Source organism: Pyrgilauda ruficollis, unplaced genomic scaffold (genome assembly GCF_017590135.1).
Source record: "Pyrgilauda ruficollis isolate IOZ18807 unplaced genomic scaffold, ASM1759013v1 scaffold16, whole genome shotgun sequence".
Taxonomy (NCBI): domain Eukaryota; kingdom Metazoa; phylum Chordata; class Aves; order Passeriformes; family Passeridae; genus Pyrgilauda; species Pyrgilauda ruficollis.
Window position 1 is genome coordinate 9,976,494 of NW_024514764.1, and position 72,089 is coordinate 10,048,582.

Here is a 72,089-nt window from a genome sequence, read left to right on the forward strand (position 1 = left end):
GAAGAGCACCATTGACCAGAATGGCTACAGTGGAAGAAGATGCTGGTCCATACAGAGATGGATCAGCCTGTCCCTGAATCAATTTGCACAGCTCTCACTCTTTGGCACACAAAATGCTGCTGTATTTACTGTGAGGAGAGTTTGCCTTCATTCCATGGTGAGGATGGCACTGGTGCAGAATGAAAGGCCTGAGATAAATCCCAGCACCTTGGATTGTAGAAAGAATGAGAAACAGGTGATAAAGGGAAATTCTAAGAGAGTTTTGTGCGTCTGGAAGAGGAAGGTGAAAGCTAGCATTATAAAAATGAAACCAACAGAGGCTTTATCTCAACAAAGTTTAGTTTCATGTATACAGTATTTAGTATTTATCTTATGCATAAAAGCCCTCCCAGGGATGTTACAAGACATACCCAACACCTAATTATCACTATTAGAAGACAATGAAAGACAACATTAATGCTGAATACATAGAGCAGATACAAAGTTTAAGATCCCCAGAAGCAAGCAATACAGAAATGCAGCTTGCAAGTATAACAGAGCAGCTCAGTTCTCCTAGGAGAAGTCCAGCCTTTATCCAAATGTTCCAGTTGCCCCAGATTCTAATTTGAGGGCACTATCTGCAAAGTCATGAAAAAAATTTTATGGCAGGACAAAACCCACTATACTGAAACATTCAAATGTTGACTGGACTGTTTGAAACTAGATTTCCCCAATCAACAGAAAATTAGAAACAACACAGACCAGGTTAATAGATTTCTAGGATAAGCCCTGGAGCACGAGCCATTGGAGATGGAGCTCCAGAGGCTGGGGACAGGCACATCCTCTGTGACGGTGACACACCTGCTGCATTTGCACACACCTGCTTGGTGCCTGGGCACTTGGCCTCAGTGCAAATGAGCTGCTGTAAAGCAGGGAAGCATGGAAAAGATTTAGCAGCACTCTAGCACGTAGATGGCACAGGATTCCAGATTAGCAGAGCCCAGGCTGAGAAGGAGGCGTTGTGCTCTAACAGGTGTAACACACAGGGAGATTGCTGCAATGGCTCTGAAGCACTGCAATTCCCAGAACTGACAACCCCAAAGATCACACAAATCCTTAAAGTGAAGCATTAAACAGGGCCTTGTCGGCTGAGTGGCATGCCTGTTAAACCTTCTAAAGCAACACAATCAACTGCTGTCAGGAAATTCAGATTCATATTTGTGGCAACATTTGTGCTCTCCGGTGTCAGCTGAGATATCCTCTTCTCTGCTTGTCTCCTGAAATGATTACCAGACCTTGGGAGAGCAAAAGCTGTTTTTGTGAGCAGCTGGTTCTGATGGTGTAAAAGGAACCCTCTCTGCATTCCTCTGAAATCTGGTGACAGCTGGGAGTCTAATCACAAATGGCTCCACTTCGTGGAGAAGGGGAAAAAGCAGGGCTCTACACCCTTGGCTGCATTTTGCAAAGTGTGCTGGCTTTGGCTGGGGTACAATCAGTTTTCTTCAGAGTATTGGACCTGCCCTGAAAGCAGAATTGATACTGCAGAGATGTTTTTGTTCCTGCTGAGCAGGGCTTGCACAGCATTGAAGTTTTTCTGCTTCTCACCCCAGCCCTGTGAGGAGGCTGAAGGTGCACAAGAACTTGGGGGACACACAGGGATAATTCCAGACTGTATGGCATCGTGCTCAGTGTGCAGAGCTGGGGAAGGAGAGGGGCAAGGGGAGACATTGGGGGGATGCTGTTTGTCCTCCCAAACCTGGGACAGAGCCCATGTGAGATGGGGAACCAGTTCCTTGTCTCACTTTGCTTGCACACATGGCTTTTGATTTACCTTCTTTATCTCAGCCCAGGAGCTTTTCCACTTTACTCCTCCCTTCCTCTGCCCAGTCCTGCTGCTGGGGCAGTCAGGGAGGGGCAGGGTGGTCCTTTGCTGCTGGCTGGGGTGAAATCACAGCACAAACGCACCCCAGACTGTGGCAGAGGGGATCCCCAGTGCCCGCACACACCCTCACTCTGGTCTGGGGGCCGCTGCAGGAGCTGGCAGATGTGCCCCTTGAGTTTGGTCCTTGGGCTGGGGATGTCCCCTGTGGGTGCAGCACACGCCTGGGCTCCCTGCTGCTGCTAACGAGGGAAGAGCCCTGCTCCTCGTGCCTGCTCTACTGGCTGTGACAACACAGAACTCTTTAAGCAGAATTAAAAACCCTCCCTGCCCTTAATATGCATGAGAACAAAATGACTTTCTTCAGCAAGATACTCTCATTTTGTGAAACATCAAAGAAAACTCAAACTCCCTGTTTCTTCAAGAATAACCCAGTTTGAGGAGCATAATACTCATAAATGCATTAGAACTATTTTTAAGTAAGCAAAGACTGGATGATAGTCATCCAAATTAATGAAGGGTATGAACCTAAAATTGATTATGTAAACTGCATTAAATCCCTGCACAGATTTAATGATTTAAATTCAAATTTAATTTAGATTTAACTCAAACACTATCTTGAATTAAAACCACTTTAATTCTGAATGAGAGTACCCAGAATGGGCTTTCGTATAGGTTAAAAAATCTGCTTTATGCAAAGATTTTCTTAAACTGCGTTATTTTTTTCTTAATGCCATTAAGTCAGCAGATTGACTACAGTGGGCTCTGAAAGAGACTCTGTGCTTGGAAGTAGAGCATGACTCACCAAAATGCATAAGCAGCCCCCAGCTATAAGTATAGGAGAAAACTCACATTTTTCATGCTAATTAAATCCCTAAAGGAGAGCTTAGACTTGCATTTTTCAAAATAAGAGGAATTCCTTGCTCTGATGTCCAGGACAGTGGGCTGAGGACTTGGATCCTTACCCCGTGTCCCAGGAACAGAGATGGAAGGAACAGGAAGTTCCACATTACTGACTGCTGTTATTGGAGCTCATAAACCCCCAAAAATCTAAAGGAAAGCTTGACTGTTGAAAATGAGCTGGAAGCTCCACACTTTGCTCATGCTGAGCTGTGGGTCCCACACGAGTCCATCCCAGCCCTGGGCACCCTGGCTGGGGCACGGTGGGGTGGGCAGCAGAGCCCAGCAGGGCAGGGACAGCAGTGCATGGGCCCCCAGACAGGCAATAATTAGCATTGACTCCATGAAAGCTGATCAATCTCTTTATTATAGGTAATTATTAAGAAACCCATTGCTCTCTTATACCCTCGTTCGCCACAGGCTGACCTAATTGGTCCTCTAATTTAAACCCCATCACCACTGGATAATTAAGAAATCGCCCTTTGCCAAACAAATCTCCATAACACATTCCACGTGTTCACAACAAGAGGTGCAGCAAGTGAAGATAAGAATTGCTTCTCATGCTCTTCTCTGAACTTCTCTTAGCCTTTCCCAGGACAATGCCTGGGAAAGTTGTGTGTGTCTCTGTGGCCAGAGAGCTGCTGCCACAGGGGGACAGCACCTAGAGGGGTTCTGGATTAGGGAGTGAAGCTGAGCTCAGTGAGGAAGGGGGCTATGGGGGTGTGTGTTAGTTTTTCTTAATTTCTCACAATCCTCCTCTATTTTTACTTGGCAATAAATTAGATTAATCTTCTGCGAGCAAACACTTTTTTTGCCTGTAAAGGCAGCTGAAGGGATCTCCCTTCTTCACGCTGAGCCATGAGCTTTCCCACTCTATTCCCTGTTGAGGAGGGAGGTGTGACGGTGGCTGAGTCTCTGCTGAGCCTCACCTTGGTCAGGTCAGTGCAGGTCTGAGAGATGCTGTGAGGACTGGTGGTGCTTTAACACCCCTCACCCCCCACAAAGGCATGGGGCAGTGCTCTGGTGGTCACCTGGAACATCTGCTGAGGCAGCTGGGGTTGGTTATCCACACCTGTGTGCCCTGCCTTCCTGGAGGGGACACTGGTGCCACCCATCACTGTTCCAGCTCTTGTCCCCCTCAGCTGGGTGCAGCCAAAAAGGCAATGGCAACGAGGGATGGGAAGGGTCTCTCTAGGACCAGCTCAGACCTCCTGGGTGGCTGTGAGTGGGACAGCCTCCCCTCTTCCATGCAAAGGATTTTGCTGGAAACAGGGCTTGAATTTCTGAGGCCAGAAGAGAGGCTGGCTTGGGCAGAAGAGCTTTGCAAGCTGCCTGCCCTGCAGGCTGGCTTTCTCTTTAAGAAGGCACACGGTGTGCTCCAGCTTAATGGTACGTGTTAAGCAAGAACATCTGCTTATGAAGAGATAGATATGCTGAAACATTTACTGATGTTTTGCTTCCTCCCCTTGTGTCACCTGAAATCTATCATCTCACTATGGCATCCCAGCACAGTCCTGCTTGCAAATCCAGGGAAGCAGGGCAGTGGTGCACAGCCTTTAGAAAATGATTAGTGGTCTGTCAGGCTCACGTCTAAACATGGGCACTGACTCTGGTGTGTTACCTATAAATCTGTTCGTCAGCAGCTGAGGAACATATGTGCCTCCTCTTCCTTAAACATAAAAACATTAATTACATTATATTGTACCACGCTAATGGGCAACATAGTGACAGAAGCTTGCCAAAGCTTTAATTTTAACCATAAATCTGGTGGGTCTGGAATGGTGATTCAAGCTGCTTTAAGAGATGAAGATAAAGCTGAAGTCAGGTGTGTAGGAACAAGACTTGGTGGGGGTGGGGAGGAAGGAGTGGAAAATTAGCACAGACTGGCTGAAATACTTGAAAATGAGGTAGTAAAACTACAGTCCTCCCTGGACAAGGGACAGGAGAGAACAAATTGCAGTTCACTAACAGATCTTGTGACTTTCTGCAATAGTTGGGGATAAAAAGTTTCTTCTTCTCTCCTACTGTTTTATCCTGGCTTCCTACTGTTTGGTTTTGCTGTCCCTCTTTTTTTCTTCCCTGGTGTAATCATCTAAGCACAGAGGGAATACTGAACAAGCAGCCCTTGGTGTCCTTTTGCTGGCTGGATTTTCATTTTAAATAGAGCCGATCAGGAGAAAAGATGAGGCACAGCAGGTAGCTTGCACTGTCCTTTGTGTCTGGATAAAAGCAACGAGGAGGAACATCCAGATTATTTATCAACAGAAACAGGAGGAGTATGGAAATCTGTGCGTGCCATTAAACATGAAAGGCACCAGGACAGGTTCTCCCATTGCTTAGGTGCCGTACCATCACTGTTCAAAGGGTTTGTCAGACGGGGCAGTGCTGCTGCTTTGGGAAGGAGAGCTGAAGGCAGCAGCTGGCAGTGCCCTGTGCCTGCCTGCCCCACCCTGCTCCCCCAGGTGTGCCAGCCCTGCCTGGCTGCCCTGAGCAGCTGATGCCCCCAGAACCACCACAATCAAGGCAAAGGTGTGCAGGCAGAGATTTCTGCTGCACTTGCCCCACTCTGCCTTGTTCCACCCCAGGGAAAAGGGCAATAACTCCTGTTCCTGAGATTTCTATGGATTCCCTCTGAAGTCCCTGCCTTCATTTTAGGATTTGACTGCAGAGTTTCGGAGCCACCTGGCCGTGCACAGGTTACAAATGTAAACCGATGCAGCAACCTGCATCAGACAGGGGGTTGGTTTTGGTGCTAGGTCTTGAAAAACTTCTCTTCCCTGGCTGCTTGTGTCCACTCTTTTAAGGAGCAGGAAATTAGCCTGGAGATGGGGCTCTGCTGAAGGGAAATCTACATTTTTCTCATTTGTTTATTTAGTTATTTTCTCTCTTATACCAAATTCATCTCCACAAGAGTTGTAAGTGCTTAATTTTTTCCATGCTGCTTCTCTCTTCTGATGTGAAAAGCTCTCAGAAATTAGCATTTGAGCTACAGATGTGTTTGCCCTGACTGAGCAGTGCTTTAATTCATCTTGGTCCAGCTTCATCAGGCCATGTTATCACTGTTATTAAAAGGGCAAAAAGCTGGGCTACCATCTACAGATTATCAGGCCAGAATTTCAGAGCTCCCAGATAATATGTGCTTGTTTAGAAATTCTGTAAGGTCCATGGCTTTTTTTTTTTTGTTGTTTTCCTGGGCAGGAACCATAGCATGGAAAATGTTTTCTATTTACCCCTTGGCTAAAGGAACTTAACTGGCTGCCAGATGTACGAGCCTGGAGAAGAGAGTGCAGCAGCAGAAGATGGCAACTCATCTGACACAGAATCCAGGCTGGGGTGCAGGGCTGAGCTGCAGCTGCTGTGGGGGGCGTTTCTGCCCTGTCAGAGCAGCACAGGATGTATCTATCATAGAGCAGAACTCTGAATATTCACTGTGCACTGGACAGCAATATTTCATTTCATGCATCATTAGGAACCTGCATTGATTCCAAGTAGTCACATAACCTCGTCCTGCACTTGCTTCAAAGCAAAAGGGGGAGAAAAAAAAAAAAGTCTCCTTCCCAAGTCACTGGATAACTTTAAAAACTGGAGAAATATTATTTCTTAGTGTCATCTCTGCTAGGGACCAGGTTGCTGGTGCAGCATCCATGACCTGGAAACCAGCAAGGACTCCAGTGAGGGTCTTGGTTTGAGCATAACATATGTTTGCTTAGCACATATCCACTGTGCCTCATCTCCCTGTCAGTGGTTTGATTTGGAGTAACTTTCAGTTCAAATATAATAAAAAGAGAGGAACCAGAAAAGAACAAACTGGCACAGTAGCTGGTGTTGGTCCCTGCAGCCAGCTGAGCTGGCTGGGAAGCTCATGCTCCTGGGCAGAGCTTTTGGTTCTCTCTGGTGTGATCCTCTAAAGCAGAATATCAGCTTAAAATAAAAATAACACCTTAGTGCATGTTTCAGTTTGAAGCTATTTGGTGGATTTTGCTCAATTTGCTGTTGGTGCCTAGAGCTACAACTGAATTTGGGGCCCAGATTTAGGCTGTGAAAGGATTCAGTGATACTGAGGCTGAGTTGTCCAACACTAACACTGCCCTGCTGGAGAAGGCAGAGTGCCTTTGAGGGGTGGTAGAAGTCTTGGATAATGGCATCTCCCTCCCCGGCTGCAGCACATCAGCTGGACCATGGCCTTTCCAAGGTTTTCTCTGGACTGTGAGGGGGTTGTTGGCCCCATTATGAACTCCTTGTTCACTCCATTGTGTTTAGGGTGCAAAGATCCCCATCAGGATGATCTGGGAAGTCTCAATCAGCTCTGACTGTATCCTTCCAACGGCCACTGCTCCTTTGTAGCCACAGTCTTTGGCAGGTTATTCGTGTTTTTAACTGAATTTTCCAAGAATCACACATGCTTGTCACTCTCAAAGGGAGGCTGGAAATGTTTATAAGTAGAAGGAAGGACCCTGTAAGACTGAAAGAGAGCATTTAAGAGGAATGTTGCTGCTGGTTCATGCTAACAGTCCCTCTTCTTCAAGGAAAGGGAAAAGTGAAAAAAGATGAAAGTTTAGCTGGCATTAGCTCCAGCTGCTCTTACTGACATCCATCTTCTCAGTAAAAAACACTTTGAAGGCTTATTACCTGCCTTCAACAGGAGAAACTGCCTCCTTGCCACTAATCTGTACATCAGCATGTCCCAGCATGTGGGGTAATGCACTACAGAAAATAGTATCAATTTCATACATTATCTGCTTTTTGAATGAGACACAATACCCCCTGTAAGGTATATGGCAAAGACTGTCAGGGACTCGTACCTCCCATGAAAAGGCAAAATTTGTTGTACATGACGTAGTCCAGGGTAGAATAAGAGCTTTGCATTCTTTTCTGACTGTAATTTAACAAAAAAACCCCTTTTATTGTATTTCAGTCTTTCATTGCCATTGTTTGCCATTTTTTTATTGTTTCTGTATCTTCAGGTCCCACAGCATCTGGTGGCAAATCCAACATGGTAAAACATTGGTTTTGAGCTTAATAATATTTTCCAAGTCATTTATTTACCAACTGCCCTTGGAGGAAGTGCTTTGTTCTTTATGTTAACAGGTGGAATGCACTCAGTGTGAATGTTTGGGTAATCAAAGCAGAGCAAGTCTCAGGGTGGTGTGTTCAACTTGGACAAGTTCTCAGTGACTTCATGCTTTGACTGTCTCAGTTTCCTGGCCACTCCTCCCAAACACAGGCATGGATTTTGCTATCACATTTCTTTAACGGTGATTTGTTTTTTGGTTTTATTTATATTGCAGGGCAGTGGTGGCCCTTATCAGGAAGGATAGGGAATGGGCTTCCCAGCACAAAGCTTCTGCTGAAAGATCAAGATTTGGATGGGAAGTGTCCTCCTCCTCTTCAGACCCAAGGCAGACCTTGGCACCCTGTGCTCTCTCCTTGGCAGGCTGAGCTTGTCTTTAGAGCTTGCCAGATGTTCTGTATCTTGTTCTCCAGGTATTTACTCATATTCCCCCAAAGAGAACAGAAGCAGCAATAAAATGTCCAGTTGCTGTTCTATGCATTGTCTTTGGATCAGGTCACAGCCCAGTCTAATGTTAGCTACCTAAATTCTACAGGACAAAGGAAATTAATAAAGAAACAATATAAGTAAAATAGCCCTTTAAAAAAAAAATTGAAAAACCTCATCTTTCTTTCAAAGAACAATAATTTTTCATCAAATTTCTTTTTCTTAGGATTTCTACAGAATGATGGTGTTACCCTTCATCATCTCTGTGGCACCAAAACATATGGGGCCTTTACTATATGATACCATTTATTAAAAAGAGCACTAGAAATATATCTGTTAGTCAACACAAGAGAAACCCATTATAATGGTATCAGACTGCCTAAAATCATAACGCTTCTAATTTAAGAGCACTGGGTAAATTCAAACTGTAAACTTACACATGGAAGTTGTTTGCATTTTTTTCCAATCCACCAAACAACAGGAGCAGATGTAGATTATTTTTTGGATGAGACATCCCTCTTTTGGAATGATTTCACATGCTAACTTTGCTTGGGAACTGCTCCTGTTGGTGACCATGTGTTCAGCACATCTGCTTTGGCTTGTTGTTTTCTCTGAGACTGACAATATTGTGGCAAGGCGTCAGAGTGAATTGAGGTGAAGGAAAAGGAAAAGGAAAATTAACATGAAGAGCTGCATTGCAAGTTCCAGTGAACCCTGAGAGACTTTCCATCCCTTGATCCTCTATATGGATATCAGGATAGGCGTAGAGGGATTTGGAGAGGTGGGAGGAACTGACAGACTTGAAGTAATACCTGGGCTTGTCTTGTCACAGTCAAAAACTGAGCTCAGTCAGACACACTGGGAGCTCATTTCTGACTTTTAGCCCACGGGAGAGGATGCCTTCAAAAAGTTGGGAAAATCCTGCCAATGACTCAAGGTTGGTTTCACTGGTCACTGCACAATGCACCCATTCACTAAATCAAAAGGATTTCAGTCAATAATGTCAAACCAAAAGTTATGTATTATATACACATGCACTTAGTTATGCATGACCTGTGTGATGGCCATCATCAAATAAATCACAGACCTGGCTTCCAAAGTGAATTTACCAAAAATCATTCTCTCTACCTGTCTCTTATTTGCACTGAGATTCACACATAAAATTCAGTGGTTTTCATCTTCTTCAAGCATCTTCATCTTCTTTGCTTTTCCCTTTCCCATCCCTTCCCTTCCTTGCTGACTTCTCACAGTGTCACTTGGTGGCTCCTGCCACATGGTCTGTGCTCTCATGTCCATGTGGCATCACTCTCTAGAGGTACATGACAAGAGAGGAGATTGAGAATGGCTTTTAAAGCAGACCAGTGATGCAGATGAGGATTGAGTAAAGAATTTACCTGTCAGGTTCAAATCTCACTCATATGAAGCATTTTATATGGGCATCACAAAGAATCTTGCACAATAGATGTATAAAAACATAAAAAGACAGAAGAGTTGAAGGGATTTTTTTTAATATGCAAAAAAATAGAGCAGTAAATCATGTAGTAAAGGTTTAATTTGACATGGGATGTGCACTGTAGTGCTTAGTCTAGAAAAGTACTTATGCAGATTTTAAATATAAGGATGTGAGTAGGCTCAGTGGAGTTAATGTCAGAATTCTGTTGGTGTGGGGATGGATGCACTGAGTTGGTGTGGGGATGGATGCACTGAGTATTCTTCAGGAAAAATACTCTCTTTTTGGGCTTGGGCTGCACGAGGCAGGCTGAGCTCAGCTTCCCTGTGCTCTCTGTGCATGCTCATTGACTGCTCTGATGTCCCTGTCTCAGTTTTCTGAATTGCCAACCCAAGCATCTCAACCAGTAGCAAAAATTCTTGACATTCTCCACGGAGTGGCAGACTATTACAAACCATTAGAGTTGGGCAAGGGTTACCAAGCTACTCTGCTGTGGTCACCATAAAATGAACAAAGTTTTAACTGGGTAATTATTTTAATCATTCTTACTAATCAGGAGAAAAAAAAGTCCTGCTCTTTCCTGCAGCTCTGGTCTAAGCTTTTTTTTTTTTTTTTTTTGTCTATTAATTTAGGTGTGTCTGTAAGGACAGTTTCTCTCACCTTTCCTCTTACAGCTTGTCATCCTTTTCAGAGCTTGTTCTCCATCTCCACTCAGTAGTCAAGTACCACATATGGAGACAGCATTTTAGAGATTACAGCCTGGACACTTTGGTAGCCTTTTGGCAAAACCAGAGTGCATTAACACCCACAGGCTTTGGAGCCCTATTTTCTTAAGTACTTAGTTACTAAAAAATCTAATCCTTGCCTGCTTATTCTACTTTTGAGAGACACAATCAACATTTTTCTGCTAAATGGGTTGAGTACTTTATAACATCACAGAATTTGTGCCAGGATCGACCTTACAGTGACTGGAGCTCCCTCCTTGGTGAAGGTTGAAAGCTGCATGGGCAGGCACAGATGGGAGAGGTTTATTGCAGGTATGGGAGCCCAGCTGATGAACTGCAGTGCTAGGTGAGGTATTTTATTCAGCATTTAGCTTTGCCTTGCGTGTCTGCAGCCTATTAATCCATTCCCAGGAGACCTATTGTAATTTTCCAGACACTTGAAAATTTTCAAGCAGATGTCACTTTAAACAAAACCAAAAAACTTGGAGATGTATCTGCTGATCCTTTCTGGTGTCTGCAAACAGTAATTTCTACACTAAAGTTGTTAATTCTTAAAGTAAGAGAGGGACAGGCTGCAATATCTGACTGGCAGCAATACTCCTTACATTTAAAAATGGAAATGTGGAAAAGGAATGCCTGCTATGTTGAAGGAAAATTTGGGAGTGAGCACTTGGTTTTAATCCTGAAAAAGTCTGGAATGGTCAGCTTCAAACTGGGATGTGTCTTGCTTAGAGAAACCTTTACATAAGCCTTTTTATCAGCCTCACTCAGCCAGATACTGAAATTATCTGGAAGACGAATAGGGAAATGCACTTAGGAAAACACCAGTGCCAAAAGCTTTGCTAAGTGACATTTAAGTGGGGAGCTTGTCTGCAGGTGGCTTACACCTGAGGAATTTGAAATGTATTGTCATAGTATGGTTATGACCTCCCATTTGCCCAACTCCATACAAAGATGTTTGAAACTGGATAATCAATGTATCCCCCTCCTTTGCAAGCTAATAGATTTCCAGCACACACCCAGTTTTCTGCACCATTTGAGGACAACCACAGAGGTAACAGCATCAAGGTGAGTTCCCAAGGTGAGTTCCCTTTGTTACCTGCACATATAGGTGACAGATGAATACACTCATTTTTCCAGTTACCTCACTGGCAGCTCTTTCTGTGGGAAGGCTCAGGATGCTGATTGCCCAGTGTGGTGAGAGCTGCTGGGAAGCTGAGGTGATGCTGTCCAGCAGCTTTCCCTGTCCTGCTGAGCAACACCGGGGCAGATGTGGGAGGGCTGAACAAGAGCACAGCAAACCTGACAGCTCTAGCTCAGCCACCTTCAGACTGTGCCATTACAGGTGCTCAGGAGGGTGCTCCTTCATCCCCTGTGACAGAGGAAAAGAGGAGCATAAGCACAACTTGTTTTCTGTCTCTCCCACTCAAGAGTTAACAAAACAAGAACACTTGTGAAGCCGGATGCCCCAGTCGCTCCCTGAGTGCTGAGGTGGTGAAGTATTAAGAACTTTGCTGGCTCAGTCAGGTCACTTCATGAGCATCAGAAAATCAGGCAGTGGACTGTGTTACCCATCTGTCAGGAAAGCTACCAAACAGCTTTCAGTTAATTATTTTTAGGAGGAATGCAGATTGTCTTCACCTGGGACGGGGCTGCTGCAGGCCAGTCTGAGCTCCACAGAGCAGAGCTGCTCCAGCACAGCCAGTGAGCAGCCTGTGACAGCTGAGGGTACAGCCTCTGCTAAGTTTTGCTTAAGCCTTGTACAACAAAATGTTTTAACACATGATGAGTGTTAGGTTTCTTGGTAGTTCCAGGTAATAATGAGATTCTGCTTGAGCTGGGTAAGTCTGGGTGTTTGAGTCTTCATCAGCAAACTTGCAACTGTTCCAGCTGAACAAGTTGTGTATTTAATGCCTTTTTCCTCTGAGCCAGAGGAAAGACTTTGCAATAGTTATAGATGGACAAAATAGTTTCAATGTGTAAAATCAAACCATGTATCTATGAATATGTGAGAAGACATTGAGAGGAAATACTCATTGCACAAACCACTGAACGTGCAAGGCAAGCTCGTGCAACTCCACGTGATTTATGGCAGGAGCTTCCCAAGACAAGAAGTTTTCAAGGTTCTCTTCCCTTGCACTGTCATTCTCAACCCCTCCCTTGCACACAGGCAGGCCAATTACTGGGAGAGCTCAGAAGTTTCTGTCACAACTCCAGCAGTTTCTCAAAACAAGTATCAGCTTAAAAAAGCATGGGAGGTTGAAACGGAAGAAAGCTACAGGGATATAGCTGGAGGGGGAAAAGGGAGGGAACATCAGTTGTCGACTTCCAAAGCAATTGTGGATATGGATTGCATGGAAGGCTTCTCATCAGCAGGGAGTCTGACAGGTCTATCAGGGGAGAGTTCATCTACTTCTGTAATAGTAGTTATTTGAACAACCAGAGATCGATATAGTTTCTAGGGGAGATGCTGCTATTTATTGGGAAATAAGAGAGAAACACCGGTGAAAGTTCCTCTCTGTTTCTACAGTAACCACCATCAGGACTGTGCATGTGTTTCCTGGCTGGGGTTCAAGCCTGGATGGCTCCAGAGCTGTGGCAGGCTGTGTGTGTCCCCTACAGACCCCATGGCTTTGCCTCGAACTCCTCAGGGCTCAGGGGGTCACACAGTGGGCAGTGGAGGGATGGGTTAGCCCCTGGAGGAGGTCACTTGTGAAATAAAATTCAGCTCTGAATTTGCAAGTGCCTCTGATGGGGTGTTTAGGCAGGGAGCCACCCACGGCTGCCTTTGAGTGATTCTTGTGGCCCCTGCTGCTTCCAGGCTCTCTGGGAGCAGCCCTGTGTGCAGGAGCAGTGTGTCCCGAGCCCAGGAGGCACTCTGTGCCCCAGGCCAGCGGCTCACTCCTGTGCAGAAATACCCTGGTGGGTGGAGGGCGAGTTTCCTGCAGCAAGGGAGTGAGTCTGTCTCACTCATTGCATGGCCTGACACTCCTGGCCCTGTCACCCCACCAGGAGGGGGATGAGCAGGACACTGCTGCCCTCCACCACCTCATCCCACAAGTATCCATCACTTTATACAACACTCTTAGGATCTGGGCACCTCAGGATCTGATTAAATCATGATTAGGGGAACAGTAAATGCTTCTGCAAGATGCATCATCAAAGCCAGGCAGAGACACTTCCACCCTGTTAGCAAACACACCTGCAATATCTTTACCTTAAATGAGCTATAAAGTTGTCTGCCTTCCCTTCACTGTTTACTTTGTGCTCCTGTTTTCTGCACATGCTGCAGTATTTTGCTCCTTAAGAGGTGTGTGTGATAAGCTCATGAATAACAAATGAGGATTTATGTTTGTGGATTGTGAAATGATATTAACGTGACTATTACTTTTAATCTTTGCTTTTGAATGATGTATTGAGCTGCAGGTAATCCCAGAGGGATGTTTTTTGGGTCTGAGCATTGAAAATGTCTCCTTCTTTTGTCTTCCCTCCTATTAAGTGTGGAATTGAATGTAGAAAAGTGAAGGAAGTAGGGCAAACACAGGCTCTCAGATTTAATGCCTTATTTTATAGTCTTAGACCCCTACCAGCTGTATCTTCTGTGGGGAGGAGGGAGAAAAAATATGAAAAATTCTGAAATTCTAAACAAGCTACCTTTTTTGAGAGAAATTACAAAAGCCTCTCCGTGCTAAATCTTGATCTCTAGTAATGAACACTGAAATTTGCTGTTTCCAGGAAACATTCATTCACTTAAAAACTCAAATCTTCCTTACTGTTTGGAAAGGAGCAAATGCATTTTCTTTGCAGCTTCTGATTACCAGAACGGGGAGCTGGACTGAATTTTGCAGCCCAGTGTTTATAATAATAGTAGACAAAAGCAAAGTTCTTGCAATTCTATTGGAACAAAATTGAATAGGCTGTCTCTCCAAATTTACCCTTTTTCAGCTGACTGTGATAGGATGCTATTTCTTTAAGAGGCTAGTTTAAAAATGTTCTGCAGGGCTGTAAATATGACAGTAAAAATATGATGTCTGGGATGGCTTCATGCAAATACCCCCACCCCCTGCAAACATAAGTAAACAGAAGGTCCTGTTGTCTCTTTAAATCCACTGTTCATTTCACAACACCAACAAATGTTGGTTATTTTATTTGCATATCAGTAACACTGCTGATAACTTCCATTCCTACAGTATTTTTGTACCTGTGATGGTAGAACTGGCTAGACAGTAAAGGAAATTTGGGGATAGAAGGAGAAATACCTGATACTATTTAAATTCTCATTTCCCATTCAGATATACTTCTAACAAACATATTTCCATGATTTCCATCAAAACCAACTCTGTCCAGCCTGCAAGGGTGTTTCAGACTTCCTAGGAATTGTACCTGGGGTTTGCACTGGACCTTCTGTAGGCAGCAGCAGAAGAGATGAGGGAGCAGGGCTGCTCCTGGAGGGGGACAGGAGGAGGGTGGCTGGGGACAGGAGAGGGACAGGAGGAGGGTGGCTGAGGACAGGAGAAGGACAGGAGGAGGGTGGCTGCTCCTGCAGGGGGACAGGAGGAGGGTGGCTTCTCCTGGAGAGGGGCAGGAGGAGGGTGGCTGCTCCTGGAGGGGGACAGGAGGAGGGTGGCTGGGGACAGGAGAGGGACAGGAGGAGGGTGGATGCTCCTGGAGAGGGACAGGAGGAGGGTGGCTTCTCCTGGAGAGGGACAGGAGGAGGGTGGCTGAGGACAGGAGAAGGACAGGAGGAGGGTGGCTGAGGACAGGAGAAGGACAGGAGGAGGGTGGCTGCTCTGCTCTGCACTGCTGGGTCTGGCACAGGGCTGGGGAGAGCCAGCTGCAGAGGAAAACAGAGTGACCAGTGTGGGCTGGACCCCCCATCTCTTCCAGAGGCCACTGCTGTCCAGTCTGTGTCACAGCTGCAGCCTCAGGAGGGGACTGGTCAGGACAACTCTCCTGAGTGAGTGGAAAGTTCCCATCTTCTCTGGGAATTGCTGGGTGCAGGGAAGCCTTCTGCAGGACAGGTCTGGCTGGGGCCACGGAGCCACAGCGCGCTGTGTCACCTGCTCCTGTCCCCACGGGGGGCAGGAATGCAGAGATGTCCCCAGGCACTGCTGTATCAGCTCCCTGCCTTGCACAGGGTCACACTGCAAAGCCACCAGGCACTGCTGGAAGGCTGGGCATGGACTCCCACCTCCCCTCCTGAGGGATCCTCTAGCAAAAATACTGTGGGTGGCTTACCTGAAGGTATTGCAGGTTTACAGGAAATGGGGGAAAAAACCTACAACTTGGGAGGCTTGCAGTGGGTAGGACTTGAAATGTGGTGCCTGCTATGGGGCTGAGCAGAAATGAAAAATCTGTGGCCCAAGGCTGCCTGGAGGAGCAGGGTCCCCTTTCAGGAGCAGAGTGACTGCAGGTCTGCAGCCCTTGGGTGCTCACAAGTCAGGCCAGTGAGGGTGGATAAGGGTGAAGGTCAGGACCCTTTTGTGCTTTCCAACCTTTACTCTGAGAGACATTTTAAATTTCAGTGGGAATTCTTCTTCTTAAAGCTCAGACAGTACTGTCCTTGAAAGCTGGTAGACCTAATTATGAGAGGCTTAGAGGGATGGTGAATAGATCATCTTCGCTTCTTGAGTTAATCTTGATATATAATGCATGGCAAATATTGTCTTGTTTCTTTTAAAAACCGTCAGTGAGAGGAAATTCCAGAGACGGGAAATGCAATCTTTCAAAGGATTAAGAGAGAACTAACTAACATGAACCAGATCATTAGCTTTGTATTTTCTGTTCCACCTTCTGATGCCCATATTTCACTCATGAGGATGAGTTGGAATGACTCCAAAAACTAAGTGGAAATTAATTTCTCAAAGGCTGATCTGAAAGTTAAAATGCATTTCAAAATCACTTGCTTTACAGATCCCATCCATTTGCCCTGAAGAAAGAAAAAAAACAAAAACAATGCTTTATGTAGCAACACAAAGTACAAGTTGAAATGAATCTGGGTGAGGCACGGCAGGAGGCTCGGGGGAGGCAGCCAGCGAGCCAGGCTGCTGTGAAATGGCACATCAGCCACTGGGAAGGTGTTTAACGGGTTTGAAAAGGATGCTTAAAGCTGAGGATTTTTAAAGGAAGCTGGGAGGACGATGCAAGGAGGATTGTACACACTGCAATTTCCCCTGAAATTTTAAGATATCAGAATTAGGTTTTTGAGGGCAAATCCTGTATTATGAAACCTACATTACAGAAAAATCAGGAAAAAAAAAATCAAAGGCTTGATTTTATTTTCAACATTATGTTCTCTAATACACACCATTTAAGAAGCTATTTTCAAATTGAGACTAATACTGATAAAATGTTAAAATTCTTTTCTTCCTCTAAAGCATGATTTTTATGATACATAAAATGTAATCTTTCTAAAATAGTAAACCTATGGAAGGTTTAATTACTGCAAGATTAATTTTTTTGGTGACAAAAAACTGCATTGCAGAAGGTTCCACAGAGCTCTTTTGCAAATGGCTTTAACATGAGCTTTTTCCATTGCAAATAAAAAAAGAGACAGGTAATTAATTGGGTGTTCTACTCTGTTAGAAAGATTCTCCTCTGAACATATCTGAGCTCCAAATAAACACAGCATAACTGGGAGAAAAGTAGGGTTGTTGTGAGGTCTGATTTCTAGGCTCAGCCTACAAAATGTCCCTCATTTTAAAGCTGAGAAATAAAGGGTGAAGCAGTGGTGCTTTGAGTTATGAATGCACTTCAGATCTTTGCTGAACTATGACATGAGACTAAGGATGATAAATATTGTGAAAGTAATTAAAGCACAGTTGCACAGAAATGCATTTGTATTATTAATATTAGGTAATTAAGGTCCTTACATCCTTCCTAGCTATTATTACAGAGAGGTAAGAGGAATCACAGTGACATTGATACCTTCATTTCCAGAAGTGCTGAAAACCCTCTTCTGCCACTCTTTTCCATGTGCCATGATTGCATCGAGCATCTCCAGGCAGCCACAGGGCAGCAGAGCAGTGGCACAAGTCAGCTGGTTTCAAATCTCTCCTGCAGAGCAGTTTGGAAGGGATTTCTCTTGGCATAGCATAGGGAAGAAAGGATCAAGTACTGCAAATAAGGTATGAATCATTTAATCCTGACACTTTGTACTGTGATTCACATTGCAAGTGAAAGTATGCCTTGGGGTAAATAAAATGCTGACTCTGCAGGAGGAAGTGTCAAAATCAGTGTGGATTTTAATAGCACTGGATGTTAGCACTGACATTTCAGCATGACTGACTGGGGAGATGAGTTACCACGTGCCAATCTAACTGAGAAAAATGCCCACTAAATCAGAGCTAAAGACTGAGTGGGAGTGACTGGTTCCTGCCTGCCCTGGGGAAGCACCAGGGAGCAAGAAGGCGAGCTGGCCAAACTCTCTGGAGAAATTCTTTGCACCAGTGCAGAACTGAGGTTTCCAGAGCTGCTGTGTAAACTTCTTTCTTAAGGTCTAACCTAATTGGAAAAATAAAATGCAGTACCCACAGAAAACTCCCCTTTTTTCCAGTCTTCAAATGGGTATTTTCATCCTGTTCAACCTATTTGCACTGAGTTAAAGCAATAATTGCTAATGCTGCTTTTGGTTCAGTGTTATTCTGGACAAATTATGGCAATTATCTAGATCTCAAATATATGTAAAACTCTCTGGTACTCTCTGTAATTGCCCTTGAAGTTCAAACACCTGATGTTTAATATGGCCTGTCCCATTAAGTATTGTTCCAAGTAAAGTCAATGGCAAAAGTCCCAGTGACCTCAGGGATGAAGGTTCACATCCTTAGATTTGGTTCATCTTAGTTCAGAGGGAAATTTTATTTTCTTTTAATTCACTAGGTGGTAGCAGTGTACAAATTGTGTTGTGTAGGTTTAGTTTTTTTTGGTTTTTTTTTTTTTTTTCCCCCTAGTTCTAATCAGACTTGCTTCAGGACCTTCCTTCAATTCCCAACCCATCATTTATTAGTCTTACACTGAGTTCTTGAGGGGAAAGGAGACAAAAGGTTTTAAGCACCCTTCTGAAGGGATGCCAAAACTTGTGCCATCCTGCAGATGTTTTCTTGTGATGGCAGAAGTCACACTGTGTTGGAAGAGAACAGCTACTGCTGATCAGAGAATGACATCAAGGCTGTGCTTAAACACTTTCATCCAGCCAACATATGCAAAAAGAAGAGCAAAACATTAAATCTTCACTAGTTCTGTATCTCTTCCACCAGTTTTTACTGAATTCCCTGCAACGTGTCAGGCAATGTGATTAAATGAGTGTCCATTATTATTGCAGTCAGTCCTGGGGAGGCCACTGCGTTCAGCAAGGGGTAATCTAGCTGACAATAGACAAGAGGACTTGGGCTTCCAAACTACCAATCTAGGCGGAGTTCTTGCTGAGTGTAATCCATATTTTTCAGCAGTGGATGTGCAGATTAATGAGAAGCTATCATTTGAAACAGATGTTGCTGTTTTGTTCACTTTTATCACTGCACATTCTGGGATTAACCTCCTGATCTGCATGTGTCTACATGAGCATTAAGCATTTCTTGGGAGACAGCAAGGAAGGATTACAAAACCCCCTGTGCAGTCTTTCTGCAGAAGTTGTTTTCAGACAGGCAGGTATAACCTGTGACATCTCACTTCACCACTGCCATGCCCTGTCTTCTCAGTGGCCGTGGCCAGCCCTGGGTGGTGCTCTGAGGGAGCTGGTGACAGCAATGTGCCACTGAAAGCCTCCTTCCTGCCAAAGTGCTCCTCAGCATCTCTCCAGAGAGTCTGTGTCCCCCTGGCTGCCCATCTACCACTGCTCACCCCTGCTTTCACAGTTTGCTCTGCTGCTCAGGATCTTCTGGGGGCTGGGGTACATTGCAGTACCAGGTGTACTCAAAACTAACTCTGGAGAAGGGGCTGTGCTGCTGTGGGTTATCTCTAGTTTGGGATCACAGCTCATCAAGAACACAGGGGGCTCCTCTCCAGGCTTGTCTGGTCCTGCCTCTCTGTGTCTGAACAACCCTGGCCAAGCAAGCTGACTGCCTCACCCAGGGCAGCAACTTGAAACTAGATCATCGTTTTTAAAAAATATGCAGCTCTACATGTCATCCCTAATGTTCTACTGCAATAGACTAGGGATGGAGGGATGATGGAAATTTGAAGGGCTCTATCAGAGAGACATTTTTAGCCTAAAAACGTGTGATGCTAAGTAAGATGAAGATATTTACGTACTGATAGGTAATGGCCAGAAGTAGCAGAGATATGATGAATGCAATCCTCCAGTGAGCAGCAAGAAGCAACTGTAGTTATCCAATATCTCTGTCTGATCCTAGTGGGATGCAGATAGGAGCCTTATCAGGAAGTAAAACAGAGTCCTGACTGAATCAGACAGGCTGACACTGGCATCACTTTGCAGAAGTTGCTCTATATAAAGCTTGCAGCAAATGTTATTTTCTGGTAGTACAATGAAATAAATCCAGGGGACATTTGCAGGAGAGCTTTCAGAATTCCTCCAGGCAATGACTGTGGAGGAGACACTGTAATATAAGTACACTCTTGCCTTTGTGCAAAACATGGTGAGACAGGCAGAATTAACATTGATGGGAGAAGGAACACTCAGGTTTCATAAAGATGTTTAAATATCTTATGTCATTTTGCCAATTTGAGTAACTGAGTGGCAGGAATATTTTGTATGTTATTTTTGGCAGCAAATGAGATACTGAATTTTAAAATGCTCATGCAAATGCAACAAAAAAAAGTCTTCTTAAATAGATGTCATACGTTAATGAACTGCCCATTTTCTAAGTCTTTGTATAATACCTTGGGTAATATGAAACTTTAATAGTTTCACATAGCCACAAAAATAATCCTAAAATATATGATAGAGATGATGATAAAACAAGACAGACAAGATCAGATTTCCATTTTCTTTTGGCCCTTGTTTTTTTCATAATTGCTAACAAAACTTTCAGAATAAAGGTCTCAATCTAAAACTTCAGCAAGGAAATTATTCACACCTGGAAAGTAGCAAACAAAATATTCCAGTTCATGTTGCAAAGATGTGAATGAGAGGAAATCAGGGTATATGCTGATTCTGTGTCATCCTAATGCTACAGCTATCACTTAGGAATTAATAAAACATACAAGGCTCTCGTGCAGCTCCATCCCTGCTGGCTGCTGCTCTGGTGATACATTGCAATAATATGCCAGTGATAATATTCCAGTAATAAATGATGGCAATATCCCATCAGATCCTCATCACTCCAGTGATGCACTGTGCCCATCCATCAGCAGGCAATGGAGTTTAGGCATTAGTGGAAGAGGCAAATTTCATTGTACATGCTCTGAACACAGGGTTTGACATAATGCAGCACGTGCAAATGGGATGGAGCAGGGACTGCATATGGAATGTGTGCTGCATATGGAATGTGTACTGCCCTTCTGACTCCTTGAATACTTAGAATCTAAAGCAATGTGAGTGTGCAAACCGTCATAGAATAGGACCACAGGTTCATTTAGGCTGGAGAAGAATCCCAAGACCATGGAGTGGTGGAACTGCTTGGGAATCAGCTCTCCAGGTTTTCACCATCCTGCACTGTGTGTTGGGTGATTGTCTCTTTGTAGTATTAATACAGCAAAATGATGTGGAGGGCCCTGGCATGATAGGTCAGGGTCAGGGGGCTTTCAATTTAATTTGTGACTGCTTCTCAGCCTGTTCCTAGGACAGTGATTACTGCCAGAGGGCCTGTAAACTATTTTGGGAGTGCCAATCAACTCTTCTGCAATAATGGTGTGATATTACGCCTGATATACATGCAGATGGACAAGTAATTGGAGGGAAAAATTAGAGATACTTCTCATCCCTAATTATTATTTATTTCTTTTATTTGGCAGCTGTCTTCACAGGAAGCTTACACAGATGCAAATCGTCACAGCAGTGACATTTTCTCTGGAGCCTTCTCAGATGACATAATTCATAGATAACTCTCCAGTGAGATTCCCTGGTGCAGCCCAGCTCCCAAACAGTGATGTGAGTTTGGGAAGTCATGCTGAATCACCTGCCTACAAGCAGGTTTAGGCAGAAGGGAAGATTTTACTTTGGAAGCCAAAGCAGCAATACCAAGAGGGTTAAGGGAAGTGACTCCATTTTGGGTAGCAAAGTGCAGTTTCAGATGTTCAGTTTTGATGACAACAGACCAGAGAATTAAGCAATGCACTTTAAAGATTTTTTCTTAGCCTTTCTGATACCGAATTTCTCCAGAGGAATTCAGTACCAGCCAGCTCTGTGATCAATAAGTATGCTATTGATGGAAAGCAAGGGAAGGACTTACAGAATCATTAAAGGTCAGCTGACTTGTCCCTAAAGCTCACATGCTCAGCATCTGTTTCCCTCTTAGGAGTCACAGACTGAGGCAGTGAAATGCACCCAGGAAAGATGTTAGATTTTGTATGGCTGGCTGAAATTTTTGTCTCCCAGCACTGAAGAATATTAATTTCTAGGGGCTGGTCATGAGGAAGAAAATTAGTCACTTCTGCTTCCACTGTTCTTTGATGCAAAACAAGTAAGATTGTTCTATTTGAGTTCAAATAAAAAACCCAAGCTGAGAAAAGCATCACTCGCAAAACTTGGAGCACTACAGTTTCATCACCCAAAATGCTGCTATTGTAAATTTGGTTCAGCTACAAAGATTGCATCTTTTAGTACATTATAAATAAACTTCTCAGGATACTGTTGCAAGAGTCAAGGCCGCATGCTGTAAAAAAAGCAATTAGAAGAAAAGAAAGTGAGGAGAGGTGAGGCTCTCCAAGTGGAATATACATGTTGTAATCCTGAGAGCACCTAGAGCCACAGGGGCAAACTGCAGATCCTGCTGGGCTTGGGACATTTTGTCTGCTTTACTTCCTTCCAGGAGTGATAGTGGGACTCTATCCTGAGATGGGAAAAGTATCCACCTCTGATATAAAGATTGTTAGTGATGAAAACTATCACAACCTTCATCAAATTGTTCCTCTGCGTAGGAAGCACCATTGTTAGCAGCCTGAAATATATGTCTGGAACATACAAAATTTAGGTTACCTAAAGTTGAAGCAATTTTGGTTCTACCACAGATTTGCTTGTTCAGCAGAGGTTTCTGCTTTCTGGTGGCTTTTACCTTTCCAGTTATTTACTCTACAGCCAAGTTATTATGTGCTTTTCTATTCTGTTTGACCTTTAGTACACCTATTGATTTATTTTCTTTTAAACTTCCCAAGTCCATGGTTTTATTTTGTCAGCTGTATAGCAATGTTTTCCTGAAGCCTTGGTGTATTTGTTAAATGCTTTTCCTAAGTGAACTAGGCTAATAATCTCTCTAAGATTACCTTGAGCAGATATATTTTGCATCCTTGATCAGCATTAACAGTAGCTTCCAGTTTCTGTTAATTGAATTAAATATGAGCTTTTCCTTTGTTGTCCCATATTGAACTCAGCCTGTCAGGCTCTGTTGTCTCAGCCACCTTGCCCATACTTTTTAATAAACTAACAAGGAACTAGCATTTTCAAAGTTTTCTGGAATTTTCTCCTGTCCATGAATTACTGAAAAATGAACATTACCTGCCAAAAAAGCTTTGCAGCCAGCTGTGTTAAAATTTCTCAATGCAAATTACCCAGAACTTCTGATTTAAGTATGTCTAACTACAGTAGCTGTTGATTAATATCCTCTTTAGTTACAGTAGGGATAGAAAGTATATTACCATCATCATCTAACAAATACTTCATCCTTTCCTCCAAATACAGAATAGACATCTTTATTGATTTTTTTGCATTGTTGCTAAATAAAAAAGAAGTATCTGTTGTTTCTGTTTTGGAGCAGACCTATCGGTCTCTTTCAAGTGGGTTTTTTTCCACTCCAGAAATGTTTTGCAAAAACTGTTCCCTTATTAATGTTCTCAATGACACATTTTTGTTTTTGTTGTCAATTATCTATCCTCTTTTACTATCTCATTTGTCTTTTTTGTCCTTATTGGTAAGACTTACTTTTATGGCTGCATTCACTCCCTACTGCAGAGGTTTTTGATTTATTATGCTGAGTTTATTCTGTTGTGTTTTTACACAGATACAGCCTTCTTTCTCCTGTTAAAATAAGATGTCCTTAAGTTGTTCTTACAAAGCTCTCATATTTTCTGCCTTATTTCCTTCTTCCAGTTTATCTTGCTCATAATGCTTTTTGGCTTTAAAAAGCCAACTTTCTTAAGGCACCACTGTATTCTGTACTGGATCAAACTTCATTTTCCTTGCATATAGCAATATTACTTGAATTATTACCACTCATATGTCAATAATGAAGCCAAGATTGGTACTTGGTGTAGGTATTTCCCCTTCATTCAAGACCACATCAAAGCTAGGCAAAAATTACACATAAAACTGATTCATTCACTCCTAGCATTGAAGTATTCCTTTCTGGGAAAGGTTCCTCATCTTTCCTACGGGAAAGACCTGGCTGCAGAGTTAAACCAGGAGAAATGCCAGCCCCACCAGAGGAATTTTATAGCTCCCTGTGGGATATGGCAAATCACTCCAGCTGGGCCCAGGCACAAATTCCCCCTCCCTCCTCCTTCCCCCATGGCAGGGTTCCCTGGCAGTCCCTGAAATGAGGACAGGCAGCTGTGAGGTGTCCCCTGCCAAGGCAAAGAACATTAACTCTCTTCTGATCACCCGTCTGATGGGGGATGTAGGACTTAGGAAGGAATCATTCTCAACACATGGGTTCTACCCCAAGGTTGCCTGGCGTCAAGGGAAAGCTCTCCTCACTGAATTCTGCACTGGGCTGGCTTCCAGTCTGTGCTAATGGTGGAGGTAAAGGATCAGAGCTTGGCTTTCTAGAAGGCTGCATGTTTCTGTTCATATTGCAGCTATTCACTCAGCTGCTGGCCAAGGGCACAACCTGCTTTAAGGATTTGTATCTGTGTAGAGCAGCTTTGGGCTCCCTCTCTTCTGAGGGAGAGAAAGAGCTGATGTTCCCCATTTCCCTCTCTCCTTATGGCCCAATATTATAACTGAACAAAACCCCTGCTCAGTCTGGAACTCTGGGCTAAAACATCTCCAAGTTGTTTTCCTCCCTTGCACTTATTGCTGCTGTAATTGAAGCTGGTTAATGTGCAGTGGCTTCGCTGGGTGGTTAACAGACCCAATTAGGGCTGAGTTCAATATCTGTTCTGTTGCTTTGCAAGGACAAAACTGGCTTACATCTTAACTGATTAGAGAGAAAAAAAAAATCTTTCAGCAGCTCTTTCCCAGTGCATCACCTCCTCGGTCTCTGGAAGTGCTTGGATTTACGTGTGTGTCCTCAGCAGCAAGGCAAACACCCAGAGGGGCTGCTCAGTCTCTTCTCTGAGGGACACTGAGTCCTGTCACTCCTGGGGTCACACACCCAGCCCTCCCAGCCCCTGCTGGGCTGAAGGAACACAGGTCTCCTGACCCCTGGCAGTGCCTCAGTGGTCCCTGGGCTGAAGGAACACAGGTCTCCTGACCCCTGGCAGTGCCTCAGTGGTCCCCAGAGCTGCCTCCAAGCTATGGCATGCCCAGCTCTGTGCTCCCATCTGTGTGATGGGGGGTCCTTGTCTGCTCACTCTGCACAACAGGAACATCCCACTTAAAGTGTGGAGTCAGGCTGAGCATTCAAATATGTCAAAAATATTAACAAAGCTTCTCTATATCTGCTCTTCCCCCTCTTCAGCCAAAGGGAAAAAAAAAAAAAAAAAAAAGAAACTCCTTCTATTTTGGAGCTTAGGCTCTAGGCTTAAATAGTACATATACATGAACTTTCTCCATGTGATTCTCTACTTTATAAAACCATGGAAAAGAAAATATACTGATTTCTTGCCAGGTTCCTCCCCCTCAGTCCTGCTCCTGACACTAGGAGCTTGTTGTAGAGCCAGGAATATTCCATCTCTACAGCTAGGCTTTGACAGTAGCTTCCTTTTGTGATTGCAAGTGAGCCATAAAAGGAAAAAAAAAATAAAAACAACAAAAACCCAGGAAGAGTTGCAGCAAATTAATAAGTCTGTTTTGCTGAATATGTTATTTCTATTAAAATTTTAAAAGAGTTTTAAGTGACAGTAAATGTGGTCTTATTTTAGAATGGTTTCCATAACACTACACAACAGTTGCCAATGGCACTTATGCCTTGTCGTGCATACACACAGTTATTTAGCTGACAACAGTGTTTAAGCTATTAAACAAGATAATATTGCAACTGTTATGCAATGGTAAAGCTCTCACTTGAAAGAAGTATTTGGGGTTTTTAGCTGAAAGTTGACTTTTTTTTCCATATTCATTTATATTTGCTTTATTAGAAATGTATAATTTAATGTAATATTCAAAGCCCTTAGGGTATACACTCAGTTACCTATAAAACATTCATGCACATTGAACACTTTTTTGGTGCCAGTTCTTGGCTTTGTACATCTGCTGTACAATACTGAGTATTCTAACTAACAACATGCCACTGCCTTAATTGAGTTTAGGTGTTCGAGTCATTTATTTAAATTTAGTAGTGTGAATAATTTATTTCAATTTACATTTTAATTATTTTACCCACTTTTTTGAGAGTAACCTCATTTTCTAGCTTCTAAAAAAATAATCGGCATATGTTTACTGCAGCAACATTCACACTTACTAAATTCTCTGAGAAGTTTAGCTCCAAACTGAGAAATACTAATGAATTATTCATACCCCAGGCACTAGCTGGAGCTGAGTTAGGATGTCCAGATCTAAAAGAGACCTGGCCTTCTAGAACCCAACATTCCCTAAAACTCCCTAAGATTTGTTCATCTTCTATGGCAAGTTGGACAAAGCTGGATTTAAGCATGATAAAATGTGAATATTTCTGCTGTCAATATGGATTTGTATGTTTCTTTTATTATTATTCTTATATATTATTATCTGTAATTGACCAGTTTATTGGGGCGTCATACATGGCATGGAGTTCCTTGTGCTCTCTTCCCCATTTGAGTAATAGACAGCAAGGTCTGAGACAGGCATTCCATTTCCAGCTGGTGCTCCCTGTATTTAGGGCTCTCACAGGTGGGGAAATGGAGCACAAACATCTCATCTGTGGCACCCTCAGGCATTCCCCAGTGTGCCCAGAGCTCCAGTGGGATTGCTTAGGGGTCTGCTGGGAGAGCTGCAAGGAAGTCCAAGCTCTAAGAACTTATGTCCTCAGAAAGAAATGGGGAATTTGCTGGAAAAACAGCAACAGTTTAGAAAGCATTATTTATTTATTTAGCTAATTGCTCATTCTCTGAAAAATCTGCTTGCTTTAAAGGTGGGATTTTAGAGGGGCTTAAGATCTGCAAACATACCCAGCATCTGAATCCAGCTCTTACAGAACATCTCTGTCACTGGCACCTGCCTGCGGAGGTTTCAGAGATAACAGGACAAACACTGTCCCCATTTTGTAGTTTTATAACCAGAAAAAAATGCCTTCAACAAAGGGCAATGAAAACCACCTGGAATTAAGCATGTGAGGAGTTCTTCCTTGGTGGCTGAGTCAATTTGCCACCACTGCTGTGTGCAGACATGCACCTACACGTGCACCTGTGACTCCTGGGTTGTCTCTTTTTTTAGAATGATCCTTTCTAAATACAATGTAAGCACAGGCAAAAATATATGCTTTGTTTCCAGCCTGGATGTCTTTACTGCTTGGATTTCTGCACATAGCTACATTTGTATTATTCACACTGTCTCTTTAGACTCATGCATATCTTTTCACACACACAAGTGTGCCCTGAGATGTTACAATCTCTTTTACCTGTCGATCTATAGCTATATAAATGTTTCTCTAGGTAATAAATTTCACCACATTTTACTTTAAAATGTAATTTTTTCCAAATTCAGTTTTACTGCTAAATATAGTCCATAATGGCTTGTCCATAAATGAACACCTTGAGAATGGAAAGTAGTAAGCAGAAAATATTTTTAATAATAAAAATCTTTAGCTACAACAAACTACATGCATATCTTTGTTTTGAATATCAATGGAGATGCTACTCAAAGTATTATTTTTCAGCTGGAAAAGCCCCTTCAGCTGAGCAGAAGTTGGGTGCAGAGGGTTTTGCAGTGAAGCAGTGACCTGGGGAGTCGTGATTCAGGTGTGGTGACAATCATTTTGGCCAAGGCCATGAACTGGAACCTTCCAGAGTTAAATGCATGGTCTGCAGCATCAGCCAAGGTGGTGTCAGTGCTGCTGTGCCACTGGGGACTTCCCTGCTCCAGAGGGGACACAGAATCCCTGTGGAAGCTGGCCAGCTCTGTGCTGGGGAAGGTCTGGCGTGGGTGGCTGTGGGTGCAGGGTTCCCCTGCTCACACTCTGCACATCCCGCTGGAGCAGCTGATCAGCTCAGCAGCTGTTAAATCCTTGTTGGACCAGAGCCATCCCCGAGGCTGCGCCTGGGGAAGGAGCTGGGGAGTGACTGTGACGAGCACGAGGCTGAGCTCCTCAGAAGGGAGCTGTGCAGGGCTCCTGCAGGCGCTGTGGGGACGGGACACGGGCAGGGCAGCCCCTGGCTGGGGCTGGGGCAGCTGCCCCGGGCACTGGGACACGGGGGCACTGCACGGGCCAGGGGTGCAGGGCTGGCTGGAACCAACAGGCAGCAGGGCAGGAGCATCCAGGAGGTGTCACACCAGAAATGAGCTCCAGGGACCACGAGCTGCTGCAAATCCACTGCATGACAAAATCCACCCCCCAGCCATCTCTAACTATCCATTCCTCAGTCCACAGTCTCACCAACACAGGCACTTTTCTCATTCATACCCTTACAAACCCTGTCCTGAAACACAGCAGATTCTGTAGTAATGCTGGTGTGACAGGAAAAGCTCCTGGCCAGCTGTGGTGAATATGCAATACACACAGCTTACTGTGTTACACACCTGCATGTGGCCTGGATGTAATACAATTAAAATGACTTTTGGACAACATGACCTCTATTTTGAAGGTGAAAGTTCTTTTTAAAAGCTAGACAGAATATAAGCAAAAGGTGTAAAATTAGAATCAGTTGGTGAAAACAGGAAAAAAAAATAGAAAACCAATTTTTTCCACACAATATATTTATAATTTTTTTGAAAAATGGTTCAAATACTTTGGTATTTTGTGAGCAACTCTGAGACTTACAGTTCTTTGTCCCATTGCACTCACTATCCAATACTGCACATATGCAATAAATTTGCAAGAGGGAAGATTGAGAGTGATGGACATAACTGAAAACAGTTTTGGTCGTGTTTGACTGTGAAAGGTTTTTCAGGGGCAGATTTATTTGAGAAAGGAACTTATTTGATGGCTCTGAACCTATCCCCTCTCCTCACCTTTGTGCTGGAGGCACAGTGGATATGCTGGCACAAGTCTCATGCCATACTTTCCCCCTAAGCCTCCACTGCTGGAAACAGGATATTAAATGCTTGGCAATAAAGCAGTTTCTGCTTGTTGTTCAGTAACCTTGTAGCCTTCAGCTCTGCTCGAAAATCTTACAGGAGCCGAGTACCCAAGCAGGAATCAATGATTTGTATCAGGGAGGTAGGAGGATATTAAAGATACACTGGAGGAAACAAAAAAAGAGGCTAACCTTGGAGCAGCCAAATGGGTAGAGACCCTTTGGTTCAACTCCTAGCCCTCATTACTTTCCCTTCCTGTGGCTGAATTTAATCTTTCATGGTTCTTGCCAGCCCCTCCTCTGGCACTGCAGGCTGGCTTTAAACTTGACGAGTGGCTTTTGTGTTCAGGCTCTGCTGGGCAGGGAGTTTGGCTGGGGAGGGAGATGAGGCAGGTGGGGAATAGCTCTCCTTCTCCATCTGGGCTCTGGTGGGCCTCTGGCAGGACACCTCCCAGTCATGGGAGAGGGTTTGTAGGCACTGACAGAGCTGAGGAAAGAAGAAGTTTCTTCCCACCCCTTCGTTATTATTCCACCCCCTAACTGAGGGCTGCGTGCTCCCTGCATGCTCCCATGCTCCCATGCCCTGGTGATGTCCAGGAGGAGCTGTGCTGCTGATCCTGATGGGAGAGAGGGAGGCAGCAGGGGAGGGGCAGGGAGTGGGGCCAGGTGAGTGCTGAGCTGCAGGTGAAGGTGTCTGCAGGTCTCTTGGGTGCTGCTGGAGGTGCCGGACAGGAGCAGGGCTTGGCAGGGCTTGGCAGGGCTTGGCAGGGCTTGCTACTCCTCCCCTCTTGCTCAGCCACTTCTAATGGCCTCCCCTGCCTTCTCTAGTCCTTCCTCATCTCTTAATAAAAAGCATTCAGACTTTTGTTCAACTTGTAACACCCAGGGAGCTGTGCCTGCAGAACGAGCTCTGCCCCTTGGCCTCTGCTTTTCATTGAGTGGTCAAAGCTGCAGTGCAGGATTGGATGCTGGCCAGCTAGCTCTCATTGTAGATAACATCCCAGTGGGCCTGGGGATCAATCCTCACACAGACAGAACAATTCTCCTCTTCAGGGGTACAGTTTTCTGAAGCTCCTGCTGAGCTGACTCAGCCTGCTCACACAGGGACTGTCCTTTGAGCAGCCAGGTGAGGTCAGGACTTGGATGCCTGCAGGGTCTGTCAGGTACATTTGGCAAGTGAGGAGGCCCTGGTTGTGAGTACAGGAATCAAAACACATTTCAAAGTCCCCAGTGAAGGAGACAGTCAGGTCTGGGAGTGCCAGGCGTGCCTGGTGCAGCTGCTCAGGCAGAGGGAGAGCAGCGGGGCTCAGGCCGTGGACACTGCTCGGGTGGCAGGGCTGCGAGGAAATGAAATGTGTGTGGGTTTTGCTTTTCCTCTGAAGTACATAACTCTTTGAGAAGTCTTCAGGGAGCCTTACTGTTTACAGATTCTGAGTCAGGGAAGAATTACCTTGGTTTTTCCTGAGCACAGTGGATCAAACACTGAGTCAGATCAGTTTGGCCAGGAGGATAGAAACACTCATGATGCCTTTCTGGAAGGGCAGAGGACAGCAGGCTGAGAGACTGCATTCCAAAATGGAAGAACGAGAAGGTCCAGGACCTCCTGCTGGTCTCTGAGAGCTCACAGCAGAGAGCTGTGAGGGCACTGAGCCATGATGATTTGGGGACCACCACGATGCAGAGCTCTGAAGAGCCGAATCTGGTCCCAGTTACAGGAGTGCAATCCCAGAACAGCCTGTTAATTCTGACGTGTGGTGAAGAACCAAGAGGACACATCCAGCCTCCATGAGCAGTCCCCTCCATCTGTCCCTGAATGCACTTGGTGAAGCCTTTCCATAGCCCTGCACATGCAGAGCTGTCCCCCAGCCCTTCTGCAGCTGAAGGGCCCCAAAGCCCCTGGAGTGATGGTGGCTCGCTCTGCAGTCTGAACAGAGCATCTCTCACCTGGTCTGAAATGACCACTCATTCTTGTGTATCACTATAAAATCCATCTGGAATGCTAGATTCTTCCCAATTAAATGCCAAGCTTCCAGATTAGTCCAAGTGTAATATAAGAACCTTTAACTAATTCTTAGTGTTCTCCTGGCCCTAGCAGGAGGCTGGGAGAGAGGATCAGTGCTGTTAAATCCCTCTGCTGTGCTCTCCTAAAAAATGCCACAGCCTTCAGCCCCATCTGAAGGGGCATTATTGCCATTGCTGTCCTTTAGGGGTTGATGTTAATGACGACTGAAAGAGCTTAATGAGCATGTGCCTTCAATAAGCTCTTTATACACCTTATAAAATAATTACATTTTATTGAAAATTCCACAGGGCCAAGCTCACAGAAGCAGTCAGGGGTGCCAATTTAATAGGATATGGTACAGTGCTTTACTCAAATAAGGCCAGATCCTTCAGAAGTTCACCTTCATGGCCACAAAGGACAGCGGGGCTCGCTGAGCACAGGATACCTGCTGTTATCCACCCTGAGGCTCTGGGGAAAGGCACTTCAGCCTGAGGATCACAAAACACCCCTGAAAAGGAGTGGTGCTGTTTGGCAAGAGGAATAGGATTTGTGTTCTAACAGCACAGAGACACCTGGTGATCCCTGATGAAAGGTGGCTTGTCAATAGCCCGTTAAACATTCTTTAAATAGGGATGGTGAGCTCCTTTTCCCAGTCTTCTTCACATCCAGACAGATCAAAATTGTTGACCTATTAAGGAAAGAAAGATATTCCCAAAGGAATGCCGTGTGGTGTCTTCTGGGATGCAGTGTCTTCTGCCTTTAACGATACACAGCAGTGGAAGCTCTTAATGGGGCTATAGAAAGTTCTTAAATAGGAAGGAATGACAAAGAGCCTATTGAATCTGGGTAGGGTAAGTTTCTCATCATGTAAGCATTTTGTAAGAGGAAATGGCTGAATGACTCACAGATAAATTGCTTGTAATACATTTCATTAGAAAATTAAAATTTGTAAGTTTATTCTTCATCTTTAAGCAAAATGCTTCCACATCTATCATTGAGGAAATATTCTTTGGGTCTGCACTGAATACAAGAAACCACAAACAAAATACTCCCATAATGTGCTTTGAATGTTATAGAATACATTTTCTGGATGAAATTTAAACCCTTGTGAAAACCTTTTCAATCAGTGCCAGTTTTTAAATATTATATTATTTATACTGCAAAAATGCTTAAGGATCTCATAATTTCAAGACCAGACCCTTCAACAAAATGTGATTTTTTTTTTTTTTCCACTAATGGGCTCGTGGAAACTCTTTTCAAAATATTCACTAGATGTGTGCAAGACCTGTGTGTCAGGGACTGCAAGGACCCGGGGTCAGTGAGCATCCTTGCTGCCCATGGCTCTCAAGGCAGGGAGTCTGCAGCTACTGATGAGATCTGAGCTGCAGCCTGGACCAAAAAAACCAGGGAAGCCTTCAGCATCCAGATCCCAAACTCCACTGGTGGCAAAATTCCGCATTTTGTGTTAACACAAAATCAATGCAGAAAATCACAGGATGCTTTGGAAATGTGAAATTCTGGTGTATTTTTTCTCTGTCTCATGGTTTCTGAGTCCTTACAGCAGACTACTGCCATGTTTTCCAGTTTTTCCTTTGTAACTGTAGAGTTTAACAGTGTATTTTAAAATGTCATATGCCTGAATAATTATCAAATTCCTGCTATTCCTGTGACATTTCCAGGCTCCTGTCCATGGCTGCTCATTCCCACTCAGCCCACCAGAGCTTCTGAGCCTGTAGCTGAGGAATACTCCCTATATAATTGCTTAAGCTCCTGGCACAAGTGCAGGGTGGGATGAAAAGTAGGGAATTTTCCAGACTGGGTTAACTTCAAGGAGAACAGAGTGGTTTCCAGCCTGTGAAGATGCATTTCTGGAGGTTTCATCCATCCTTCTTCTGCAGCAGGTTGTGGGGCTATCACAGCTCCCTGCAAGCTTCTGCCCAGCCACAGTTGTAGCTGTCAGGAGGAATCCACCCCTGACGGGGAGAGATGTCCAGCACAGTCACACGTTTTGCCCAGAGCAATTGCCAGCTGTGCCTACAAGGTAAATAAACAGCACAGAAGGTGACAAGAAGTTTAAAAGGCGAAAAGAAGAAAGGCTTTAAAAAAAACCCACCAAACCTGTTTGAGCAAAGCAAGGCCCAAGCACTTCCCATGTTTTACCCCTACCACAGGGAGCCAAAATAAACCAAGGGAGGGTCCTGAGGATGTCACCCTGCATGCAGGGACATCTGCCACGGGCAGTCACTTGTGCAGCACCGAGGTGGAGCTGTGTCCAGGCTCAGTGAGGCTCTGAAGCCAGCCCCTCCAAACGTGTGTGTTCAGTGCCAGGGGTGACACTCTGGTGTCTGTCTGCAGTTTATAACGAAATAATTTCATTAGGCAGGTGTGAGGTGTGAGGTAAATGTACAGTGTAATCCTGTATAACACAATCATCATCACATTTTGATTCCCTTGCCCATCACCTTCCACATTTATCTTCAGAGACCTCTTAATGAAACAGCTGCTTAGATTTAATTAAACAACAGCATTATATAAACAAGTTCTTTTGTTTTGTGTGCTGAACAGGGCATTCATCTTCAAAAGCTTTTCTGCCAGAGCTGGCCTGGCTGCCCCTTGACTTGTCTCTACTCCAATTACCACTCCAGTTTAGCTGATTAATTTGTAGCCACTGGCAAACATGCACAGTTGGCAGGACATCATTCCGTTTCAGTGACAAGCACTATAAAAAGATCATTATTTTCATTAGCATAAATAACTGCATGTTGATAGAACTATGGTTTCTGAAAATAGGTTAAAGTCTTAACTGTCTGTGTCTTAACAGTGGCCCTGAGTGGGCTGCCCCCTCCTAAAATTCTGAATGGTGCAAGACTTTATTCATTACCCAGATATAATTGGAAGGAAAATTATCACATAAGTGAACAATAAGCTATCAGTGTATAATGCTTAATGACTGCACTCAGCCCAGTAATAGTCTGGAATGATTTTTTTTCTTAAAATGAGACATTTTTTTGGTAAATGCCTGTATAGACACACACTAATTTTTTACCAACCCATACATATTTGATGGTATATAAGAAAAGTCAATGAAAGAAACAATCATGCACAAATAAATATGTTTCCTCCTGCATTCCCTAGGGCATACAGATATTATTTTTCCAGTCACTGGCCTGGGTTGGCTGCTTTGAAAGCTTTCCTGGCTGCACCCTACTAGTCAATCATGTTCCTAAGAGTTTTTCCCTTACTGGGACTTTAAGAGTTGATATTTTATAACATGGTCCTTTGAGAGGAAAGGTTTAGTTTTGTGCCATTCTCTTTTCTCCACCATGATGACACCTGGTGCACACCAAGGCACCAACAATAAGAAAAGAAAGCAGCAATAATAAGAAGCAGTGCTTGAAAGGTGGCACTTTCAATAGGTTTGGTCCCTTAACCCAGCTTAGCAGCTCTTCAAATGAAAAAGTGTATTAATACACAGGATGTGACCATCTGGATGTTTTTAACTCACTGTCCTAAAGGGAAGGTTTGAAATGAGATTTCTGCGTTTAGCTCTTAGGGAATACTTGGTTTTATTTCACACAGAAAACGCCACAAATTTTAAAAATATTTATATATATACACACGCATATGAACACTCAGAACCCTGTCTCTGTAGCAGTGGTCTAGGGTAAACAGCAGCAAGTGTTGGCCAAGCATGAATTTTAGTCACTCTACTGCCCATATGTGTTCGTGATTCTGAGAATAACAGCCCTTCAAAGGTAGCACTGTTCTTTTTTTACTTAATTCACTACTGATAGCATTAATGGTAAAACAACTTTTTCTTTGTATTATACAGCAAAACAAAAAATGGGCATGGAAGAACAAAGAGAGGCTTTTTTAAATTTTTTTTTTTTTTTTTTTTTTTACCATCAAGAAGCCTTGCCACTGCTTTGAAATGTTGCCCAGAGCATTTTTGTGCCCAGCTTGTCTATGTCTTTCAGTCTGTGTCAGAAGATGACTTTGAAAATTAGCTGGTTTATATAACAGAGAAGAGCCAAGGGTAATAAAAGAGAGCAAAAAAATGGAAAAAAAATGTAGAGGAGTGAAAGGTGAAAAGAAGATTTGGACTCCTGACATGCTCTGCATCCCCAGAGCTCCTCACAGGTGTCCCCAGGCTCCCAGGCAGAGCCTTGCCCTCCTCCTGGGGCTGGATGGAGAGAGCTGAAGAACCTCTTACATGGTCAAAGGATAACCAAACTGAAAATGCCTTGCAAAATGCTGTGTAATGTTTGCTGAAATGTCACACCCAGAGTGGGATGCAGGGCAGAGGAGGGTGGCAGGTCTGACAGCACTGCTGAACACCAGGTGGGGAATGGAATGGTACGGATGGGATGGTATGGAATGGAATGGAATGGTATGGGTTTGGATGCTAAAATGGATTGCTGGAAACAGATTTTGAAATCACTCTTGAGAAATGCTGGTTTTGCAGCAAATAGGTCATAAACCAACAAATAAAGGCACACTGAAACATGCTTTTGCTTTGTCAAAAACAAGTAAAAAAAAAATAAAAAGAAAAAGAAAGAAACAAGCAGGAGAACCCTCTGACTTCACCCTGTGGAGCAAGAAGTCTGGGAAATGCCTCTCAGGAGCAGTGATTTAGGAAGCCACGGTGTTTACTGATGGTAGCAGGAGCCAGAGCTGCAGCAAGCTGTGGTTGCCTTCTGGGGAAGGGAGAAGAGATGAAGGGCTGTTTGCAGTAGACAACGACTTGCAGAGAGGAGCAAACAGCTTTCAGTTTTGTTTGTTTGCTTTAAGTTACTGCAAATCACCCTTGAAGGGTATACAAATTGTGGTTTGGACCCAATTATTTAGGGTGTTGCTGAATAGGATGCATTGTATGAGCAGGACAAAAGGCACTACTGGGCCAACAGAAGTCAGATACTGAGATAGAGTAAGAGCTTGCCTATTTAATCTCTAGAGAAAACTGGATATTTAAGATGCAATGCAACTGCTGGCAAATTGTGGCCTTTTAGAATAATGCCATTGCATTTCTGAAATCTGCCCAGTTCACCAGGGTTGTATGGACACAGGGGAGAGCTTTGAGCAGAGCAAGGAGTGCATGGGGCAGCAGTCAGGTGCCTGCCTGCAGGTCAGCTCTAAATGTGCTCCACCTTCCTTTAGGGAAGTGCTGCTTTCCCCGTGGCAGCAAAATAGCAAACAACAGCTTGCCTGAATGTTCTTAATGAAATAAAAAGGCACTCTTTATTTTAGACTGGTAAGCACCTCTGAGTTTTGGTAAACATGAAAATTCTTTCACCTGAACTAGCAGTTATAAATGGTTTTAAAATACCAATTACCAGCTATGAAAAAAAAAAAGAAAAAGAAAAAGAAAAAGAAAGAGATCAGAATAGCTTTTCACAAAAGATAAAAATCATCATCTTGTATTTAATTGACTTCAAGACCATTTACCTGGAATAGGGGCTGCAATGTTTTATTAAACTCCCAGACTGGCCAGTGTGCCCTCAGAAGCACCTGCTCCACCCACAGGCACAGGTAACAGCTGGTTTGGCAAGTTTGGCACTTTGTGCTCCTCAAACCTCAGGTAAACACAGGAGCTGCTTCAGCCCATGCTTGAAATGTGTTTGTTTTTTTTTTTTTTTTGTTTTTTTTTTGGAATGATTATTTCTGTTGCACCATCATTATCACAGGTATTGTCCCAGAAAGCACAACAAAAGCAGGTGTTTTTCCTTGCAGGAATCAGTGCTGAGGACTCATTCTGATGTCCTAGTCCTTTGCTGAGCAGAAAATGCTTGTGCTTGTGTTTTCTTCAGCTGTTGCTGTCCCGGCTGCCAACATGGCTAAACTCATGATGGATCAGACTCACTGCTTGCTTGGAGCCAGCCATCCAAATGCTTTGAGGCATCCATGCTGCTCTCCAAGTATCACTGTTGGCTGCCCTCCAGTAGCCTTATCTGGCTAATCTAATACTGCAGAAACAAAACTGTAGAGATCAAAGCAAAAAAGCAACATGCATGGACATATTTGTGTAAAACCACTGACAGGGGAGAACGGGTTTTTAACGTAATGCAGGTGACCTGGAATATTTTCCATTCCTGTGTCCATTTCCCTACATGTCATACAGCACATTTAAACACCTCTTAGCTTTTTGAGCCTGGATTTTTGGGCTGAAGGATCACAATGAAGCTTTATAGCCCATTCTTATGAAGTGTGGCATTTCTGACATTATTTGATGCGCAAGAGCAGCTGCATTAGTCAAAGGCTACGCTCGAATAGTTATCACTTTAAGCCCATGCCCTGGGAGTATTGTATTCAGTTCCCTCATTATTTCCAGCCCTCCAGGTTATACCAAGGGTTGCTATTAGTACATTACAATCATAAAATGAAGGTAGTCACTTTCTATAAGGGTCAGGCTTTCCTCCGAGGTGCAGGCAAAGTTCATTCCGCAGCTCAGGTGTACAGGCAGTGCCCCATGCTGGGTGTTTTGGCTTCCCAAAGGTTTTGTGTACAGCTTTACTACAGCTCTACCTTTTGGGTCCAAGGCTCACTTGGACAGCCCTAAAACATTTAAGGAAGTCTAACAGTACAGCATCCACGTGCTGCAGCCATCAGCCTGCTCTTCCTACGCACAGGCCAGGGTAACTGTGGAGAGTTTGGGTCAAAGTCATGGGTGTTGCACATTCCTGTAAGAGAAGAGCATTCTGAGCATGAAATGAAATAGAAAAGAAGGGGGAGCACTAATTACTAATTGCTAACTTAAAGCTCCATGTCTGGGGAGCTTTGTGGCTCTGCTGCAGCACATGGCCACGTCTCCACACCATGCCTTTCATTTGTTAATAACTTTTTGCAAGAGCAGTGAGATCTCTTTTGCTAAAGCAGTCTTTCACAGGGGTCCCTCATGTCTGATCACCAGTAATCAGTGCCATGGAAGCCAGCAGTTTAATGATAAGGTGATAGGATAAAATCTTAATGCATCTCACTGATGCTGCTTTGCTGAGGGGGCCAGGAAAGAACTTTATTTGGCTGTGTGTGTTGTCTACATTCTATAATGCTTTCAAGCCTGGTCTTTAGATTTACACCTTCCCTGTAAATAACTCCTGTTCTTACCTTAATTGCAGTCCTAACCACCACTAGTAAAAGAGCAACATCACAACTGCATCCTGAATAATTTCTTGTCATCTTAAATTGTAAGAGTTTCAGCAATACATAAAAAAAAAATTAATAAGGTATTTTCTTGGAAGCTTTCTGAGGAAACACCAAGTTCCCAGAAGCCTCAGGTCTATGGCATGAAGTCCTAAAACTACAACAACCTTTCTTTGACCCTGCCTTTTTACACTAGTATGTCAAGAAAAAAATAAATATTCAAATTACAAAATATTGCCCTGCATAATTTTTTTCCTGAGACAAATTTAAAAAAAATATGATGTGATAATGAGTATTAACCATGCCATTTGAAGACTTCAAATGCTGTGGTGTTAGGCAGGGTATCAGACAATAAACGGACAACCAGGATGATATATTTAACATATTTATTTACAGATAACTTTCTAAAAGGCATATATAGACTACAGATATGTCCAGTACACACAGAGATAATGAGTAGAGATATGTGAGGGCTTTTCTTTCTAATGTGTAGTGCTTGGTAAAGCCTCTTATTCAAAGCATTGCCAGTTTTTGAACAGTTAAGGCAAGGCTACTAATCCTGAGCATTTGCTAAGCTGCTGCTACAGTGGCCAGCTGGGTCCACAGGCCATTGGCCACTGGGCTGCTGTGTGCCCGTCCTGTGAGAAAGGCACACCGCTCGTGCTGAGGACATCTCAGCCTGCTGGGAAGGGCACTCAGCTGCCGAGAGCAATCCCTTCCCCACAGGCTGCAAAGCCCAGGTGTCACAGAGCTGCTCTCCAAAGGCCAGGATTGCCCAGCCCGGGGCCTGCATTGCTTGGTGCTAACCGTGAGGAGCTGTCGGAAACAAGGCGACCCCGTGGCAGGGAGAAATGACGAGGAGGACTCCATCTTATCAGAAGGCTAATTAATTACTTTATTACACTATATTGTTCTATACTATATTACACTGTATTACATTACATCTGAACTGAATCTGCCAAGCACTCAGCTGCCCTCCACTGCCCTCATCTCCTGACTCCCAGCCAACAGTCCCGACACACACACACTGTCCTAGCCCTGGCAGGCCAAGGAAACAAAACCCCTTCATTCTGGGTAAACAATCTCCATATTGCATTCTGCTTTGGCACAACACAGGCACTGCAAATGAGATAAGAATTGTTTCTCCTCTCTCTGAGGTTCAGAGAATGTGAATCTCAGAAATATTCAAGGGAAGTTGTACCTTGCTTTTCTCTGTGAAGAGAAATGTGGCTACAAGGAACCAACGGAGCATCCACAATTTCAATACTGCCTTGGTTCTCCTTCTGGGGAGAGGAGCTAAAGCAGCACACAGAAGACTCTGGCCCTGCCAACGTGTGCGTGGGAGAGGAGAAACCCAGCCCAGCCAGGCTGCACAACCACCCAGCAGCAGCAGCATGATGTATGAGCACCCTGCTCGTTTGCACAAGGCAGCAGTGGAACACTGACTTGTTTCCATGGCAACCCGAAAAAGAATTATGGCTTTAAAGCTGACTGAATGGTAGCCCCATGAAAAAGTAAAGGGCAGACCATATCTTTCTAAAATATAATTTAGTACTAAGTCACCTGAACAGTATTAGCTAAAAGGATTTCAGCAGTGGGCTTGGGAAGTGACCCATTTGGGATACGGAGTGTTAGGTTTTCCTAATGGTGTGCCTGAGATCTGAAAGGCCTGGTGGACACACCATGGTGTACAGCATAAACGAAGAGGAAAATACCTTTATGCCTGAAATCTCTTACCAGAAAAACAAGAATCCCTTACTTCTTTACAAAAGTGCCAGTTTTCTATCAGATTATTGCACTCCCCTTCACCCCTTGTGATGACATGGGGACACATGTTGAGTGCCTGCTGCAAAAATACATGGGGAAGGAAGGAGAAATGTGGTGAAAATTAAATAATCCCTTGGGTGAGTGAGAGGAAACTTCTGTGTTCAGACTGGAGACACATCAAGTTAGACTAGGAGGCCAGAATCTGCCTCTAGCACGATGCATTATCCTGCCCTCTGAACACTACTCAAATCTAATCCTGAATTCCCAAAACATTTCAGAAAGTTTTTTAACAGAAAAAACTCCCACTAACTGCAGCCAGAGTTGAGAAAAATGCTCAGGATTTGGTCGTTTCTGTGAAATCAGGGCTGGGGAGAGGGGAAGGGGGCAGTAATTTGTACACGCAAGATGATATTTTTTGCACAACCACAGTTAAAAGAAATAATCAAATTTATTACGGTTGAAAAATTGCAGAAAGCAGGAACCTAAATTTCTTTTCAGATAGTTTTCTTTACAAACAAATAAAAATCAGATCCCAGCACAGTCCCACATACATCAGTCACAGAGAGCACTAACCAACCAACATTTGGAAAGTGTGGTTGGAACAATGCAGAGAGGCAGATCTGCAGCCCTCATAGACTGACACCAAACACTGCACTGTTCAGGCTTTGGTCAGTTAAACCTCATTGTAAATTGCAGAAATCAATATTTTACCAAGAAATATGGCCAATGCAGTATTGAGAACAGTGTCATGTCATGAAAATAGACTTTCTCCCAGGAGCGGGGGACATTCAGCTCCTCCCAAGCCACACGTGACTCTGTGAGCTGTGCTGAAATCTGGGTGCCCCTGCTCTCTCCCAGTGGTTTACAAAAAGCAGCTGTCTGTAAAAACTCATTAAAAAGTCTTGTTCAAAAAATAAGTACAAGAATTGACCTCAGTTTCTAGAAATGGCCACAAGAAGGAATTATTTCTGTGTGTGGGTAAATGAGACCTTCGATCCACAGCCCTTTTTTCCCTTTTCCTAGCAAAAACCTGCAAAAACCCATTGCTTTGAGTCTTAACAACACCAGTGTCCTGATTCTCAAGAATGATCAACACTGTTAATCCCTTAGGCTGGGATTTTCAAGAAGAATCTCAAAAGAAAAACCTCAATGAAAGAAATAAGCACTGTTGGCAGCCTGGCCAGCCCTGTCTGTGGGCCCCAGCAGGGGAGAAGCCCAAGGCTGGAGCTGAGTCCCCAGTGTGCAGGATACCTTTGCCCTCTTCTGGGAACACTCTCTTAAAACATCCTATTAAGGTATAGGTTGAAACAAATCACGAGTGTGTTTAATAACGTATAAAACAGCTTAGTAAAATTGTCATGAAAATTTAAAAGCTTGGGCAAAAACCCTACACCTCTGCCATTTATACTGATGACAATGATAATGAAAAAAATAATGATGTTTTAACTCACCCATCAAAAAAATTTATTCACCCTGAGAGAGTAGAAATGTGCAAAGCTGGTGGAAAGATATACTTACCTTGAATTTATAAACTGTTCCTCAGATAAAGAAATACAGGATGAGGAGTTGCCTCATTTACATTCATTCATTCATTCACCCTTGGCCATTTTTTCAGCCAAGTGGATGCAAATTCTTTGAAGCCATTAGAGCTGATAAGAGAGAAGCCCTAAACCTGAGCTCGTTGTCACTGTCCACACATCTGAGGTGATTCCCTGTGCACCCCAAGAGCCATGGACGCCCCCACTCACAGCAGCCTCCAGGCACACTCTGCAGCCCATCCAGGCTTAAAGTGGGAGGGAAGGGCTCAGGAACCAGAGGTAAGAAATATTTCCTCTTGGGCCTGCCTTATATCAGTCTGCTTAACGATCTTTCTGCTTAATAGAAGATGAACAATCTTTCCTTACTTCAGTAGCCACATGGCAGATGAAATAGTAGGAATTAGATGATAATTACTAATCTGAGAAGGCAATTTCAGTTCACGTGTTTCTTGCTGGTTGATGTCCAGAGAAGTTTCGTGTCCTGAACTAGAGCTTTGCCATCAGTTGGATACAAAACATATAAAAAACCCAACCAAACAAAAAAAGAGATTATTTACCCTTGAATTCACATGCTGAAAGACCCCGAAGGAATGAAAGGCAGCAGGGGAATTGAACAACAAGGATTGTGGGGAGGAGATAAATTTCACAAGGAAGATGTTTCTATTTTGGAATTGTTTCATATCACAGGAGAGGCCCAAGCTGGTCAACCTGCCTGGACACAGCAGAGCAGAAGTGATACTTGAGCAGCCCATAAAGAAGAAAGCTTGGCTGGATGGGACACTTCTCTTTTATAGGGCAAAGCACGGGCATTTGCAATCAAAGCACACACATGGGCATTCAGCCTGAGATTTACTGAAGACAGTGGTGTAATGAAAAAAGGAGAGAGCACACGCTGAGCTGTGTGTGGCTTTGTTTTGTGGACAGTCACAGCTCAAGGAAATGGAGGTATGAGTGAGAACTTTTGGGAAGGCTGCTGCACTACAAGACATATTCCTCCAAGTGTTTATGTCTGCCCCTTCCCAGCTGCAGATAAAGGACAATGAAACTGTTCTTCTATCACCTTGTCTGGCATTAGCCCCTGACCTCACCTGGGTATCAGAAGTATGCTTTAATCTAAACAGACACACATATTTAGCATTTAGCCACATTAGATTTAAATTCCAGCTTTTTATCCCTGTGGTATGGTGGACTAAGGCAATTTGCCACTGCAAGGAATGAGAATCCCACCAGCAAATTGCTCCTTGCAGTGCCCAGCAGCAGATCTTGTAAATGACTATGATTGAATTTGTTCTAAATTAATTCAGAAGCGTGTGGGATTTTAAGACAGAAGAACTGATCACCGTGCAGTTAATTGGGCCTGCCCTCTCAGCCCCACGCCCCGTCAGGCCAGCTAAGCAGCTGTCCCAGCAAACAGAGCAGGGATGCCAAGGAGGCCAGAAAAAAGCCCTGACAAGAATTTAAATGAAATAAAATTGCCAAACTCTTTGCTGCCTTTGTTGGGGTTAGGTCTGCAGAGACCTTGAACCAGATGCCAAACACAAACAGAAGACCAAGCCCAATTTGTGTGGCATTTCCAGTTTGCCATCTCGGGATGCTCCTGCTCTGGGCTCTCCGGGGAGCAGCCTGCACTGGCAAAATGTGCTTGCCCTGACCTCTGCTGTGGTTCTCACAACAACAGGGCTTTGGGGCCCATTTGCCCTGCTAGGAACAGGGACTGAACAGAGCAAAGCACCCTCAGCATCCCCCTCTCCTGTGCTCAGCTCTCCTCTCCTGTGCTCGGTGCCTCCTGCTGCTCACACTCTGCAGGCTGGGGGCTGCCGGGTGCCGGGAAAGAGATTCCTAACCACAAATAACTCCTGCAAATCCCATAGACGTGCTGGGGTGTGACAGAGGAGCAGCACTGAGGTGTGCACAGCAGGAAGGCATTTGGGAATGCTGGCTGTCAGAGAGAAGTGCTGGGGAGGGGAGCTCTGCCAGCCCCAGGGGCCGCGGTGCTTTATGTGCACCGTGCTCCTGGATGAGGCTCCCAGTAACAACCTGCCCAGCAGAGCCTTTAAAACAAATTACGGATGATAAAGCAAGAATCCAAGGTAAATTTTCAGAGCTGATGAGTGAAAAACAGCTCACATCTTTATGTGCCGGCTGAGCACATTTAGGGGAGAGCCACTGGGGTGCAATAAGCATGATTCCACACTGTGTCACTTTTTAGGAGTAAAACTTCATAATCCTTGGCAACTTCTGCATGCTAAAGAGCAGGGTTTGAAAAGTTAGCACGCACTGAAACCCTTCCTCCCTCCAGGAGGCCATTTCTGCTCAGGTAAGTCCTCCCTCGGGGGCTCTGGGTGAGACACACTCACCTGCTGTGTGAGGACAGTGGCAGCTGGGGCTGGCTCAGCTGGCTCATGGACCAGCAGGTGCCTGGCAGGGCCACCAGCCCCATTCTGGGCTCCCTGGCTCGGGGGACACCAGAAATGCAGCTCCTGTATGAGCCATGCTCACGTGGCTCTCTGCTTCTGATCAATTAAATATTCCAGAATTCTTAATTTTTAGGCAGCAGCTCACCCTACACTAATTAGTGCAAATGGTGGGGGTGGGGAGAGGGTGGGGAAAGCAGAGTTTAAACACTACAGTGACAGATGCATTTTATAGGACCTAATGATTCATTCTGAGATGCAATCATCTTTTCAAATACTATTACCAGCTACTGTTCAGGTGCTGCCTGTTTTCAGGGCTGTGCCCATCACAGGGCAAATCCAAACACAATTGGAGATATTGCAAAGACTTAAATGCCTTTGATGTGGGACATAACTGACATGTTAAGAAATAAATTTAATTAAATTCTCTGTTATATGGAATATTTGTGAATACAGGTACACAGAATGTTCTGTGAGGTGACTGTGATGGTGGTTCAAACCCAGCTGCAGTCTGTGGTTGCTGGCGAGCCAGAAGTTTCTGCTTAAAAAAAAACAACCCCAAAACAAAGCAAGATTTACAAATAGCCCTTCATGCTTTTGGCTAACTTGTCCATCCTGCGATGGCAAGGTAGAGTGACACAGTGTGCTGAAACCCATCTCTTGCACACCAGAACACCATTATAGACACTTTTCAGGCATGAACTGAGCTAAAATCATCAAATTGCTTTTGAACATTTTAAACACATTAGAGAAATCGATTATTTTCTTACCCATGTTTCACATGTGGTTTTTGTAGACTCTAGCAAAGCAGTCTTTAGGGAACAAAATCCAGAATCCTCAGAATAGAGCTGCTCTGTAAAATCTCTCAATCAAACAGAGATTTCAGCTCAGGAATCCAGATCTTCTTCAGTCCAGCTGTCATTTTACTTTCTCTGCCTTGACAGTGTTCTGGAGGTGTTTTGCGTGCAACAAGAAACAGGCCACAATAAAGTCTGTTTCTCCAAATTACTGCACAGTACTACACTCTTTGGGTATCTCAGACACTACCAGGGCTGTATATCACAGTCTTTCAAAACCCAGAAAGATAATTGAGCCAGCACTTCAATTTAAGTGACACAAAGTTCATCTCTTTCATTGCATTCTTTATTAACAGGCATTCTTAGATGGCATCAGACCCCAAATATACTTAGTCCAGCTTGTTGTCTGCAGGAATGGCAAGCCAGAGGTGAGCAGAAGAGAAAGCAGGAGCCAGAGGCTATGGGTATAATGTGTCAGCACATAACTCTCCCCAGAATTTCCAGTGGAAAGCCAAAGACTCCAGCCAGCTCTAAGGAAAGCTGCTAATCCAGGGCTGCAAACCATCACACCCAAAACCAAGCACACTCCCAGGGTGGAAATTCCACATCCAGAGCCTGCCTTGCTTGCTGGGTGGCAGCTGGGCCCAAAACAACCTTTGGCAAATGCAAGGTAATGCAGTTAAGCTGGTCTTTGCTCCAGTTTCATCTGCAGTGGTAATTAATGAACATGACAAGCAGCAGACGCTCTCCTTGCGTCGTCTCTGAGCGATTTGCCACACAGAGGGCACATCACTGCCTGCACACCTCGCCTGCCACTGTGGTGAATGTTTATACAGATTTGTCACCATGAGCTAGCATGATGTTGCAGTAATCATTAATCTGCTCTCCAGTGTTTAATTGCTCTTATCTGCTGCTGCAGAGAAAAGGAGCAGTTCATTAGGCAGAGGCAGCTCCCCAGCAGCATCCCTGCTCTCGCTCTGGCCAGAGGCTGTCACACCCCACCCCCTCCCTCCCTCCTGTGGCTGCAGGGATCCACGGTCTGGGGATCACTTGTGCTGGAAATCTGCTGGGTTTTGGGGTGTCTGTGGCATCCCCCACACCCGGGTGGGGCTGGACAGGCAGGGCTGTGGCTCTGGGGCAGCCGGGCTCAGGTGAGTGCAGTGCTGACCATACACCTCTGCAGCACTCTGGCTCCAGCCAAGCCCTGCCTTTCCCCCAACCTGCCCAGCCTCATCCCCCTCATCCCCCAGCCCTGGATTCCCCCTCAGCCTTACAATGCCTCACCCTGAACCCTGAGGACCTGGCTCATGTCAAAATCCAAACCATGAGGCACAACTGAATGATTGGCTGCCAGCTCCTGCTCCTCACGCTAAGAATGTGAAGTATGCCTGTCAAAAATAACACTACCATCTACACAGATACAACTTACCATCAGACAGGAAAAACCCAGCAGCTTCCCTGTGAGAGGTGTGGATGTGGCTCTCCTGGAACAGAAGGAGCAGAGCAATGTGATATCTACATAACTGAGTTTTCTCTGCTGCGTGCTCCAAATGACACCTTTTGCTCAGATGCCCCCAGGCACAAAGAATCAGGGTGGCTGGGATGTATAAAATAACATGTTTAGTTTTGGGGTAATAATATGTCTTTCAAATGAGAATGGTCTATTGCTGCAAGCTTTGAAAAAGCAGCCAGTGCACTTTTTAAAGCCCAAATAGGCATTTTATGATGCAAAGGATAAATCTGTCAGTAAAGATACTCGTAAGTCAAGTAAATACAGCTGTTCTCTTATGTGAAGAGCTGGATATTACTTTTGTGGGGAAATTGTGCCATTTCTTAATAGTGAGCAAAGAAAGAGGGAAAAACAGGGAGGTAAAAATGTAGGGAGTTTTTTTTTTACACTGTGGAGCAGTGAGGTGCAGCCAGAGGTAGAGTGGTGAGGGATGGGCTCTGACACTTCAGCCCCAGCATTTGGGGTGTGTGGTGGGAAGAGGATGTGTAAGCTGTCACCTCCAAAACACAGAATGTTAGCTCCATACAGACTTCAGCTGGTCTTTCAGAGCAGCTCCTTTGCTGATTCCTCAGGTCTGTGGCAAATGTGGAAACACAGGTGTGGTATGAGATTCACCTGTAAGGGACAGTTTCACACTGGTTTAGCTAACTAATCTTTCAACAGTAGCCATGAAGACACAGCTATGTGGTCCCAGCCATGATAATTTCCAAAGCTGAGAAGAAAAGAGAAGAAAGGGACTAACATTCAGGCTCTGCAGCTGGGAATAAGCAGCCAGAGAGGGTTCATGAAGACAGCAACACAGGAGCCTGTGCTGCAGCAGGTGTGTGGTGGAGGAACAGGCACTCCCATGGTGGCAGCACTTTGTACATGGACATTCCGCTGCCCACAGACACAGACTGGTGTGACCCATCACAGAATGGGAGCTGGCAGGAGCTAGGCAAAGCTGGTATGCACATGCCCCTGTCACTCTGGATGTCTCATGTGCTTTGTGGTTCTGACAATAAGAAATCAATACTGATATTGTTATGAAGATACTGTTTTGTAATTCCAGGTCCCAAATGGGACTCTTGCAGTATTATGGATGAGAAAAGAAAACTCTCAAAAATCATCTTAGAGGGACAGAACCCTGTTGCTCCAAGTGGAGGGATGTACAAAAAGCCACACAAAAACCTTCCTGTTCAATACCAGACTGCAAGATCAGCTATAAAGCTGCAGGATCAAAGATCTGTCTAGCTCAGCATCCTGCTGCTGGTATGGGCTGATACGTGATGCTGAAGGAATCCTGCAAGGGCAGGATGGTCCTGAGCAGTCTCCCTTATGTGCTGTTCCTATTCTAGACAGTGCTCTACTTCCCCTGTCAGTGTTTGAGCGTCTCCTGAGCCAGCAGCTGCCTTCAGCCCACAGTGTGGAGCCATACCTGTACCTTTTATGCCTGGTTGAATTCCATCTGGAGCCACAAGCAGTGGGTTTGTGGCAGCCTCAGGGAAGGGGTCCCAGGCTTTGGTTGTGTGTTACACCTAATGAGATGTGTAGAAGAAACCTGAGTTGCAGTTTCTCCTCTCACCTGTACCAACAGCTTGGTGAGCATGTGCTCTGCATTCCCAAAGACCAGTGCTTCAGCTGGGCCTGGAGTCCAGCTGGGCTCTCCCAAGAGACTCTGGGAGAGTGGGGGAGTGTGCTGGGCTGGCCCTGCTGGCTGCCCCTGCCTACCCAACTGCACTCATCACCTCCTCCACCAGACCGGAGAGAAACGACAATGGAAAACTTATGGTTTGATATAAAGAAAGGAGATCTCTCACCAATTTCATGGGCAAAACAGATTTAACTTGAGGGAAATAAATATAATTTATTGCCAGTGAAAATAGGGTTGGACAGTGAGAACCAAAGACATCAACCCCTTTTCCCAGTCTCAGCTTCACTCATCCAGAACTGCCCTGGTCTGTGGCTGGTGAAACCAGACCACTGAAAAATGTCCTGAGACAGGCAGCTGAAGGAGCAGAGTTTGGGGGTTAGGTTTCCTGTGTTGGGCATATTCTGCTTAATCCCTGAAGGTTTTTCATGTTTAATGACCTCCTGCCCTCCTCTCTCTGCCCTCTGCCCCAGAGCTGAATTTGCTGAACTCCCAGGATAAATACCAGCCCTTGGATTGGCACCAGGAGGTTTTCTCAGGAAAAGCCACTTTCTCTGGCACAGCATATAGGGATTTATGTTGGATTGCAAAGGAATGATAAATAGTATCATTATAATTACAGAAACAGGCTTATTCTGTGGATTTCCCACTTGTGCCACCATCCATTCCCACTGAGCTCCAGCTGTCCCTTGTTCTCCCTGTGCAGGCTGGAGGAGACAACCAGGGCTGGATGAGCTTGTGGAGGAGATTCCCAGGAATGAGGCTTTAGCACAAGTTTATTCAGGATTATTCCACCTGTAATTGACTGTGCTCCAGTGCTGCAGGGTTTGTTCCTCCAGAACAACTCTGGAATAATTAAACAATAAGAGAGAGAAGGAAAAAAACCTGCAGAGTTAAGTGAGCTTTGAATGTGTGCTGGTCCTACAGCTTTTTGCAGCCTGAGTGCTCCCTAAACTGGGGCAGCAGGCAGGACACACTCAGTCCCCACTGCTCCCAGAGCCTCTGATATACTGATGCTTCAAAAGGAAAAGAGGAGATAATGACAAGCCACTTCCATCAGGAAGCAATTCAGTTCGTGTGGTTCTGAACTGTGTCTGCAGCAAAGAAATCTCATCACAAAGCATCTTTAAGCACAATGAGCAACGGCGGGGATGGAGAAATAATGAAACTCAGACTGATCTACTGTAACTCTTTCAAATGTGCTCTGTTAGGGAGAAGCCTAAGTAATAAATTATCATAATTTTAAAATTGGAAATTGAGCTATCTTACAAGTATTTTCTGGTTACAGTTCTTGCCAGCAAACAAATAGCAGTTAAAATCTCCAATTCTATTCCCTTAATTTTCTCAGTGGTCTTTCAACTGAACAAATTTGAGCTGGGTTGTACCTCCTGTCTGAAGCTTCCACCCAAAGATGATAATTTCTGAAGAGCTTCAGAAAAAATCAGGATAGCAGCTTTTGAGTTATGTGAGGGAATGGGAAAAAATATGCTTTTCCCATATGTTGTGATTGAAATGTTGCATTTGCATACGTCAAAACCAGCTGTAGCTATAAAATTTTTAACTTAGCTTGATTTATTGTCCTTCTTGAGGAAGGAAAAACAACAAAAGATGTCTCAAGAATGATCCATTCAGTGGATTTTGAGCTAGGACATGAATGGTTACATCTGCCATATGTGCAGCTGCAGTATTTTCTAGTGGGGTTTTCTCAAAGCTCTTCAACAAGAAGGTTTTAGCCTGCATGGCACACACATCCAGGAGTTCTAGATGAAGATGACAGCCTTAAGAGACACTCAGAATTAGTCTGCTCTTAGAAATAATATCAGTGCCTACAATTGTTTATTATCAGTAGTGTTTAAATGCTGAACAGTCATTTAGCTTCAGGCTAAGATACCACTGAAATGGACTTAAAAGTATCAGTGTGACATGTCACACACCCTGCCCCAAGGATCTTGAGTTGTTAAAAGCAGATACATGGAAATATGTGCCAAATGAGGAAGGGACGGGAAACATAAGGAGGGAACTCAGCACCTGAATGACACCATTTCCTGTACCAACAGGAACCATTTCATAATTTCTGTGAAAGGAGTGTACTTTGCTCTCAGATTTTTTTGTGTTGGGTCTTGATTTTTAGTTCCTTCTACCCTAGGAAGAAAAGTGTCTTCCATTTTTCATCTTAGATGCACCTTGGAACTGGTGTTCCTTTTCCCTCCTAATGTGCTGTGAGAGTAGCCACCCTGCACATGAGAGATTTCATCTTGTTCCTCTCTCCCTGGCACTGCAGTGAGATAGGAAGTAGAACTTTACTGCACCGCAGAGGAAGTGGTGCAGGAGAGGCAGGAGAAAAAAATTTCCATGCATTTTGGTGGGTGAGCAAATCACAGAGAAATGGCTGAGTCATTTTACTAGTCTCTGTGGAGTGCTTTGAGTTCCATAAGGAGACAGGTTCATTAGTGCAACATACACATTTGTTTACCTGTGCACTAAAATGTTTCCATAACGTTTTTCAGCTCTACCACTTGTTCTAAACAAAGATCTCATCACTGCCTACACACACTGTCCCACCTGTGTCCTTATGGGCTGCAGCAAGGTGCCAGTTTGTTATCAGCAGGAGTCAAAGGTGGACACGGGCATAATGCTGGAAGTAGGGGTTAAAGAATGACACAGTCCTTGTCAGCAGCAAGATTACAGAATCACAACCCGAGCAATTTCAAAGAGGGAAGCAGCCCACACGTGGCTGTTAAAGACAATATTAGGTTAATGCTGAACTGAAGGGAGCCACGCCGAGCTCCCGTGGCAGGAATGTGGTGCACTTGTCCTTGCCGTGTGTCAGGCTCTGACAGCCCTTGTCACCTTCTTGTCTCAAAGACTTCTTCTGCAAATAAAAATCTTGCTGAGCTCTGAAAAGCACTTGGGGTGTGCATGGGAACACTTGGCTGCCCTGGCTGCAGTGCTCAGGGTACACAAGGCACACATGGCTGGTCCTGGGACTGCACCGAGTGCAACTCTGCCTGTTTGGCTTTCTCTTCCCCACCCCATGCTCTGCAAGTTTTGCTTTTGCTGGCAAAAGTTGTTTTCTCAGTGTCAAAAAACGAGCCAAAGTCTACAGTGTAAAATGATTTTTTTCACCTCTCTCACCTTTCCCTGGCTATTGGCAGGATTTGCAGGTTTCACATTACGTGTCAAGCTGCTTCCAGAGGCTCCAAACTCCCAGACTCTTAAAAATCAATGAGCTAGACACAGTGAAAGCTCAGGAATTTCTTGCTTCATCACGTACCACACAGTACATAATGGTTTTTAAAAGAAAGAAACCAACACAGGTATACACAAACCTACCCAGAATTACAGCTTCTCTACATTTTGGAGGGCTGAAATTTTGGGGAACTTGACAATGTGTCTGCCTGCATTAAGGCCAGATCTCATCAACACAGAGGTTACCAGGTAGGAGCTGTATGTGGGGAAGAGGTAGCAAACATACTCCTAGTTTTGTAGCCTTCCTCAACATTTTGGATCTGTGGCTTGAGTGGAAATAAGGGAATCTGACAGGAATAAGTATGATACCAGCAGTGCTTTGTCAGTATAGAGGACTCACTTGTGGTGGAGAAGAGTTCTGGGGAGGATCACAGTCACAGTGGGACTAGTGTGAAAAAAACCAAACCAACCAATAAAATAAATTAAGATTTTATAGAAATAATATAAATGTATAAAAATAAATAATTAAAAAGATTAAAAATTTTAAAATTCATTATGATAACCTAGAAATAGAGCAGAGTCTAGTCTGTTCAAAATAATCTTAGGTAGATTTCAATCATGAACCTCATAGTAAAGAAAGTAAATGAGATTATTTGGGAGCACTAAGCCTGGTCAGATCAAGATCTCCAGGGAGCTGGGTTGAGGGAGGGAGCAGTCCCCCCCACCTGGAGACCACCCCCCTCTGTACCCACTGGAGAAGGAACTGGGGAGTTGCTGCCTGTCTTTCTCTTCTGGTACATTCAAGGGACAGGATAATCAGCGTGCAAGTGGTTTGAAAAAACACCCCAACGGCAGGCAGAAAATGCTTATTCACTCATTTTAAAAAAGAAAATCCCAGCAACATCTTTCAACAAAATCTGTTTTCCTCTTGGTGGAGTAATGAACCACCATATATTTACATATGGGAAGTAGCACCTTACAGAAATAGCTGGAAGTGGGGACTAATTTGAAAGTGTCACTTTGTGAAGGGCACCGGTAACATTTGTGAAACATTCCAGTTTTTGACCATCTGGCAATGTTGAGGGCTAAGCTAATGTATAAACCTTGAGAGACCCCATTTGTAGCAGGAACTGCTTTAGACTTCAAATTTTAATGGAGTGAGATCTCAAATCAATGCCACCCTAATAACGCAGAATGGATCTGGGCCAGGACACGGTGCTGTTTATGCTGGCTTTCTCTGAAAGGCCAGAATTACAAATACAGGGGCTAAATCTTTCTCCCCTAAATTGAAAAAGATCTATTAATAATGATTGTGAGCGAAGAGAAAAATCTAGACCTCTCTAGAGAAAAAAATGAACTGGCAAATACAACTGGGAGGTCGTCAGCTCAAGCTTTGCAATTGCTGCCCAAAGGGGCTCTCTTTCAAACCTGTCAGGAAATTCTTTCAGCTATTCAAAAAGTGTCTGCTCAGATATTGCAAAAGTCAGAGTATAGCCAAAGAAAGGACACAGGGAGGAAGATGTGAAGTTTAGCAGTGAACCCAAACCCAAGTTTGATGATTTAGCACATAGGGAGTAACCTGGGCAGGCTGCTGGCCTGGCGGGTGCCGGGAAGTGTGGGAGGTGAGCCCGGAGCTGAGTGGGCAGTGCCAGGGCAGGTCTGTGCCCTCGCCTGCCTCAGTTTCTCCGTGGCAGAGCAGGAGCAGCGACAGCGACCTTGGGAAGTCTTTCCCTTGACTCCAGAGCACACCAGAGATGGAAAGTGCTTGCCAAGGGAAAGTGCCGCTATTTCGGGCGGAGGGAGGTGAGGCCTGAGCAGCTGAGCGCCTTATCTGCAGGCACACAGCGAGGCAGAGCAGCCAGGAATAGCACACGGCTCTCTCAGCAACAGATAATGCTTAATAAAGAATTTAAAACAGCAATTAAGGGCACACTCCTACCAACTCCACATTAAATGAGGAATCCCCTGGACTCCTTGGGAAGCAAATACAGCTCGGAGCGAATTAGGGCTGCAGACCTGGGACCTAGAGGACTGCTTGGGATGAACAGTGTCACTTGAAGTGTTTTAGCAAGCAAAAACCAAAGTCAGTGCTGAGGATTAAGATTGGAAAGTAAGTGCTGACATACTGAGGTCCTTGGAAATTTTGTCTGTGAGGAAATCTACTGTATAATTAAATTTGCAGTTTCCTTAGTGGGACCATCATTTCCTTCCATGAACAAAAAGATAAATTTCTTAGATATTCTGTCATGGAGTCTTCTAATGTAACGAGGCTTGACAGACTGAATAAGTAAGTCCGCAGCTTTTAAGAATAATCTTTTTGATAGCAGCGATTCCCTGAGATGATAACCTTCCTAAAGACAACTAAGGAGTCTAGCAATGAGCTGAGAAGCGTGCTTTCGCCAGCCACAGAGGAATTGCAGTCATGACCTTGTCCAGACTCTCTGACAGGATTTTGGCAATGACTGCAGGAATTGGAGGCTCGAGAGGAAACGCAAACTTCCTGGTCAAAATGCCAGCAGATAAGTAATTCAGCGGGAGTCCCCGGGCTGCACTGGCGGGGTGAGGATGCCAGCACTACATTCAGATGAGATGAGAGCAGTGGTGTCATCAGAAACGTGTCCCACACCTCAGGCAGCCCGAGAAGAAGAGGTTGTTCACAAAGACCTTTTCTAACACATGGCTGTGACAAAATACCTGTAGATCATTTTATTCTTTCTGTGATGCAAGTTAGCCAACAACTTTTAAAAATTAACCTATTTGTAGGTTAGAAGATATCAAAGAATTCTACATTTTCTTCCTCTGGTATCTCCCATTTGTAGCTGCCATTTACATGGACAGGGCTGCTGCCCTTCAGACACCAAAGCAATGGTTACTGTTTTTACTGTTGGGAAAACCTCACTGGAGCTTTATTTTTTAAATTCTAATTTATTCAGGCTGGATGAGCAGCCTTAAGTCTTCGAGTAAGAAGGTTTAGCAGTCCAGGTTTTTCTTTTACAGGATTAAATTATAGAAAAATTCAAACTTGCTCACTGTGTCCACCAAACTAATCACAGATAGGAGTCAACAATGGGACAGAAATCCTTTATCAGCAAGTGTATGGGTATGGGCTTATGAAAATATGGGGCTTGGGGTTCCCACACAGCTTTTAGTTCAAGAGCAATTCATGGCTACAGAGAGAAACCAAACTGCTCTGCATCTTGTCTGCCTCTCCTCTCCCTGACTCACTGCAAGGTCACCTCAAGAGGCAAAGCAAGGGATGAGTGTATCCGTGATCCTCCACATGAAAAACATCTGCTGGGAAGTGGTTTTCTGCAAGCACAAACTAGAAGCATCTATAGAGAAACAAGCTATAAAAAAACCATCCATTTATGCCAATTTATGTCCAGATTCACTCATCCTTTGGTTGTGCTTAGAGGACCCTCCTTGTCTGACTTGTGCACTTTGGGGCATTTAAATGTGTCTTTGGCACAAAAGGACCATTCGGAGCACTGGAACAATGTCAGGATTTGTCAAGTTTGAATGTCCTCTCTGCTATAACTGGAAATCATACTCCTGCCTGCTGTTCAGTCCTACTACACAAGAAGGCTCTGCTCACTCTAGACAATCTTTTAGGGTGTGGTAGTTAAATATCCCACTGCTGAAATTTGCACTCACAGTTCAGGGAGCAAGGAACCATGAACAAATGAGACTTTTTTCCTACTGCATTTCTCTTACTCTGCCTATCCTAAAGAAGACAGTTTCCTGTGTTGTTATTTCTTTCCCTTTCAGAGCAAAATCAAGCCTAAATTAGTTTGCACTGAACAGTTGAGTACAGGCTGATCTGTGAGCCCTGCATCAGAAATGCTCTGTACTGCAGCTGAGAACAGACTTTCAGGGGAGCTGATACCCAGCTCCTCAGCAGGCATTTTACCATCTGGATCCAGCTGACATTGAAAGGAGTCCAGCCCCAGATACATCTTAGAAGCTGGGTCTGAAGTCTTATAGAGCTGTCTGAGTGAAGCAGCTGGATCTTGAGAGAATGGGGAATTCTCTTGTGGAACGAGCTGGTTTGAGCCTCTATCCAGTTTTTTTTTTAACATCTGAATGGGTGCTGCATGTATGACAAACACTTCCAAAGCTGGTTTTCCCTTTTTGACATCTGGTAGCTTACATGAAATAAACCATAAATTTTTTCTGCTAATTGAGTTCATGTAATAAATTTTAGTTAAAATGGAGTTCCTTCAGGGAAATGAATGAAGTTACCCACATGGCTGAGTCCCAGGAGAAAATACTCTTTGCATGTGAATAGCATTTTCTGATAGTCTGCAGTGGTGCATTCTCTTGGCAGAAGTCATATATCCATAAATCATCAACTACAGAGTGTGAAAAAATGAATTTTGGTATGTTACCATGAGATTCCTGGCAAAACTGCATGTGAGAGAGTTAATTCATGTGCCTTGGCAGCTACCTAGTGATAAAGAATGAAAGATAGGTTCACAACGAGGGCCCTCAGGAACCTCAGAGGGACAAATGGTGCTCTGATCACTGCAAAGCTACTTAAGGATAAGGAAAAAAAAAATTGTCAGCAAGTTTCTGTAAGCCAGAAATACACTCCAAGAAAATCTGAAACATTTCTGTAACCTCATCCTGCCAGAGTGTGAAGCATTCAGATTTAAGCCTGAATGCCCCAAAACACAGAACAGTGAATTTGATCTGAAAGCAACTTCAGGGCTGTGGAAAGGGACACACAACATAAAGAAACAAAACAATCCTTCCTGCCTTCTGCTCATGGTTGGAGAGCAGGAATTATGGTCATCAAACAGAAGGCAAAACATTTCTAGCATCCACTAACAAACATGTGGTCACTCAACAACCCATTAGACCTCTGGGCCTTTGAGCAGAACACCATACCAGCCTCTTTTTTTCTTTTTTTTTTTCTTTTTTTTTTTTTTTTTTTTTTTTTTTTTTGACAATGTATTCACAGTCATGAATGTGACACATTGTGGAAAATGCATTCACAGTGACATCAAGGGCTTGCAGACCAGCATCAAGTACTGTGACACTGATCCTACCTCCACTGACTGTGAGAACACCTTTTTTTGGGGCTGCTGCCCTCCTGTGCCGCAGCCAGAGGCAGAAGGCAGCGTTAGAAGCCTTTCAAACACTCCCAAGGGCTGGTTTAGCCCTCAGGAGGAGCCAAGCCCGTCCATGCCCTCTGTGCACGCTGTTCCCCAGGGCTGCAGAGCTGCTCTGACAGGGTTTCCCCAGCATCCTTTGGGCCAGTGCCACCAAGGAGCTCCATCACAGTTAGGGATGAGTGATCTGCTGCTGCTGCTCCACCACGGCACGCCAGATGTGAGTGGCACTGCTGGGGGATGGATGGCAGCACAGCAGCCCCTCTCTGGCTCCACCAGCAGTTGGCTGCCCATATGGTGGTGGCACACACCCCATGCTGATGGATGCTCAGCAGATGCTCTTCAAGAGATAAATAATGCAAAAAGAGGCTGGTATGAGCAATAGGCAGCTCTCATAGTCCAGGCTCTGCTCACAGCCAGCAGATGCAGTAAATTGGAGAGAGAAGGAGATGCAGTTTAAAAAAAAAAGAATAGTCTTAAAAACCTCAGAGCAGTTCACCTTTCAGAGTGTTAAAAAAAGTAGTTCTATGTGCTGCTGAAGAGAAAGTTTTACTTTATTAACAAGGTTCTGCACCTTCATTAAAAATATTTATTTTGAAGAAATTTCTTACTTTAATTAAATGGGTCTTTGGCCTTCAGGAATTTGTCTACTTTTATCTGGGACTGTACTAAAGACACCCATGCATGTGTGCTCTTAAAGTGCTTATAGTTTCCTCTGAAAACTCTGGGTCCCTCAAGACCAGAAACCTCCACTGGAGCTAATGGAATTTCTCAGTTCATCTGCAGACGGGTACAGGCAACTATTGGAATCTGGATCTTCCCAGGGTAATTCCAGACTTATTTTTATTGTCATGGTTAAAGAAAGATAACCTCTCTGCTCCTATCAATACTTTAGAGCATCTTCAGTGGCAGAAATTAGGTCAGGCAGAGCAAAACTGCAGGTAGTTGAGGTGAAAAAAAAAAATAAATCAGTAAGGTTACCTGATACAGAGAGAGCACAGCCAGCAGCAATCACAATATTAGCACAATATGCATCAAAATCCGCTTATATGTGGGAGTCACAAGAAATGGAAACAAATACTAAAACCCACGCCAAGACATAAGCTGTGATTCATGGGATGAGACAGGAATGCAATTTTCAGAAGAAACACCACTGAAAACAAAACAATCCAAAGGAAAATGCATTAGGTATGAGCCCATTTGAAGGGAAAAGGAATCAGAGCTGCCAACATTGTCCTGTACTTCCTCCATTTTGATACCACAAGCAGCCACAGGGAAATGAAAGTTAGAACTTAATATCCAAGGTCATTAGTGCTCTCAATAATAGATTATCCCTGAAAACATGTTAAAGAAGAAAATTGTTTTAAATATAAAATTGGAATAAGCCAAAATTAGCCCATAAACTTGAAATTAAAAAAAAAAATTCTATGCATTGCTAACGCTTGTTAAAAAGAGCAAAAACTGCAAGGGGTTTAATGCTTAATGTGAATTAACTCAGCCGTGTGTATTCTACAGCCAAAGCCACAGAAATGGCCATCTAAATTGATTCCTGAGCTGGTAGGCCTGCAGCAGATTCACAAATGATAATGAATATATTAATAGATACTTTCACTAATTTCACTAATGACCAATTTTAACAAGAAATTTGGATTTGTAGATGAACAGAAACATTCCCATTCCATCATCTGTACACGTGCAAAGAATTTCATATCCCAGGCCAGAGACTGAGCCAGCCACAGCACAGACTTACCCCTCAAACCCAGGGCAGCACAAAGGGTCACCGCCTGCCCTCATGGAGCCTGTCCTCCCCAAGCACCTTCAAGATTTATGTCCTGCAAAATGCTGCTCGGCTCTGGAAAATGCATCCCTGTCAGTTTTTAGGACTGGGTGACAAATGGTGTGGGCTTGTGGTGCTGCTGAGGAAGAAATCACACAGAAACCAAACTGACAGCCCAAAGAGCAGCCCCTGAGTGACACCCAGGGAGCCCTGGGGACCCAGCAGAGTGTCCTGCTCCTCACAGGGACCATCCCTGAGTGTGACACCCAGGGAGCCCTGGGGACCCAGCAGAGTGTCCTGCTCCTCACAGGGACCATCCCTGAGTGTGACACCCAGGGAGCCCTGGGGACCCAGCAGAGTGTCCTGCTCCTCACACTGTGCTGGGATGCTGCAGCAGCTGGACTCTGCCTTCCCACCTCGCTTCTTGGGGGAAAGAACCACCCAGTGCCCTGGTTGGGGTTGCTGAGCTGCAGAATGAAGGATGGGCTGTGTCAGGACACAGCTAGGGAAAGCTATCAGAACTGCTCTGGGGACTTCTGAAAAGAGCCTGCTGCATGGGAACAGAGTGATCCTGCAGGCAGTCCTTTGATTCCTACAAGGCACTGTTAAAAAACCCAACAAAACCACTTCCAGTGTCCCAGCCTGGCTTTGGCAGTAACCACACAGCCGGAAAAATATCCTGGTTGTTGTCCTTTCCTACCATTTTCAGTCTGGTCTTCCAGCACCACAAAGGCTCTGTGGGCACCCAACACCTGGGTGAATGGAAAAATTATTTCAACTGCAACATTAACTCTGGAGGCTTAAAGGTTTTATTTTTTCCTAAATTTAATCTATCTTGCAACTAAAACAGCTTACCAGGGAACACATACAGAGACTCATTATCTCTGCCTCTGGTTTCAAAAGGCTCTGGAGGTTCCTTGGACCCATTCAAAACCTCTTCCACTTTCAAGTGCCACCACACATTATTCACCAGTGGTAACATGAATTTCCAAACACAGTCTGTGTCTGATCTTTGTGGCCACCAAATTTTTACTTCCTTTCTCTTCCCATTCTCTATTCTGTTTTTCTATGTGTTAAGGTTTTGCGTTTGGTTTTTTTTTTTCTTTCTTTTTTTTCTTTTTTTCTTTTTATGTCTCTGCTTTCACATTTCTTCTGACTAGGATGCTTTTATGCCCAGCATAATTTGGTACATATTTGAATACTTGTGCCTTCCTGGGCATTCAATAAACCATCCTTGAAAATGCCCAGTATTTATTCCATTAGTGTGATTTGTCAGGAATCCTGACAACCACAGCAAGCTTTGAGAAAAAAGCAGGTGGATAGAATTATAGAAGAATTCATGTTGGAAGGGACAACAAGAGGTCGTCTAATCTGACCTTTCACTCAAAACAGGGACAAAAATGGGATAGCAGGCTCATGCTTGTTCTGTGCTCATGAAGGACAGGCTCAGATTATGAATACTGAGAGCTACAACATTGAGTAACTCTTCTTGTCCCTCATGAAGAAGTTCAATATTTCCTTTTCCAGGAAAGCTAACCTAACTTTAGAAACTAAACAGGTAGCATGGCTTGAAATGACACATGGGGAGTTTTCCTCCCCATTCTTTGCAGATACCTGCTCAAGGAGCATCCAGCAGCATGCCCTCCTTCACTGGATGGAAACCTGACCCAGTCTTGAAGGTTAGATGTGAACTGGAGGAAATCTGCTAACAGTTCATAGTGTCTTGTTTTTTTTTTTTTTTTTTTTTTTTTTTTTTTCGTGCTTAGGCATCTATCTGCACTTCTGTTTTTTACATCCAAGTCCACACACAATTCTTCAAATTATTTAGAGAGTAGCATTACTCCACAGATAGCCAAAGCTGTATTTTTCAGATTTCTCTTCAGGTTTGAACTTGTTACATTCCCAGTGTTTCGTTTTAAAGTGCCAGAGCAGCCAGCTGCCCAGCAGGCTTTCCCATAAATGCAGGTCATGGTACAAGCTTTCAGCATGGACCCACATGGAAAAGACCTGCTGCAGAGAAGTGGTGGGGTCTCCTCTCTTCATTCTTCCCACATCCACCCCAGAAATCATTCCCGTAACTATGAAGCATAATCCTATAAAACAGCACAGAATTTAGGCTTGACAGCTGTGCCATCTTGTTTTATGTATTACCCTGAGATGCTTTCAGCTAATTCAGCTTTATGAAAAAAAATAAATTAAAAAGTCCTTAGAGGCTTCATATTCTGAGTCACTTACATACATATTTTCTTTTTGGTAGGCTGTGGTCTTGCTTTTTACCTTCCCTGTGAAATAGGTCAGTAACAAACTTCCTTTTAGGAGCACAGGTGGTAAGGTTTATTTTCTCCACACCCCCAGCAGGATCCCAGTTTACCCAAGTGGGGCAGTGGCACATGTACACGAGCATGCAGAGGGTGACTTGGTGACACACGCCATCCAAACACTACAGAGCAGTTCATGTGCACAAGCACAGGAAAGAAATCTCCCTCTGAGATGATCTTCATCAGTTTTGGGTGCTCTTGGCTTCCAGAGAAGCCATCCTGCTGCTGTCTGAGGCTGCTGTCCCCACCACAGCTGGGGATCTCCTGGGGAAGGGTCTTGTACCCTGTTCTCAGGCACTGGGTGTGGATGGGAGGCTGTCTGGGACTGCACCATGCTGAAGGTGCTTGTTGATGCTGCAAGAACCCGAGTTCTTTCCTGTTATCTGCATGGACTCCCCATTTTCCCAGAGCAGCACCAAGACAGAATTTGATCATAGTGGATCTTTCAGTGCAAGCAATTGTTACAAAGATGAAAGATATTTCTAATAAACTGCTTGAAGAGTAAATATTGAAAATCAGAAGGGATAACAAGCAGAGTCTAGATGCAAGTTTACACGTGAGAAAGTTCAAGCTGTATTGGCTCCTGTTGCTGCAAAGTAGACCAGAGGAGATTTAGATCAGGGTAACTCTTCATGGGACCGGTACCAGTGTCAAAGGTGTGTAATAGAAAAGAATATTTTGGCCTAAAAGACACCACAGAGTCTGCCCTCCAATACTGCTAGAATTGTAACCTGTGAAAGATAAAAATGTACTGAAAAATAACTATAACAAATACAATGAATGAGATCAGAAGAGATGCTCTGTGCTGGAAGATCTGACAGAATCAGATGGATGCCAAAATCCCCTCTGCAATAATCTATAGCAGGAAACCAAGCAGGGTGCAGGTAGCCCTGGAGAGGCTCTGGCAGACATCTGTTCAATGAATTCTGTTGCACAGATGTTCCTTTGTAGTTCTCAAAAACCTTTAAGGCTCCTGGTCAGTAAGAAAGTTTGGAAAAGATTCAAACTTCAGCTCTGCAGTGTCAGCATAAATTCCTGTCTGTGCTAACTAAAGCACAGTGCTAGCAAAAAAAGCAACTCTGTAAAACAATGCCATGAAATCCTACCTTCATTCTCCCTGTTTGATTTCCTGATCAAACACTTATTCCCCTCCCCAAAAGATTCCTCTTGCAAGTGTCCCTCACTGGTGCCAATGCAGATAACCCAGCTGCCTGGGAACTGTTTACAGCAACACTGGAGACCCAAAGCTTGATTCATGTGAAACAAACAGAAACTTTCAAGTGAAAAATACTCTTAAGAAGGGTGAAGAGAGGACAAGCATTGAATGATTAGCTACAAGGAATCCTTAGTTCTGGAAAGACCTTAAAACCCAGACTGGCCCTTACAGCTGTCTGACTCAATGGGATATAACATTTGCACCAAGGTCTGGCTGCTTGGCTCGGCTCGTTTAAACCTGACTGAAAAGAAGAGCTGAAATTCTGCTGCTTGCTATCTCAGGGGAGGCTGGTAATGTCTGTACGAAAAAAATTAAACTTGGTTTAAAAAACAAACAAACTTAAACCTCCAGATTGCCAGAAATACTGGAAATATAACTGTACCTTGTAATTTCTGCTGCAATTTCTTTGATTTAGGATGTTACCATGGATTTGTCTCACCAAATGCTGTCCTTGGCTACATATCAAATTTTCATTTGCTTTTGTATAAGTGTAGTGCCTCGGATCACCTCAGTCCCCTCCCAAATGATAGCAAGACCACATTGTGGGGACAGAGTGGGTAAGTAATGTCACACCTTGCCACTGAGGAGTAATCGTCAGGCCACAGATAATGCAAGTCCACACAGTGGTGCATCTTCACATGAATTCACACTGTACAGCAAGATTTGTTAAAAGAAGGAGCCAGTTAGCAGTAATGCATAATCTGCATTATGAAATCATGAGCCCTGACCACCTATAAAATGTGCTACTTTGGCTTAAGCAAACTTAATTACAGATAAAATTAATGCACCTGCAAAGAAACAGTGAATATCAAACACAGACAGCAAAGACAAACTGTCTGACAGAAGAAAAGCTCAGAGGGATGCCTGTGATGGCAATAAAAATCACATCAAATTTGCAAACCCAAAACATGATCTCCCCCTCCTTTCCCAACCAAATTCTTCTTGAAGATATTATATATAAATAACTGTGCCTTGCAAGCCTTTCCAACAGATATAGAAACAGTCTTCAGGACCTTTTATGGTATTTTATAATCTTAATCTATTTTTCATTTTAGAGGTGCCAAACAGTGTTTACCAACATGCAGTTACCTAACAATTGTCATACTTCATGAGTAAATCAATAAAACATCTAATTGCAATTTTTTGCTTATATTACAACTAGTTAACAGAAACTGTTTGGGAAAGGTAAAAGCACATCCAGAAATGCATACAAAGCAGAGGCATTCAGCAGGCCTGGAAGAGGAGATCAGACATGCAAGAAGAGGGCAGGCATTTGAAGTCAGAGATTTATATTGGATCAATTATTCCCAACTCCCTTTGACTATCTCAAATGGCTGAGGAATACAGCCAAGTAATGGACAAAGGTTTCTTAAAAATTCAAAGTCGGTCTTGATTTGTGTCTTATTTAGAATTTCTATATCCCAGCACAGTCCCTGTTATGTTGCAAAACTTCACAATTAGCAGCTTGCAAAGGGAGATAAGTCCTGTCTCCATCAGTGCACACATGTGCTGGTGTGGTGTGGGGAGTGAGACAGTGTTTTAGTTGAGTTCTCCACTTTGTGAAAACCCAGACTGTTGTGAAATGGCAAAGCAGAATGAAATGGTACAGATTTCTGGGCTCCCATTGCACACAGCAAGCATTGGAGGCCAAGAGGTTACCACGGTTTGGAGAGCTGGGAATGCAGCAAACAGAATTTCCACTGTCTTCACAAGAAGCACTAGTCAAGTGGGGTTTAGAGTTAATTTGATTTCCACCCATTAAAATTATATGTTCCACACAGAAGAGTCATAAAGTGCCCATAAAAGTGAGAGCACTTGCACACTGAGTAACTTTGGCGGTGGGGCTGGCTCAGGGGTGAGGAGCAGCAGGCACAAGGGTGCACAGGGAGCCCTCCCACCCCGTGGCACGAGGGCTGAGGGGTGTGCAGGCCCCCCAAAAGTCACCCTTGCCCCACTGTTTCAGTGCCCAGCAAAACAACACAGAGAACAGGACGCAAACCACCGCAAAAAGCAAGGGTGCTTGCCCTTCTTCCCCAAAGATGCCTGATCCGAGCAGGCCAGCGCTGGATTGCAGGGTGAGATGTGCTGTAAGTGTGGCACACGAACTGCCACGCTCTTGAAAAGCAGCTGCTCCAGCATGCCAAGGACTGTGCCTTCAGATGATGTAAATCTGCTCAGCTGCATTGAGCCGTGGTAATTTACACCAGCTGAGGGATGGACCAAAGGCATTTATTAAGGCTGCAGTGTATTTAAGAACAAGCAAAGATCAATAGTCCAACAAATATTCATTTCACATCACTGCTTTTCAGAAGAGAGGTCAAATGGATCCTTACACATTTTTTTTTTTCTCTCTCTAAAATTTCAAGCAGAGAGCAGAGAAAGTTGGTAATTAAATCCCCTTTGAAGGAAGCACTGGCAATGAAGAACAGGCAAGAGCTGGTACTGCACAGAAGCTGCAGTTCTGGCTCTCAGGTGGCATTAAGGGCTCTGAGAGAGCATGTTTATCCCTTGAACTGTTCTTCTGGGAAGCGTGGCATCTCATCAGTGACAGGCCACTTGGAATGAGTGTAACAAATGAACAGCTCAGCATGTAGGTCCCCAAATAAACCAAATTGAACTCTGGACATGTTGAAATCAGTACCTTTCCCTGGTTATTTTTCATTTTAATGTACATGAATTCAGTGAGCTTTGTATTGGTATTGCTCTCTGCCTGGCTATAAGGAAGAAATATAAGTGGCATCACAGGGAAAAGTATTCTCACGAGATTGCCATCCTAATTATGCAAACCCAAGACAACGTTGAGATTTTAATGAAATTTCCAAGTGTATTGACATTTTCAAATACGACATGACAAGCCTGACTTTGGAAAGGGATGCAGTGATTCCTGGGGAGAGAGTACACACAGCCTACAACTGAGCAATCATGCCAGACCTTGGGACAATTTGTATCAACAATGTGCCTCATCTGAATGACACAAGGAGTTATATCATCAAAATGCCTCCCTTAGTGAAGGAGAAAGAGAAGAAAGAACACCATATGTTGGGAACTAGAAATCAGGGGTGTCAGTGATAGTAATTTCCTGAAGCTATAATGAACACGTAAATGAAAATTTTAGGTCAGGCTGCATTCCAAAATATGGAAAAATTATTTGTCTTGCAGGGTAATTTAAAATTCATATCACCATATCACCACCAGGCTGCCGTGGTTTTCTGTGTTGATCTGTTCTCTCCATCCTCTTCAAAGCACAGCCCAGGCAGCTCTGCTTACAGTTTACAGCAGGGAAAAAAAAAATGCCATAGGGCTTTAAATTTTTAAGTTGGTGTTTTGAAAATACTGCTGTATGTATTAGGCTTCTCCTGTTTCAGAGACCCTTTCCTGGAGAGTCTTCCAACAGGAATATCATTTACATCAGCAAGGCTTTTTGGCAGTTTTTCTTTTTTTCCTTTTTATAACCATGTTGCAGTGAGACATCAGTTTAGGCAGCCAGCTCTGCAATAAAACTGACAACAGGTTTATTCTCCTGCTCCTCATGGGACCTATAGGAATTTTAGAAAAGAAAGCAGGAGGGAAGGAACAGCAAAAACATGTGTGTATGATCTGCTCTGTCCCAGCACACCAATTCTGCTGTTTCCAGAGTGATTCTCATTCTAAAATCCAATGTTTTTCTTATGTTTCATTAGATATTTATCCATTTGAATTACTCCGCAAAGGCAAAATAGCCAGAGCAGAAGTATTAGGAGGTTCTGTCAACTTCAGAGCTGCCAGGATTTTACCTTTGGTGTCAAACTGCCCATTGTCCTGTTCTTGTCAAAGCCATGGAAACCCCTGAGAAACACCAGTGCCCTGGAACACTTCTGCCAGAGGAAATCCCCCAAACAGCATGGAAAAGATTTTAAAAAGAAGAGCAAATGAAACCCAGGCTCTTCAGATCATTGTGGAAGAAACTATTATCTCAGAAGGAAGTTCCTGGACCCTGTGCCTGAAGTTACACAAGTTCAGTTTCTGCTCCTCTCCCCGGAGGCACTGGGAGCAAAGACTTATTTTTCTTTGCACTGGGTGAAAAAAGGGTGATTTTTTTGATGAGAGAAGGGTGGTCTTCCCTTCCTCACCACCAGACAAATGACTGAAGTTCCTGAGCATGCAAAGAGGGTTTGGGTTCCCGTTTAATTCTATTTTAACCCTACATGATTCTCCAACAGACGGTGGTGAAAGGAGCAGTGAGCACAACACCCAAGAGGCACAAAGTTGAACCAGCAGTCTGGGAAGGTCTCATGGCCTGGAGCCACGGGGTTGTATCTCACAGATGAGCTGCCTGTGGTGCACACCAGCATGCTTGGAATAGATATACTGATAGATTAGAAATTCCACCTTGATTTAATGGATTTAGTCCCTACAGTCAAGGACATAATTAAATCTTTAAGGAAGGATTAATCCATCTTTACCACCTAGTATTTATCATCTCTAAACACTCACAGACAGTGTGTGTGTGTTGCGGGGTACGGACACATATATTTATTTAGAGAAAAATGCTGTTTAATTAACAGGAACCATTTGCAGGTTTGCCGAGGCTCCAAAGTTTGTCTCTCTGAGCCGACTCCGTTAATTCCAGCTGCAAACAGAGGCTGTGCCCAGATGATGGCGCCTGCAAATCACGGATCCCTTGGAAATAATCATTAGGTAACTCATTCTGGCGGGTTGCACATTGTGGGCTTTAGGGTTTATTGCAGAGGAAAATAGAAGTCTTATTGTATTGCAACCCCTCAACCACCAAACCCCCAAACATTGCAACCCCTGCCTTCCTGTGCCCAGAAACCATGGACTGTGTTATGGTGTTGTGTTAAATTAGCTTTTACAGCTACCTTCCATTTGGGGAGTTACGGCACCAGAATAAGATATAAGAAAACACAAAGGGTTCAGACTAAAGATACTTCACCCCATGGGAAATGCATAATTCAAGGTATTTGTAAATGTGTTTGTGATGTGCTGAAAAGCTGAACTGGAACAAAATAAATAAAGCCAAGCAACCAGGCCTGAGAATCCCAATCCTTGATGGAAATCAGACAGGCAGGTTTAGATGTATTTTTGAGGGGATTGTAGGATTTGGGTCAGCTCACTGAAAGGCTGCCCTGGCCAGCAATAGCCTCACACCAGAATGAAGCTCTGAGTGCTTTGTGCCAGGCAGGGACTACCTCTTATACAGGATAGCTTATGTTCATTTTGGAAGGGGTGAGGGAAATAAAGCGACGGAGAAAATAGCAGTCTGGAGGGAAACAAGATTAATTCTAAGTGAATCATACATGTTTCAGGGATTCAGGGTCTGCACACAGAGCAAAAATGAAAAGCTTCAGACCTAGTGTCTGCAAATCAGCTCAGCAAAGCATTTGAGTTTGGCTGTTTATCTGGGACTGGTGTTTTCAGAAACCAGGGCTCTCTCTGAGCATTACCTCAAATAGTTGGAGATAGCAGAACAGCCAACATGCAACAAATTGGTGAGAAAATCCTGTTTCCTAATATGAAAATGTTTTATTTGAATTTTGTAATCATTGCTAATAGAGGTTCAGGTTTAACACACCATTTCCTCTAAATGTATGTGTTCAGATACATAAATGTTAATTCTGACCTTTGTCTACTAAGTACATCTAATTTTCCTCACATATTTCAGTCACCTATAACAAATTACCCATCCCTTCCAATTCTCTATGTTCAATGTCCTTCTAAAGATGCCCAGAAGAGGGGAAAAAAACCAAACTGAGGAGTGAAGATATGCCAAATTGATTTCAGATTTGGGAGCTATGCCACATTGTCTAGATTGTGACTTTAGGAAAAAAAAATCTCCGAAGAGGAAAATAATAAAAAACCCTAAAACCAAACTAATGAGCATTTTTTTTAGCAGAGAAGACTTTTCTAGAAGCTTTCAGGTTTGCTATTTGCTGGCCTACAGAAGTATCAGTTTTCTAGGTCTTGCTCAGCATTGAGAAATCCCTAAATCCCATAAAGATCAAACATCCCAAGTCTTCAACGTGAAGCTTGAGCCAGCAGCTCACTGCTAATCAACCAGCTGGAACAGCTGCAGCTCCAGCCTCCTGTCAGAGCTGGGGAAGGAAGGCTCTGCAGAGCTCCAGGTCCCTTCTCTGCGCCTTCCACAGGCCCTGTCTGTGGGATGGTTGGATCCTGGGCTGTGTCCCCTGGGAGGACACTCCTTCCTTCCTTTGGGATCATGCTGGGGCCTGGCTGGGTGTCCCCAGCTCAATAACCTTCCTGTGGCTGAGCCCTCCCAGCTCTGGGAGCATCTCCTCAGCTCCTCAGAGGCCACCCAGCCGTGGGTAACACACAGCAAGTGCCGCAAATTCTCGTGGTCTTGTCCTCAGATGATTTCCAGTCCATGTTCTAAAGAATCTCATTTCTTTCTCAGCACAGCCTTGTGGCTGCTGGAGCTTGGCTCAGGCTGGGAGCAGAGCAAGCATTTCCCAGCTTTCCTGGCTGGGGTGCAAACAGCATTCATGCTAAATATGATTTTGGGTTCAAGATTTGGAGAGCCTTCAGAGTTTTCTTCATATACTTACAATCAAGATTCGCAGCATATATTATGAAAATTGATTAAAGGATTTAAGGCTAACTTAAGAAATCATGAATGACAAGAGAGACAGGGCAGATGGAATCATTAGGAATGACAAAACCAGGAGCATTTCCAGCTATCCTGTGTAATGCTTGATTAATAATTACAGACAGCGTTGGTTATAGAAACCCTGTGCTTAAAGATTAACATATTTTTATCTTAACATATTTTTATCCATACATGTGAGTGCCAGTTGTTTTGAACAGGGCTCATGTTTTCTGACACACCCCCTACAAACTGAGCACCCAGAGAGCCAAGGGGGCTCTCCGGACTCTCGGTGTTCCCAGGGCCATTTCAAGTGCCAAAACATCATTGTGAGGATTTAAAGATAACACCAAAAAGCCTCGAGGAATGTAGTTGAAAGCCACAATCCTGTAAATGTCTTACTGTGAATTTCTTTTACTAACACAGATGATAGATCTATTAAATAATTTCTTCCTTGTAATAATAATGATGTAATGCTAATAGTTTAGTCCCAAAATGGCAAAATGGCATCTTTGACTTATTTAAACATTTCTCTCATTCCGTCTAAGAGCTAGGGATGTACATTTTCTGAAGAAAAAAAAAAAAGAAAAGATAGGCTATTTCAGCAACTAGAAAAAATATTATTTGGGTTTAAAATTAATTCTGAAAGACAAATTTAACCAAAGTGACTTGAGAGGTGGAATCAGAGGTCTGGTTGAAAGCCCATGATGAACATCTGAGAGTTGTGCCAAAGACTGCTTTCCATCAGCCCAGTGTGGATCCAAATCTCTTGGGCACTCCAGAAGAAAAATTATCTGTTTGATCAGCAAAAGCAATGGAGAAATCCTGCTTGTTATTTGTTGGTGTCTCTTGCATGACCTTTTAAATAAAAAAAACCCAAAAAACAACAAAACCATAAACTAAATCACACTGAGGTTTTAACTGTCATAAAATTCATTGAGCTGGGGAGGATATGAGGGGATCAAGTCCATGCCAAAACAGAGTTCAGAAGTTATTAAAACTATTACTGGGAATACTCCAACATTAGTCTCTTGCATCTGACTATTTTCAGGGAAACATACAGGAATTTAATTATCTTTTTATTTTAGGACTTCTAACCTGTGATAGAGTGAGTTTAAGTCTGTCAATAGGCTCAGGGATTTCTGGTGGAGGAAAACACACAGAGAGACTGAGTAATCTATAGAAAGTAAGTAAGGATTCCTACAGAAAATCAGACTGTAAAACTCCCAGTATTTGTCAGAAGCAGTCAGACATTTTTTTTTTGAGTGAACCAAAAGGTTCTTAAAAGATTTCCAAAGGCTCAATTCCCAGGATTTGGCAATAGTTAGGCTTCTTTAGTCCTGTCTCCAAAATCCCTGGTGACTGAGAACAGGAATGTCATCAGGAGAGCTGAGCACTGCCTGTAGTTAATGCGCTGTACCCCTGCTGCCAGCAGTGCTGGGGGAGAGCACAGGCAGAGCAAGACTAGGAAACTCAGCTCTAAATATAAATATCTGCATTGATAGAGGGAGTTAACTTCTTTCTATTCTGCCTTCACAGAAATCAGCCTTACTGGACTCTGCAAGGCAGCCAGCTATTGCAAGAAATGCACTGTGCTGCCTTGCAGCACACAAATACCTGAAATGCTGCTCCTGGGCACAAAGCCACAACATAGCTTCACATCCCCTGGCTGGAGCAATACTGAAATTAAAAGAGGTGATATGAGTGAGATATTTGATTTTTCAAAAGCTCTGGCATTCCCCAAATTAATGAAACACTCCTCAGGTTTGGCTAAGGTAAATGCAGAATCAAACACAGCCATCAGGGTTAGCAAAGCAGAAATATCTAACTCCCAACTCATGCTGCAACAGAGCACACATTTATTCATACCCTGTTAGAGGCTCAAGCAAGAGACTCAGATTTTCTGGAACTTGTGATTTATTTGTGAACTGAAGGCTAATATATTCTTTAGAATAAAGAAAAAAAGTCTCCAACCCCCTCAAGGTTTTATTTGCTTTTCAGCAATCCTGGTCTTACCAATCAGTGTGTTCAAGCCAACTTAAAATATCTCCCAGTCAAACAAACCACAAAGCAGCACTCCTCCAGCTGGACCAGCAATCTTTCCCTATTTGTTTAAATTTGACAATAAACCCATCATCAACTGCAGAGGGTAGTAAGAGAGAGCAGGGAAAGGACCAGGCACAGAAATTCTATTATTAGCTTTCTCAGTTGTAAGACCTAAGAGGGACAGCAGATATATTTTTGCTCCAGATGGTTCCTCAGAGGAAATCTGGGAATCCAAAAACTAAGAACAAGAGGATGAAATAGAAAGAAAAGAGCCTCACAAACAAAGCCAGTAAAATACAAATAGACTACCAGGAAAAAGATATACAGAAAGAAGATAGAAATCTGCAGGATGTCTTGTAAAGAGGTGAAAAATCTCAGTGTTACAGACACATAAAGCTAGACCTGGATGAAACAATGCCCTTGAAATTTTCACTGTAGGAAAAAACTTTTATTTTTCCTCAGCTGTGCCAGTGCCACTGAGGGAGTGTGCCACACAGGCAAGGAGGATTTAGGTCTACTCACATTTGAATGGTGAAAATGCTAAAGCCTCAAAATCTCTCCTGCTCAGAAGACTCTTATTATTATTGGTAATGAAGCATAAGCCAGAAAAAGCACAGCTTGACAAAGAGAGACCAAGCTGAGCTTGTGGATAGCCAGGGGAACCCCCCTCCTTACACTTAAACCAACAAAAAACCTCCCCACCAAACCTTTCTGGGAGAAATGAAACACTGTGGTGAGGAATGGCACTTTTTGGAAACCGCTGTTCCAAGGGGAGCTGTGTTTGAGCAGCCCAAGAGCAGCAGGAGCTCAGCAGTGCTCCTGAGCAGCTCCAGCCCTTGCCCAGCTGCAGGGATCGAGGCTGGGGCTGGGAGGGTGCCCAGTCCTGCCCTGCAGAGCTGCTGGTGCCCAGAGGGGAATTCCCTGTGCATCCAGCCAGCCCAAAGGGCAGGTCTGCAGGCAGCAGGATGCAGGGAAACCCACTGCAGAGGCTGTGCTGCTCCCCTAAGGCACCTCCATGGCAGTGGCAGCATCCTGCTGCAGGACACACACCATGCCAGAGTGACATGGATGGGGAAATACGAGGAAAATTAACTGAATTTGCAGCAATGGACTGACTCTTTATATGGGAGATGTTTCTTTCCTGGTAATAAAAGTTGCTCCTACAGAATTCCACCCTTTTTTTAATTTTTTTTTTTTTCCAGTACAGCTCCAGCTCCTTAATGGGGTGACGGACTATGCTGTCTGCATTAGTCAGCAGTGGAGCTCAGAGTCACTTTGCCTGGTGATGCCAAGCCTCAGTGTAATTTCTGCAGACATCCTCATCTGAAAACACCTCGGGTGACAGTTTGGCAGGCATGCTGGCATTTCCAGCTGAGTCCCTGCTCCTCCTCATTGAACTTCAGCACTGCCTAAAGCCACTAAATGAGACAGAAACCCCTCCACAGTAGGAAGGGTAGAAACTACGTGAGGACTATTCTGTGTCTCCATGCCTTAATAAAGCAAATAAAATGGGGAAGGGGAAAAGGAGGTATAGAGAGCGTGACCATCTCTGGTCCTTGGCAGCACACAACTTTCTGGCACCCTCTGGCCAGGACTGAAGGGCTGCTGGAGTCAGAGCTGCCACCCACACCCCTGAGGGTGACATCTGCGTTGGGCTGAGTGCTTGCCTCCATCTGGCTGCTCCCTGCACATGCTGAGCTCACAGGTGAGAAAACACTGCTCTCACACACTTCCATTAGCGCTGCATTTTTGGCCCCACGAAGGATTTTGCTTTAGAGACCTGACAGCCCAAGTCAGGCCTCTCTCTAATCTTCCTATTCTCCTTGAAAAGCAAATGCATTTCTATCTTTAGAGACCACAGAGGGCACTCACTCCAGCCGCCTGGTTCCCACTTGCTGCAGATACTTTGAAAGACTAACTCCTGTTAATTAGGAAAAGATAAAACAATTCAGGCTGCACTGCACCTTGCAAGTGCAGGTCTTGCCCTGGCCACTTCCAAAGGGGGAGAGACTTTGGAAGTTGATTTACCAGGCACGTTCCCTGATTGTCACTAGAGTTAAACCAGACCCCATTTATTTTCCATGCCTTCTGCAAGCTATGTTCCCAGTGAAAGGAAAGTAACATATTGATAACAGCAGGCTCTGTCACAGGGGAGGATCGAGAATCACCCACGCGTTGCC